We start from the raw sequence: 72,089 nt of genomic DNA, 5'->3' as shown, positions 1-72,089 counted from the left end.
TACGCATAGAAGGAACATACTTTAACGTAATAAAGGCCATATATAACAAGCCTTCAGCTGACATCATGCTGAATGGGGAAATGCTGAAAACCTTTCCTCTAATAACTGAAACAAGACAAGGATGCTCACTTTCACCACTCTGATTCGACATATTACTGGAAGTCCTTGCCAGAGCAATCAGCAAGAGAAAGGAATAAAAGGCATCCAAATTGAAAAAGAGGAAGTGAAATGGTCCCTCTTTGCAGATAACATAATTGTACATAGAGAAAATCTAAAGACCTTCACCAAAAAACTGTTAGAACTGATAAGTGAATTAAGTAAAGTTGCAGTATATAAAACCAACACACAAGAAGCAGTGGTGTTCCCATACACCAATAATGAACTGAGAAAGAAATCAAGAAATAAATTCCATTTACAAGGGCTATAAAATAAATAAAAAACCTAGGAATTAATTTAACCAATGATGTAAAATACCTCTACAAGGAAAACTACAAAACACTGATGAAAGAAATTAAAGAGGACACAAAGAAACTGAAAGATGTCTCATGTTCATGGATCAGAAGAATTAATATTGTTAAAACGACCATACTCCCCAAAGCAATCGACACATTCAGTGCAATCCCTATCAAAATACAATGACATTCTTCACAGAAATAGAAAAAACAGCCCTAAAATTCGTATGGGACCACAAAGACCCTGAATAGCCAAAGCAATGCTGAGCAAAAAGAACAAAGTTAAAGGCATCATATTACCTGACTTCAAAATGTCCTATAAAGTTAGTAACCAAAATAGCATGGTATTGGTATAAAAATAGGCACATAGACCAATGGAAAAGCACAGAAAACCCAGAAATAAATCCATATATTCACAGCAAATGGATTTTCAACAAAAGCACCAAGAACATACATTGGGTAGAAGACATCCTCTTCAATAAATGGTGGCCAAGTGTGGTAGCATATGTGTGTAACCCCAATACTTTGGGAGGCCAAGGTGGGAGGATTGCTTGGGCCCTGGAGATCAAGACCAGCCTGGGCAACAAAGGGAGATCCCCATCTCTATAAAAACTTTAAAAATTAGCCGAGTGTAGTGGATAGTGCCCATAGTTCCAGCTACTTGGGAGGCTCTGGTGGAAGTACTGCTTGAGCCCAGGAAGTCAAGCTACAGTGAACTATGATAGTGCCGCTGCACTCCAGCCTGGGCAACAGAGTGAGTTCCTGACTCTGAATAAATAAATAAATAAATAAATAAATAAATAAATAAATAGTGCTGGAGAAACTGAGTATCTATATGCAGAATAATTAAACTACATGCCTATCTCTCCCCCATATACAAAAATCAACTCAAAATGGATTAAAGACTTAAATGTTAAGACCTTAGAAGAAAACATAGGGGAAATGCTTCAGGACATCAGTCTTGGCAGATTTTACGGCTAAGACCTCAAAAGCATAGGCAACAAAAACAAAAACAAACAAATGGCACTATATTAAACTAAAACTCTGCTGCACAGCAAAGAAAACAATCAACAGCGTGAAGAGACACCCTATGGAATGGGAGAAAACATTTGCAAGCTATTCATCCAGCAAAGGACTAATATCCAGACTATACATGGAAATCAAACAACTCAACAGAAAACAACAACAAATCATTCGATTAAACAGTGGGCAAGTGATTTGAATAGACCTTTCTCAAAAGAAGACATACAAATGGCCAACAGATATATGAAAACATGTTCAACATTGCTAATCATCAGGGAAATGAAAATCAAAATCAGCCGGGCGTGGTGGCTCAGGCCTGTAATCCCAGCACTTTGGGAGGCCGAGACAGGTGGATCACGAGGTCAGGAGATGGAGACCATCCTGGCTAATATGGTGAAATCCCGTCTCTACTAAAAATACAAAAAAAATTAGCTGGGCGTGGTAGCGGGTGCCTGTAGTCTCAGCTACTCAGGAGACTGAGGCAGGAGAATGGCATGAACCTGGAAGGCGGAGCTTGCAGTGAGCCGAGATCCGGCCACTGCACTCCAGCCTGGGTGACAGAGCAAGACTCTGTCTCAAAAAAAAGAAAAAAAAAAGAAAAAGAAAAAGAAAATCAAAGTCACCATGAGATACATATCCCAATTCGAATGACTATTATCAAAAAGACAAAAAAAAAAAAAAAAAAATGCAGGCGAGAATGTGGAGAAAAGATAATTCTTATACACTGTTGGTGGGAATGTAAATTAGTGCAGCCATTATGGAAAACAGTGTGGAGGTTTCCCAAAAAAAACGAAAAAACTGGATATTTATCCAAAGGGAAGAAGATCAGTACATCAAAGGTATATCTGCACTCTCATGTTTATTGCAGCACTACTCACAATAACCAAAATGTAGAATCAACCTGTGTCCATCAAGGGATGAACGGATAAAGAAAACGTGGTACTATACACAATAGAATACTATTCAGCCATTAAAAAGAATAAAATCCTGTCATTTGCAGCAACATAGATTGAACTTGAATTCATTATGTTAGAAGAAACAAGCCAGGCGCAGAATGACAAATACTACATGTTCTCACTCATATGTGAGAGCTAAAAATGTTTATCTCATGGATGTAGAGAGTAGAATGATAGTTACCAGAGTCTGGGAAGGATGGGGAGGGGTTGAAGAGAGGCTGGTTAATGGAATAAGTTCCAGTGTTTGACAGCACAGTAATGTAACTATGGTTGCATTACATGTTAACAACAATATATTTCATATTTCACAACTAGAAGACTTAAAATGCTCTCAACACAAAGAAATGGTAACTTTTCAAAATGATGGATATCCTAAATGCCTTGGTCATTACATATTATATGCATGTTTCAAAATATCACATGTACTAATAAATATGTTCAATTATCATGTATCAATTTTTAAAAAATTTTTAAGGAATTGCTGCAACTACCCCAAACTTTAGCAACTACCATCCTGATAGTCAGCAGCCATCAACACCAAGGTAAGATCTTCTACCAGGAAAAAGATTATGACTTGTCAAAGGCTTAGATGCTCATTAGCCTTTTTTAGCAATAAAATATTCTTTTTTTTTTTAGATGGAGTTTTGCTCTTGTTGCTCAGGCTGGAGTGTCTCAGCTCACTGCAACCTCCGCCTCCCAGGTTCAAGCGATTCTCCTGCCTCAGCCTCCTGAGTAGCTGGGATTACAGGCATGTGCCACCACGCCTGGCTAATTTTGTATTTTTAGTAGAGACGGGGTTTCTCCATGTTGGTCAAGCTGGTCTCGAACTCCCGGCCTCAGGTGATCTACCTGCCTCGGCCTCCCAAAGGGAAATCGAACAATTTGTGTGACTCACTTTATTGCAATATTCACTTATTGCAGTGGTCTGAAACTGAATCTGTAATGTTTCTGTAGTATGCCTGTATTTTTTCAGTGGTGTATCCTTATCACCTGGAACACAGTGTGTGCTCAATAAATATTTGCTGGCAATGCTGAGCATTAATTAAAGAACATGTTATCTGTGTGATACATATGTACCTGGCCAAATAACATCTGATTTTTTTTGTTTTGTTTTTTTGAGACAAAGTCTCACTCTGTTGCCTAGGCTGGAGTGCAGTAGTGTGATCATGACTCACTGCTGCCTTGACCTTCCAGACTCAAATAATCCTCCTGCCTCAGCCTCCTGAGTAGCTGGGACCACAGGTGCACCACCACACCCAGCTAATTTTTGTATTTTTTTTTACTGCAGGTCTCACTATGTTGCCCAGGCTGGTCTCAAATTCCTGGGCTCAAGCGATCCTCCCATCTTGGTCTCCAAAAGTGCCGGGATTACAGGCATGAGCCATCGCACCCAGCCAACCTGTGATCTTTTCTAGTAGAATATTTCAATGTCTTGATTCTCAGGACCACTTTTCCAAAAGATAATTAAGTGTATGTAGCTTCATCCATCCAACCACACACTCACTCATTATCTACAACCCATCCATCCATTTATCCAGTCGATCTTTCGCCATCCATCCACCCATTTTATCCACCATTCATCCACCTACTCACCCAGCCAGCCAGCCAGCCACCCACCCATCCATCATCCATGCATCCATTCATCCATCTACTCATCGAACATTCATCCATCCATCCATCCACCCACTGATCCATCCACTCACCCACCCATCCATCCGCCCACCCATTCAGCCACTCATTCATCCATCCGCCCATCATCCATGCATCCATTCTTCCATCCACCCACCTATCATCTATCCATCCATCCATCTCTCCACAACTTTTATAGTATTGTATATAATTCTCATTTGGAAAGGGAACATCTTTGGAAAGTTTTCCAAAGGTGAATTTTCCTTTCTTGTTTCTTCCTTGTCCATATGTCTGCGTCCTTGGTAGTCAACATGTAACCACAGGGCAGCCTTTGTAGGTGCTTTGCTAACCAACATCTGGGTCGAGTCCATTGGTCTGGGAGGTGGACAATGGCGGCCCAAACGCGGGTTTCGTGCCAGCCTCAGGGAGTATGGGATACTTCCTCCCAGGAAGGACAGGAGATGGCCTCGGTGTAGGCTGGCCTTAAGGACAGGACAGGGCAGGGAACGGCGACTAGGGATCCTTACAGTTGCCTCCAGCACAACCCACCCAGCCTCCACTCCTCCTGCCTAGAATTCTACTGAGCCTGGATAGAGGCGGGGCCGGGGAGGGGAGCGAGGTGAGGACAGGCTACGGTTGGGCGGGGTTTGGCAAGGTGAGGCGGGTGAAGCGGGGCGTGACTTGAGAGGGCGTGGCATGGGCCAGAGGGGCGGGGCCAATGGGGTGGGCGTGGCAAGGGAAGAATGGGCGTGGCCTGGAGTGGTAAGCAGAGCTAGATGGCGTGGTCAAGGCTGGGCGGGGCTAGGACAATGTGGGGCAGAGCCAGGAAAGGTGAGGTGGGGAAATCAGGAAAGGCGAGGCCAGGAGAGGCAAGGAGGGGCTTATCGGGCCGGAGGCCCAGGTGGTGGTGAGGGGATGGGGGAGGTGGGGGTCGGAACCCTGGGCCGGTGTGGCCCTTGTGGGGCCCCAGTTTCTTGCTCCATCCCCGGAATCAAAGGATCTTGTCTCTCGGACCCATCGGAAGTCAGCCGCACCGCACCTGTTCCAAGGTGTAAGGTATCCCAGGTACCCAGGAGTAAACCTCTATGTGGATCTGTGCCCTACCCGGTAGTAGGACTTTGACGTCGGGAAGGTCTGACGCAAAGAGGTCCCTGCCCACTCCGAGTCTCCCCGGGAGGGGCCTCAAAACCCCTGGCTCTCTCCTGCTATCAGAACTGCTGGCTCCAAACCCATCTCGGCCCAGGCTGAGAGAACAGATGATAGCTTTATTCCAAGTGATATAAATTATTAATATTTATCAAATTGGAACAGAGAAAAATATTTGTCATTTCTAAATAGCTTTATCCATCTCAGACAGGAATGCTTAATATAATTGTTCAAGCTAGTGTTTTTAACCCTCATCTGTAACTATAACACATTATTTTGAATGAGTAGTACTTGCTTTCTGAACGATGTAGAGCAATCAGTCTCCATGCTAGAGTACATTTTTCATTAAAAGGCAGCTCACAGATGAGCTTACGGGAGCGGGTTCTGCCAGGTGGAAGTGAAACTGAAGGCTCACAAAGGAGCTATTAGCAGTTGCCAAAGAATGAATTAAGTTGTCAAAACCTTGGCATTACCCCAGAGCATAATTTTCCTTGCCTTTCAATCTTGCTCTCACTTTCTGCTTCAGTTTTCTAATTGGCACCGCCATTATATTACACAACTACTCTCCTACTGCTTGTTTTTGATTGGAAGACAATCAGAGGGGAAAAAAGCTCAGCCAGGCATGGTGGCTCACGCCTGTAATCCCAGCACTTTGGGAGGCCGAGGCAGGAGTATCAGGAGGTCAGGAGTTCGAGACCAGCATGTTCTGGTTCTGACCAACATGGTGAAACCTGTCTCTAATAAAAATACAAAAATTAGCTGGGCATGGTGGCGGGCACTTGTAATCCCAGCTACTTGGAAGGCTGAGGCAGGAGAATCGCTTGAACCTGAGAGGCGGAGCTTGCAGGGAGCTGAGATTGCGCCATTGCACTACAGCCTGGGCAACAGGGCAAGACTCCGTCTCAAAAAAAAAAAAAAAAAAAAAAAAAAGAAAAAGAAAGAAAGAAAAGAAAAGCGCAATCTGGCCATTCTTGTGGCCAGGCTGTTTTTTCTTTCTCTCTGCATGTGGAGGACTTGGACCATGACAGTATCATGAAAACTGCCAGGCTGTTTGCACTGTTACTCGAGAGGTTCCATTATGGCATTAGGTTGCTGGAGCAGCCTTTTCCATTGTGGGAGCCCTGCAAGTGGCCCTCCTTGCAGGCAACACCCTGCAGTGTGTCTCCCTCCACAGCAAGGTGTGAGCAGCCAGAGGAGCTTCTCCATTGCCACTGGACTTGGGCACATGTTTGCCATCTGGAGGGCAAAGCAGAGACTAAAAGTAGGAAAGTAGGAAGCAAAAGGATGAAATTATTCTTCCCAATAATGAATGTAATCACACATAACACCGAGATTAAATCTTTGTGGCTCATGCCTATAATCCCAGCCTTTCAGAGGCTGAGGCAGGTGATTTACTTGAGCCCAGGAGTTTGAGACCAGCCTGGACAACATAGTGATACCCTGTCTCTACAAAAAAAAGAAAAAATGAGCTGGACATGGTAGTGCATGACTATAGTCCCAGCTACTCGGGAGGCTGAAGTGGGAGGACTGCTTGAGTCCAAGAGGAGGCAGAGGTTGCGGTGACCCTACGTCGTGCCACTGCACTGCAGCCTGGGCAACAGAGCGAGACCCTGTCTCCAGAAGGAAAAAAAAAGATTAAATCTTTATCTGCAGCAATAAATGTATCTGGAATTTAAAGCAGATGATAAGTGAACTTGCGATATTCGTCAGTGAACAGTTTTTAAAACGAAGCCACATAGACTGGTGTTTAATAGGATTGAATTTCAGTGGGGCTCAAAGGCAAACGTGATCCCCTGCAGCAGCACAAGGGGCTCTTTCCAAAGACTAAAGGGCAGCTGTGAAAGATGCTACCAGTCTTGGCCTGGCCGTTGCCTAAGTGGTCTAAGATTTTAGAGGACCAGACTAGGAACTGAGCACATTAAACAGCTTCGCGTGTTAAACACTTGCTTCTCTCCATCAAGTGAACCAAAACCACCCAAATCCCCAATTGATTCACTTCGTGGTTGGGCCACACTTAAAGTTTATCTCTAACTTTTACTTCTCGGTTTATGATTTACACATCTCTCTCTCTAATCCCCTTTTCCACCTAGGCTGTGGTTCCAGCCACACATTCATTTTCACATAAATGACACTTTCTCCTGAAATGTAACAATTCCGAAAGAGCACTAAGCATTTTCTTCCTTCCTCCTCCCCATCCCTCAGACTGGCTCTGCCTGCATGTCCCCACTCCCACCCCAACCCAGCAGGACCTCTGTTCTCCCAGAGGCCAGGCTCAACCTCTGATGCGTCATCTGTGAGTCACTGCCAGCGCTCATTCACTAATAAGGTCAGTAGTATAGCTTTTTCCGGAAAACGTCTGTACCTTTCTTTTTCATTCCTTTTCCTTTTCAGTGCTGTCTCTACTCCAAGGTGTCCGTTGTCTGCTGGAGCCAACTTGAAGCCCTGGCTGCTGAAAATCCTCTGGCCATCTCCTCAAAGACACGATGTCTAAGACAAAGGAGGTTAAAAGTCTGTGCTCCTGCTTCATCAGACCACATGACAAGTGTGAGATTTCACCAGAACTTTTGACAAACCCAACTGTGTCCAGATGATGTTCTGGAAACCGTCACTTAGATTAAGAAATACTTAAGTCAACCAAGAACAATTAGCTGTAGGATGGTCGGAGGAACACGGGGGCTGACTGTGAACATTTTGAGAGTTGTCCTGTGGACATGAGTAGATCCATGGGGCTCTGGACAGACTTTCTGGGTGAGAATCCTGCCCTGCCTCCGACCAACTATGGGACCTTGGCCAAGTTACTTCCTTCTGCTTCTTGATTTCTTCACCAGCAGATTGTGGACAATAAGAGTATGCTCATAACTCCTCGAGGGCTGGTGCGGGGTTAGGGTGCTCATAAAGGGAAACGCTCAACACATATTAGCTGTGATAATAATGGTGGTGAACTTTTTGATGAAAAAAAAAAAAAAGCCCCAGAGAGGACAAATGAGAAAGTGTAACAAAGTAGAATGTGGCCAGGTGTGGTGGCTCATGCCTGCAATCCCAGCACTTTGGGAGGCTGAGGTGGACAAATGACTTGAGCCCAGGAGTTCAAAACCAGCCTGGGCAACATAGGAAGACCTCATTTCTATAAAAAAAAAAAAAAAAAAAAAAAAAATTACAAAACCTAGCCAGGCGTGGTGGTGTGAGCCAGTGGTTCCCGCTAAGCAGGAAGCTGAAGTGAAAGGATTGCCTGAGCCTGGAAGGTTGAGGCTGCAGTGAGCCGAGGTTGCGCCACTGAACTCTAGCGTGAGCAACAGGGCAAGATCTTGTTTCGAAAAAGTGAGAAAGAAAGAAAGAAAAGAAAGAAAGAAAGAAAGAAAGAAGGAAAGAAGGAAAGAAGGAAAGAAGGAAAGAAGGAAAGAAAGAAGGAAAGAAGGAAGGAAAGAAGGAAGGAAAGAAGGAAGGAAAATAAAGAACTCAATATAAGAAAGATCCGGCTAGGTGCAGTGGCTCATGCCTGTAATCCCAGCACTTTGGGAGGCCAAGGCAGGTGGATCACTTGAGGTCAGGAGTTTGAGACCAGCTTGGTCAACATGGCAAAACTAAACAGTCTCTACTAACTAACAGTCTCTACTAAAGATACAAAAATTAGCTAAAAATACAAAATTTAGCCAGGAGTGGTGGGTGCCTGTAGTCTAAGCTACTCAGGAGGCTGAGACAGGAGAATCGCTTGAACCTGGGAGGTGGAGGTTGCAGTAAGCCAAGATTGTACCATTGCACTCCAGCCTGGGCAACAGAGTGAGCCTCCATCTCAAAAACAAAAAAAAATCCTCCTTTAAGCTCTCTTTAAAAATAGAGCCCCTCGCCCCTCCATTAAGAGTGGAATTAAAATAATAAAAACAAAATCAACCACAAGGATTACTTTCTTAAGTGCCCTAAAAAGTCTCCTCAACTTCTTCACATTCTAAGCCTTTCTCTTGACTTAACTGCCATGGGCGAAGAGTCAGGTTTTCCCCTGCCCTTGCAAGTGACCTGAGAAGTACTTACCCTCTCCCTAAGGGCCATGGACAGAGAGAAGCAAATACCAGCCCAGGTGGCTCTTCTGTCTTCATGGTGAAAATTTAGGAAGCCCTAAAATAGGAAATGTGAGTCAAAAATCTTTAAATGTAGATCATCTTTGATCTGGCAATTCCAGTTCAAGGAACACATCCTAGGGAGATAACCAGAAGGTTTACAGATGCATTTACAAAGACGTTAATAGCAGCATTAAAATGATGAGGTAAATTAGACATTGACATAGAAAGATGCTCACAACCTATTAAGAGTAAAGGATATTGGGTGGCCAAGGCAGGAGGATCCCTTGAGCTCAGGAGTTCAAGACCAGCCTGAACAACAGAGTGAGACCCCATCTCTACAAAAAAAAAAGAACCAAGCATGGTGGCGTGCACCTGTGGTCCCAGCTACTTGAGAGGCTGAGGTGGGAGGATCACAGCACCGCAATCTGAGTGACTGAGACCATCTGAAAAAGAAAAAGACCTAACCACTCTGTTCCTGGGTATTTACCTGAGAGAAAAGAAAACACTTCCCCACAAAGACTCACGTACACGTGTTCTTTCAAGCTTTATTTGTAACACCCCCCAAAACTGGAAACAACCCAAATGCCTGCTAACAAGTGAATGGGCAAACAAATGGTCTTATAGCCATGCAGTGGAATATTATTCAGCCCTGAAAAGGAATGAGCTATCAATACATGCATGGATGAATCTCCAGATCATTTTGATGAGTGAAAGAAACCAGAAAAAGAACTCATAGAAGTAGAGAGTAGAATGGTGGTTAATAGGTGATGCAGAGCAAAGGATACAAAGTGTAGGTGAGAGAGGAGGAACAAGTTAAAGTCTGTTTTGCAACATGGTGATTATCATTAACAATGCATTATACACTTGAAAATTGCTGAGAGGGCCAGATCACCTGAGGTCAGGAGTTCGAGACCAGCCTGGCCAACATGGTGAAACCTCGTCTCTACTAAAAATACAAAAAGTAGTCGGGCGTGGTAGTGGGTGCCTGTAATCCCAGCTACTTGGGAGGCTGAGGCAGGAGAATCACTTGATCCGGGGAGGCTGAGGCTACAGAGAGCTGAGATCACACCTCTGAACTTCAGCCTGGGTGACAAAGCCAGACTCCATCTAAGAAAGAAAGAAAGAAAGAAAGAGAGAGAGAGAGAGAGAGAGAGAGAGAGAGAGAGAGAGAAGAAAGAAAGAAAGAAAGAAAGAAAGAAAGAAAGAAAGAAAGAAAGAAAGAAAGAAAGAAAGAAAGGAAGGAAGGAAGAAAGAAGAAAAGAAGAAAGAAAGAAGGAAAGAAAGAAAGAGAGAAAGAAGGAAAGAAAGAAAGAGAGAAAGAAGGAAAGAAAGAAGAGAGGGAGGGAGGGAGGGAGGAAGGAAATTGTGAGAGTAGATTTTGAGAATCCTTATCGCAAAAAAAAATTGGTAAGTATATGAGGCAATACGTATGTTCATTAGCTTGATTCAGCCATTCCGCAATGTATAGATATCCTAAAGCACCATGCTGTGTACCACAAATATGTACAATTTTTATTTGTCAATTAAAAAATAATTATTAAAATGTTATAAAGAAAGAAACCAGATCAAAAAAGGAGAAAATATGCTATTGTTTCATTTATGTAAACTCTAGAACATTCAAGCTCATCTATAGTGACAGCAGACAGGTGAGTGGTTGCTTGGTGATGGGGGATTCAAGGAGATAAAGGGTCATGAGGCTTTGGGGGATGGCTCTGCCTGTGGTCTTGACGGTGGTGACAGTTTAACACATGTATACACACGTGCCGGCTCTCTGTCTGGTGAAGTTCCACCCATCCCTCAAGATGCAGGGCTGGGAGAACCAGCCAGTGGCCTCCCTGGGCCCCCACCTTGCCCTCCAGTAGCTGTAGCTCCATCGTGCCTGAGAGCAGCACTGCAGGACGCTTGTCACTGCATGGTCAGGGTCGCTGCACGAGTTTCCTGTTGCTGCTGTCATAAGTTACTGTACTACAGACCTGGTGGCTTCAAACAACACAATCTTATTCTCTTACCATCCTGGAGATCAGGAGTCTGAATGGGCCTCACTGAGCTAAGATCAAGCTGGTCACCTGGGCTTCCTTCCCTTTGGAGGCTCCAGGGGAGCATCCGTGTTCTTGCCTTTTCCAGTTCCTAGGGGCTGCCTGCATTCGTGGGCTCCTGGCCTTGCCTCCATCCGCAAAGCTCGCGATACAGCATCTTCAAGTCTTTCTCTGACTCTGACACTGGTTCTCCCTCATGCATCTTGCTTTTGTTTTTGCTTTTTGAGACGGAGTCTCACTCTGTCATCCAGGCTGGAGTGCAGTGGCTCAATCTCGGCTCACTGGAACCTCCACCTCCAAGGTTCAAGTGATTCTCCTGCCTCAGCCTCCTGAGTTGCTGGGATTTTCAGTAGAGGCAGGGAGGCGGGGTATTGCCATGTTGCCCAGACTGGTCTCAAACTCCTGAACTCAAGCAATTCACCTGCCTCGGTCTCCCAAAGTGCTGGGATTACAGGCGTGAGCCACCTCACCCAGCCCGACATTTGTCTTTCACCTAAAGGCACCCTTGTGATTACACTGGGCCCACCCAGATAATCCAGGGAACTCTCCCACCTCAAGATCCTTAATCACATCTGAAAAGTCCTTTTTGCCATGTAAGGTAAAACATTCATAAGTTTTGGGGCATAGGACGCAGATATCTTTAGAGGTTGTTATTCTGCCTGCGTTGTTTGGTTTAGTATTAATACTTGTCTTGTGAAATCTCAGAGCAGAGGCTATGCTTTCCTTACCTTCATGCTCCTAGCTCCTAGCAAAAGGAGCTTGGTAAGTGTTTGTTGACTGAATAAAGTGATAATGAGTGTTATTAAATGTCTATACTATGCTTATTTACTTTCTCTTTTTTGGACAGTTTGTCAAGATTTTACAATCCTTGAACACAGAGCACTGGCTCATAGTAGGAACAAAATATTAAGGGGATTTAGGCCGGACACAATGGCTCATGCCTGTAATCCCAGCACTTTGGGAGGCCAAAGCAGGCAGATCACTTGAGCCAGAAGTTTGAGATCAGGCTGGACAATGGGGTGAAACCCCATCTCTGCTAAAAACACAAAAATTAGCTGGTGTGCTGGCACCTGCTTGGAGCACCAGCTCCTCAGGAGGCTGAGGTGGGAGGATGACTTGATCCCACGTTGCGGTGAACTGAGATTGTGCTATTGCACTGCAGCCTGGACGACAGAGCCAGACCCTGTCTCAAAAAAATAAATAAGTAAAACAAACCAAACCTAGGGATTTAAATGCTTCCAGAAATACCAATTTTGCAAAAATAGGTGGTGACACATCACAGACCCCCAACAGTGCTGCCATGTGAAAGACAAACATCTTGTGAGGACTCTAAGATCATGAGCTGAGTATTTACTGGCCTGGTCACCTCTGTGCCTGGTTTGATGCTGCTCCTGGAGGGCACAGGCGCAGGGCTGGGAGCAGGTGCACCTAATGCTGTATTGCCCTCAAGGCTCCCTCCATACACTCATCTGTATATTTTGTTGCACTTTTTAATATTAACTTACAATGCACTAAAATATGACCGTCCTTCTCTCCCTCACCTTGAACAGAAGGAAAAAACCTACGCCATCATTCACTTTTATGCCACAGTTGGGAAATGATAGATTCTTCTTTGTCTAAAAACTGTAGAGTGAGTCAGAGGCATAGCTAGAGAGAGAATTTGGGTCTGGCTGCCATGCCAAGCTCTCTCTGCCCAATGATGGGGGTGCTTGGCCCCCTTAACTGTTGCTTAGTCACTCTGTGTCTCGCCAAAGTAAATGGAGATGTTTGATGGAGATGTTTGAACTCTACCCCATCCACTGTTCTCTCTGGGTTTGCACCACTTCTCTGATTTCTTTCCTTTTTTTTTTCTTTTTCTTTCTTTATCTCTCTCTCTCTCTCTCTCTCTCTCTCTCTTTTTTAAGATGGGGTCTTGCTCTGTCTCCCAGGCGGGAGTGCAGTGGCATGATCATAGCTCACTGCAGCCTCAACCTCCCAGGCTCAAGCAATCCTCCTACCTCATCCTCCCAAGTAGCAGGCCCACACCACCCCATCCAGCTAGTTTTTGTATTTTCTGTAGAGACGGGGTCGCACCGTGTTGCCCAGGCTGGTCTCAAACTCCTGGGCTCAAGTGATCCACCCTCCTCGGCCTCCCAAAGTGCTGGAATTACAAGCATGAGCCATCGTGCCCAACCTCTTTGATTTCTTAGCACAAGGGCTGTGGTGAATAAAACAGAACCATGCCTGCCGACCCCTGGCCAGTGCACTAAGGTCAAATCACGTATCACATGTGAGCCACTGCTCACCCCATCCCCGGCCCCGCCTTGAGACTCTGCATTGCTAATGAATTCCCGTGTGATTCTAGGGCTAGAGACCCATGGACTCTACCTTGAATAAACAGAATAACATTTTTGCAATAAAAAATATGACCGGGCACAATGGCTCATGCCTGTAATCCCAGCACTTTGGGAGGCTGAGGTGGGCAGATCACGAGGTCAGGAGATCGAAACCAGCCTGGCAACATGGTGAAACCCCATCTCTACCAAAAATACAAAAATTAGCCAGGTGCAGTGGAACAAGCCCAGGAGTTCAAGTCTGCAATGAGCTCTGATCACACCACTGCATTCCAACCTGGGCAACAGAGCAAGACCCTGGCTCAAACAAAACCAAACCTGGAAATTGTTTATAATCTTTTATTTATTTTTTTGCCTCTATTATTTTTTATATCATTTTAACTGTCCAGATGTTTAACTTGTATCTTCTTCATCGGCTTTGTGCATAAGGAGAGCACACCACTCAGTTTATCGGTTAAAATTAAGCCTAGGCCTGGCACAGTGGCTCACATCTGCAATCCCAGCACTTTGGAAGGCTGAAGTGGGTGGATCACTTGAGACCAGGAGTTTGAGACTAGCTTGGCCAACATGGGGAAACCCTTTCTCTACTAAAAATACAAAAATTAGCTGGGCATGGTGGTGGGCGTCTGTAATTCCAGCTACTTGGGAGGCTGAGGCAGGCGAATCCCTTGAACCCGGGAGGCAGAAGTTGCAGTGAGCTGAGATCGAACCACTTCACTCCAGCATGGGTGATAAGAGCAAGACTCCATCTCAAAAAAAAAAAAAAAAAAAAAAAAAAATTAGGCCTAAACTGAAAATGTCTGCAGTGATCTTTTTTTTCCCCCTCTTAATCCTATTCCCTTTAGCTCTTAGGGAACAGAGTGATTCAAAGCTGGTGTGCTCAGTGCAGGAGAAAATCTTCAGGACTGAGAATCTCAGTAAAAGGAAGATGAGGAGTGCAGACTTGTTTTAAAATCAGTAAATTGTCAATTATTAATTGACAGATAACTACCATCTGATGTGATGGAAACTGAAAAATCCTCCTTCATAATAAAAGCTAAACAAGAGCTTGAATTGCCCAATCTCAATTTCTTACTCAAAAATTGCCAAGTTTCATTCAGGAATTTCATTTTGTAACTGAAATAAAGAGTTGGATATGCTTCACGGGATCTGTGTATATTGAAAAAGCAGCTTTATGAATTATTTATAAAATTCTATTTGAGTGATTTTCACTTCCAAATTACATGAGGTTTCTGTTTCTACATTTTCTTAGTCCTGGCATATTTGAGGATATGCATCAAGTCATTATGGTACAAAGGATGTGTTCTCTCCATTTTCCAAGCCAGTGCTGGATATGTTAACCCCTAGATGCAACATGCATTTTTGTATCAGTACTTGAGATAAATGACTGTCTGTATTTATGTCATCAGACAAGATAACAGAAGTGGAGGGAGCAAATGTCATGTTTTCCTTTCGAATGAAAATGCTCCTGAAAATGCTTCCCAAGGAAAATATTATCAGTGTAGAGTAGAATTGTTTTCTAGGTGTTATTTGAACTTTAATGTCTTAGTTAAGCTCAAAAACTGTGTTTTCTTTTTTTCTGTAATTAGATACTTGAGTTCTCAAAAGTGGTATTGCAGATAAGTGGGGAAGGGATGTTTATCCATGTAAAAAAAAGAAAGAAAGAAAGAGTGTCCCTACCTCACACCAAACATAAAAATCAGTTCTAGATGGATTAATTAAGACACAGGTTAAAACTTCATCAAATTAAACCTAATCCCAGATGGCTTTACAGATGATTTCTACCAAACGTTCATGGAACTGAATATTAATCTTATAATATTATAGTATAAATTATAGCCTTTGAATACAATTTTAATATGTGTGTGTGTATGTATGTGTTGTTCTTAGTGGAAAATGTTCCTGAGGAAGCCTTTAAGAAGTTTTAAAATGTTATCCCATATTGGTTTAGAAAAATAAATTATTGGCCGGGCGCGGTGGCTCAAGCCTGTAATCCCAGCACTTTGGGAGGCCGAGACGGGCAGATCACGAGGTCAGGAGATCGAGACCATCCTGGCTAACACGGTGAAACCCCGTCTCTACTAAAAAAAAATACAAAAAACTAGCCGGGCGAGGTGGCGGGTGCCTGTAGTCCCAGCTACTCAGGAGGCTGAGGCGGGAGAATGGCGTAAACCCGGGAGGCGGAGCTTGCAGTGAGCTGAGATCCGGCCACTGCACTCCAGCCTGGGTGACAGAGCGAGACTCCGTCTCAAAAAAAAAAAAAAAAAAAGAAAAGAAAAATAAATTATTCTATTACATAAAAATTTTTATGATATAGTCACTGAAATATCTGATAAGATTTTCTGTGCCAGATGCTAGACTTTTTTCTAATTTTTCTTAGAGAATTAGGTTAATCAGAACCTGTATATTGAAAAAGAAGGTTTTTTTTTTTTTTTTTTTAAGACAGAGTCTTGCTCTGTCACCCAGGCTGGAGTGTAGTGGTATGATTTCAGCTTCCTGCAAACTGCACCTCCCAGGTTCAAGTGATTCTCCTTCCTCAGCCTCCCAGGTAGCTGGAACTACAGATGAGTGGCTAATTTTTGTATTCTTTTAGTAGAGATGGGGTTTCACCATGTTGCCCAGGCTGGTCCTGAACTTCTGACCTCAGGGGATCCACCCATCTTGGCCTCCTAAAGTGCTGGGATTACAGGCATGAGCCACTGTACCTGATCAAAAAAAAAAAAAAAAAAAAAAAAAAACTTTATAAATTATGTATAAAATTATATTTGAGTAATTTTCACTTCCAAATTACATCAGATTTCTGTTTCTACATTGTCTTGGCATATTTGATGATGTGCATTAAGTCATTATATAGCTTCTAAGAATCTGTTTACTTTTTACTACGTAAATAATGAGTTCTTGGGGATATTCCTGTTTGAAAATCATTGTACATGTAGTAAATCTGTTTCTGGGATCTCCATTCCCATTCCATTGGTCACCTTCTTTTTCCTTCTGCCGATACCATGCTTTGTAAATTACTACATCTTTTAATGCTTGTTTATCTGGTAGGGAAAGTCCCTCTATCCTATTCTTGTTTAGGAATGACTTCACTATTCTTCACCCTTTGCTTGTTTATATAAATTTTAAAGATTTTAGAGTCACATTGTCAAGTTCCTTGGAAATCCCTGAGACATTTATTGAAACTGTACTGACTCTATACATCAATTTGGAGAGAAAGATATCTTTACAATATGGAGACTTTCTATCCATGAACATATTATGTCTCTCCATTATTTAGGTCTTCTTTAATGTCTTTCATTAATGTTTCATAATATTTTTTGAGACAGAGTTTCCCTCAGTCTGTTGCCCAGGCTGGAGTGCAATGGCGCGATCTTGGCTCACTACAACCTCCACCTCCCAGGTTCAAGTAATTCTCCTGCTTCAATCTCCCGAGTAGCTGGGATTACAGGCACCTGCCACCACACCCGGCTAATTGTATTTTTAGTAGAGACGGGGTTTCACCATGTTTGGCCAGGCTGGTCTCAAACTCCTGACCTCAAGTGATGCTCCCGCCTCAGGTCTCCCAAAGTGCTGGGATTACAGGCATGAACCACCATGCCTGATCATGTTTCATAATCTGTATATATGTCATATCCTTCTTTTGGTAAAGCATTCCTAGGAACCTTCTGGTTTTGTTGTTACTATGCATTGTTGCTGATAGGTTACAAGTCAACTGATTTATGTACATGAATATTATGGCCAATCGTCTTGATGAACTTCTCTTGTTATTTCTAGTATTCTATGGATTGGGGTTGTCCATGTACACAACCGTGCCATCTGCAAATAAGAATGGTTGTGTTTCTTCCTTTGGGATCTTCAAACTTTAAATTTCTTTTTTCTTGTCCTAAGTTACTGTCTAGAACCCCCGATACATGTAAAATATAAGTGGCAATTGTTTTGTCCCATCAAACCTGTGGCTGGAGTTACCCCCAAAAGTGGAGGCAGGGGAATTTCCAAAAAGGAGTACCCCAAAGTGTCCTGAGATCAGGCCAGTTAAATTTACAAAGAAAATAAGCACTAAACGCCAGTCTGGAAAAAAGCGTGTATCAGGGGAACTTACATACCAAGAACTGCAGAGTACCCTCAAGATGAACAGAGAGAGAAGGGGTGCTCTGACTAGGCATCTCACAGCAAGGGGGCTCAGAATATAGCGTTATATGAAGGTTTGGTCCAGAGCTAGAGACAGTTTTTTTCTAGTAAACCTAGGTACTTTCATCAGTGCCTGGGAATGTTCAAGGCCCTGATTTGGGTTCAACTGGACAAAACCTATACAGTTGACTGGGTTACTGTATTAGTCCATTCTCACACTGCTATAAAGAAATGCCTGAGACTGGGTAATTTATAAAGAAAAGACGTTGAATTGGCTCGAGGTTCCACAGGCTGTACAGGAAACATGACTGGGGAGGCCTCAGGAAACTTACAATCATGGCAGAAGGTGACAGGGAAACAGGCACATCTTATGTGGCCACAACAGGAGGAAGTGAGAGAGGAGGGAGGTGCCACACACTTTTCAACAACCAGATCTCAGATCTCGTGAGACCTCATTCATTATCATAAGAACAGCATCGCCCTATGACCAATCACCTCCCACCAGGCCTCACCTCCAACATTGGGGATTACAATTAGACATGAGATTTGCTGACGACACAAATACGGTCTGATTCAAACCGTACCAGAGAGCAGTCAAGACAATCTGATTTTCAGAAAGGACATAGAAAGAAAACAGAGAGGCCTGAGGGATCCCATGTGATTGTGACCATCTTTATCCTGTTTCAGCTCATAAGTAAGTAAAACACTTTCAACATTTTCTCATTAAGAGTAATGTTTACTTTGAGTCGATGTAGTTAGGTATTTTTAAAAAAATAAAATAATAATGTTTACTAATTTTTTTCTTTAGATATCCTTTATCAGTTTGTAGCAGGACGAGCCGCAGGCAAAACCCCTGACACCAAGTTGTAGAAGAAAGGGCTTTATTCAGCTGGGAGCATCGGCAAGCTACCGTCTTAAAATCTGAGCTCCCCGAGTGCACAATTTCTGTCCCTTTCAAGGGCTCACAACGCTAAAGATTTCACATAAAAGGGTCACGATTCATTGAGCAATCTAAGGGATACGTGACAGGGGCTTCATGCACTGGTAGTCAGAGTGAAACAGAGCAGAGCAGGGAGTTTCACAGTGTTTTTCCATACAATGTCTGGAATCTATGGATAACATCGGTTGCTAAGTCATGGTTGATTTTTAACTACTAGGTTCAGGCCAGGCAGGCCCAGGCCTGGTTTTGGGTCTGGTTTTGGGTCTGGTGCCTGGCACTGGGCTGCCTGCCTTTGGTTTTACTTCCTTGTTTCTTCTTAAAACAGGTACTGAGTATAAAACAATATAAAACAATATGAGAGAGTGTCTCTCTTCCCTCAAGTTAAGGAATTTCCTGTCTAGTCCTTTTTATTTTTTGAGACAAGGTCTCACTCTGTTGCCCAGGCTGGAGTGCAGTGGCATGATCATGACTCACTGCAGCCTCGACCTTCCCAGGCTCAGGTGATCCTCACACCTCAGCCTCCTGAGTAGCTGGGACTACAGGCATGAACCACTGCACCTGTCCTTATGATGTTTTTTAAACGTTAGATTTTGTTTGTGAACTATATTAACGTAAGAAGTTATCCCACAATTTAGTGGCTTGAAACAGCAAGCATTTGTTATATCATGTTTTCTCAGGAGTCCAGGAGGGGCTGAGCTATGGAGTTCTGGCTCAGGGTCACTTATGAAGCTGCAGTCAATGTGTTGGTCAGAGCTGAAGTCATCTGGAGGCTCCACCAGGGAAAGATCTGCTTCCAGGTTTACTGTGTGACTGTCAACATGTAGGCTCTCAGATATAGCAGCTGGCTTCCTCCAGCGCCAGCAATCGCAGAGAGAGCGAGAGTGTACCCAGCAGGGAAGCCACAGACTTTTTATAACCTGGAATCATCAGATGAGTCACTCCATGCTCAAGTGGAGGAAAGCTTAGCTCTACCACCTGAATGTAGAAATAGCAAATAAATAGTCAGGCACAGTGGCTCACGCCTGTAATTCCAGCACTTTGGGAGGCCAAGGCAGGAGGATCACTTGAGCTCAGGAGTTCAAGACCAGCCTGGGCAACATAGCGAAACCTCTTCTCTACAAATAATTTAAAAATTAGCCAGGCATAGTGGTGCATGCCTGTAGCCCCAGCTACTCAGGAGATTGAGGTGGGAGGATCACCTGGGCCTGGGAGGTCAAAGCTGCAGTGAGCCAAGATTGTACTACCACACTCAGCCTGGAGACAGAGCCAGACCCTGTCTCCAAAAAAAGAAAGAAGGAAAGAAGGAAAGAAGGAGGGAAGGAAGGAAGGAAAAAAGGAAGGAAGGAAGGAAGGAAGGAAGGAAGGAAGGAAGGAAGGAAGGAAGGAAGGAAGGAAGGAAGGAAGGAAAGGAGAGAGGGAGGGAGGGAGGTGTCAGGCCTCTGAGCCCAAGCCAAGCCATCATATGCCCATGACCGGCACGTATACATCCAAATGGCCTGAAGCAGGTGAAGCATCACAAAAAAAGTGAAAATGGCTGGTTCCTGCCTTAACTGGTGACATTCCAGCATTGTGATTTGTTCCTGCCCCACCATAACTGAGCGATTAATCTTGTGAAATTCCTTCTCCTGGCTCAGAAGCTCCCCCACTGAGCACCTTGTGAACCCTGCCCCGTCTGTAAGAGAAAAACCCCCTTTGACTGTAATTTTCCACTACCCACCCAAACCCTATAAAACGGCCCCACCCCATCTCCCTTCGCTGACTCTTATCGGACTCAGCCGCCCGCATCCAGGTGAAATGAACAGCCTTGTTGCTCATACAAAGCCTGTTTGGTAAGGTCTCTTCCCACTGCTGAGTGTGACAGGAGGGAGCAAGGTAGGTTAAATAACTGTGTGGGCATGAAACACCACACTAATATTTTGTTTGGCCAGGTGCGGTGGCTCACGCCTGTAATCTCAACACTTTGGGAGGCCCAGCCAGGCAGATTACGCGAGGTCAGGAGTTCAAGACTGGCCTGGCCAACATGGCAAAAACCCCATCTGTACTAAAAATACAAAAATTAGCCAGGCACAGTGGTTGCCGGCGCCTGTATTCCCAGCTACTCGGGAGGCTGAAGCAGGAGAACTGCTTGAACCCAGGAGGAGGTTGCAGTGAGCTCAGATCATGCCACTGCACTCCAGCCTGGGCAACACAGCGAGACTCCATCTCCAAAAAAAAAAAAAAAAATTGTTTCATATTTTTGCCTCTATGTCCCTGATTGAGATTGGCCTTTTATTTCTCTTTCTTTTCCTGTCCTTGCCTGGTTTTGGTTTCAAGGTTACACTGGCCTCATAGAATACCTAGGAGAAGATAACCACTCTTCTATTCTCTGGAAGAGTTTTTATAAGTTAGGAATGATCCACTCCATGAAAGTTTAGGAGAACTTACCTGGAAAGTCATCCAGGTCTAAGTTTAATTTGACAAAGGTTTTCACTCCTGTTTCAATTTCCCTAATCATTTTATGACTATCCATACATTTTCTTTCTTCTTAAGTCAGTTTTGGTAAGTTATGTTTTTTCTAGGGAATTGGTCATTTTGTCTGAGTTTCCAAATGTACTGGCAAAAAGCTGTTCATAGTAGTCTGTCATCGCATGGTAAGCTTTCATCCTACATAGATTAAATAATGGAGCTTGGATTTGAAGCAGGCTATTGGAAGGCTACTGCAATAATCCAGGCCAGAAATAACGCAGGCATGAATTAGGACAGTGGGAGTAGGATGTGAAGAATGCATTGGATTCTAGAAATACACACTGGGATTTGTTGTTTTGTTAAAGGTGGGTGGTGAAAGAGAGGAAAAAGTCAAAAGGTGCTAATCTGATCTCTCCCTTGGAGAGGAGGTGGAAGGGGCTGCTTTATGGAGGAAAATGTTAGCATTTACTGTAAAGGTTATCATTCATTGAGGAGTTCTATGGATTAGGCACTGTGCTACATGCTTTATATGTATATTTGTATATGCTCTATACATATGTATATATACACAAATATACATACAGCTGCTATATACTTGTGTGTATATGTATTCATCTGTGTGTGTGTGTGTGTGTGTTCTTATTTAATCCTCACAAAAAGCCTGTAAGGTAGGTGTGTATATATATTCATCTGTGTGTGTGTGTGTGTGTGTGTGTGTGTATTCTCATTTAATCCTCACAAAAAGCCTGTAAGGTAGGTGCTATTGTCTTCATTTTACAAATGAGGAAATGGACTTCGTGGAGGAGCTGGTTCAATTCATTGCCACCAAAACAAAACCCCTTGGTCAGTTTGGAACACCCTGGCTTTGAGATGCCTATGAGGATCCATGCAGACTGGCCCAGCAGATCACTGAATGTGTGAGGTCTGTGGGGAAAAGCATTTTAGAAAGAAGGGACAGCAAACTCCAATGTCCTAAGTCAGAGAAAAGTTTAGTGGATTCAAGGAGCAGAAGGAAATCCAGTGACCCTAGAGGGAGTGGGTGCAAGGGAGAGCGTGATGGATGAGGTGGGAGAGAATGGCCAGGGGTGACTGAGAGCAGGGCTGGACTCAGCGCTGGTAACACCAGGCTGGGAGGGAAGCTTGGGGGCTCTGTGACTCTGGGTAGGGAGGACTGCGGAGGGCGGCAATTCCCCACCAGCTCCTGCAACAGGGTCTGGGATCAGACACAGCCTTTAGGCTCCAGGCTGTCTCTGCTCCCTCCAGGTGAGGGTTATACAGGCCTGACTCCTTCAGGGAGAGTTTTGTCCTGATTAGTACCACCCCGCTTTTTTGTATGGAAGTTAGAAATTATCTCTGGTCTCTCTGGGCTCTGGGCAGAGTGCCTGTCTCTTCAACAGGGACGGGTGATTCTCTGGGGGAAAACAGGAAGTCGTGGAAGTTCTGACAATGTAGTCATTTTGGTAAAGACTCTGAAAAATCATTCCCATTCACATCGTAGGGGCCTAAAGACGGCCTGGGTCGTCAGTGTGGCTTTTTCCATACTTTCACTCCCCATACATTTTCTTTCTTTAGGTGACTTGCACATCATTGTTGGACTATTAAGTTATGGGGGAAGGGCGTCCCTACTAAGGAGCCTCCCATTTCTTTTCGTTGTTGTTGTTAATCTAATTTTTTATAGAGACAGGGGTCTCGCTATGTTGGCCAGGCTGGTCTTGAACTTCTGACCTCACGTGATGGTACTACCTCGGACTCCCAAAGTGCTGAAGAAGTGAGCCAGGGTCCCCGGCCAGCGCCTCCTATTTCCTTCCCTTTAATTAGGTGACACGTTAGCCTTTAAGGATAATACACGCGGGCCAATGGCGGCGTGGTTTCAGATAAGTCGCTGACCCTCTTAGCCATCTCCTTCCTATCCCTGAAGAACGGGCCTAAGTTAGAGAATCCCAGGGTTCCTTCAGCATCCAGAGCCTTCCCTTTGATCTCAAAGGGGGCCTGCGCGCTGGTGGTATCTACTGCCCTCTCGTGGTAGAGCATTTTTTGTTCTCCAGTTTACTGTATGACTTTTCTCCCTCCCTCCCTCCCTCCCTCCCTCCCTCCCTCCTCCCCCCTCCCCTCCCTCCCTCCCTCCCTCCTCCCCTCCCTCCCCTCTTTCCTTTTATTCTTTTTTCTTTCTCTCTCTTTTTTTTTTTTTTGAGACAGTCTCACTCTTTTGCCCAGGCTGGAGTACAATGGCGCAATCTCAGCTCACTGCAACCTCCCCTTCCCGTGTTCAAGCCATTTTCCTGTCCCAACTTCCAGAGTAGTAGCTGGGATTACAAGTTCCCGCTAACACCCCTGGCAAATTTTTGTATTTTTGGTAGAAACGGGGTTTCACCATGTTGGCCAGGCTGGTCTCGAACTCCTGGACTCAAGCAATCCTCCCACATCGGTCTCCCAAAGTGCTGGGATTACAGGCATGAGCCACCACGTCCGGCCTATTGTCTGATTTTTAAATACCAAGGAAATCCAAAAGATTGGGGGTTGCAGGAGTAGTCACTTGCACAGGAGTGTCACATAACTACATTTAAGTGTCAGGCTTAGCAATAGCAAGAGAAGGGAGGGAGGGAAGAAATGAAGAGCCACAACCCCTTTAGAACCTGGGAGCTTTCATCTTTCCCATGAAAATAAACTGAGACTTTGTTTTTACTTAACCAGTACTTCAAATTTTGATTTCAAAAACGAACTTCCTGTGTTTTATTACTCATCTGATGTACCTTTCACACAAGGGTTAGGTGAAAGAGGTTTGTTGCTCATAACAGCTAAAGTTAGAATTTTAGGGTTTTGTGATTTTAGAAATTTAGATCTTAGAATACATTTTAAAAATAAATTTATATTACAATCTTTTTTTCATTGATTTAATTATAACCTAATTTTTGGGGAGTTCTAATATCAATTTTTATCTTATACCTGGCTTTTAAGGAATGTATCTAATGAAAAGCAAAGATGGCCGGGCACATTAGCACTTTGGGAGGCCAAGGCGGAAGGATGACTTGAGCCCGGGAGTTTGAGACCAGCCTGGGTAACACAATGGGACCATGTCTCTACAAAAAAGAAAAAAGAAAATTAGCCGGGCCTGTTGGCGCATGTCTGTAGTCTCAGCTATTTGAGAGGCTGAGGTGGGAGAATTTCTTGAGCCTGGGAGGTTGAGGCTGCAATAAGCTATCATTGTGCCACTGCACTCCAACCTGGATGACAAAGCAAGACTCTATCTCCTAAAAAACAAAAGAAAGTAGACATGTGTAGTCAATTTGTTTTTACTTTTATTTCAGAATATATTCTGATTGTTGCTGTTTATTAAATATTTACATGTTATGCAGTATTTATGTGTTATTAAGACATGGAAAAGGGGCTGGGCATGGTGGCTCATGCCTGTAATCCCAGCACTTTGGGAGGCTGAGGCGGGCAGATCACCTGAGGTCATGAGTTCGAGACCAGCCTGGCCAACATGCTGAAACCCTGTCTCTACTAAAAATATAAAAATTAGCTGGGTGTGGTGGCGGGCACCTGTAAACCCAGCTACTTGGGAGGTTGAGGTAGGAGAATCGCTTGAACCCAGGAGGCAGAGGTTACAGTGAGCCAAGATCGTGCCGCTGCACTCCAGCCTGGGTGATAGAGTGAGACTCTGTCTCAAAAACAAAAATAAAACAAAAACAAACAAACAAAAAACACATAGAAAGGGGACTTAAAGGATAATTTAATGAATACATGCATCTCCACCGCCCAGCTTAGAAAATAAACATTGCCAACACAGCTAACTACCTCTATGATGGTTAATTTCATGTGTCACCTTGGCTAGGTTACAGTAAACAGTTTTTGGTCAAACATCAATCTAGACGTTGCTGTGAGAGTATCTTTTTTTATATGTGATTAACATTTTTTTTTTTTTTTTGAGACAGAATTTCGCTCTTGTTGCCCAGGCTAGAGTACAATGGCGCAATCTCAACTCACCACAACCTCCGCCTCCCAGGTTCAAGCAATTCTCCTGCCTCAGCCTCCCACGAGTAGCTGGGATTACAGGCATAGGCCGTCACGCCCGGCTAATTTGTATTTTTAGTAGAGATGGGGTTTCTCCATGTTGGTATGACTGGTCTCGAACTCCTGACCTCAGGTGATGCACCCGCCTTGGCCACCCGTGGTGCTGGGATTATAGGTGTGAGCCACTGTGCCAGGCCGTAATGAACTAAGTCATTCCAAAAGTAATTGTGGTTTTTGCCATTAAAACTGTGGCAAAAACTGCAATTACTTTTGCACCGACCTAATAAATCAGTAAACTTGGAATAAAGCAGATGGTCCTCCACAATGTGGATGGGCCTCTTCCAACATGTTGAAGGCCTCAAGAGAAAAAGACTGCAGTGTTCCAAGGAAGAAGGGAATTCTGCTTCTAGATGGCCTCCAGGCTCAAGACTGCAACATCAGCTCTTCCCTGGATGAAGTGAACATCTTTCTTCAGTATTTAAGGACAAGTTGTATTTCTTCCTTGGTGAATTGTTTCTTATTTTCTGGTGGTTCCAAGGTCAGCAGGGATGTAGGGCTTGTTGAGGTTGGGCTGACAGTTTCCTAGGGGTAGGTGGGTGATTGGTTTTACATTTAGCTCTCTTCTTGGACATTTCATAGTGATGAGGTGGGGCAGTGTCTTGTTGGAGTGAGGTATGTCTGGGGAGTTTGTCTTGCTGGGCACAGAGCGGGGCCTGTAGGGCTCCTTCACAGCCAGTGGGTGGGGGTGGGGGTCAGGGACACACGGAGTTCTTTCCAGGTGAGCATCTTGTTTTGAGTAACCAGCTGCTGCTATAATAGAATGTTGCCTTTCAGTCTTGAGGCTTTCACTTAGCCAGCAAGTACTTCTTTCAACACCCATAGAATTGCATGAGGTGCATGGAGTTCCTATCCAGTAGGGGCAGTTCCTGCTTTCATAAAATTTGTGAAGAAGCATTTCATGATAAGTGGAGTAAATTATACTAAATATTGAAATGGGAATCAATTTTTCTAAACATTCTTTTCCATGTTCCTGCAAAGATGCTGGTTTCACTTGCATTAGAATTGAGGCACACACCTTTCCTTCATCCATACAGCCAGAGGTCTCTGCAACAGGAACTGGTGAATGTCTTAATTGTTTATCTCTCTTTATGATACAGCTGAAAAAAAAAAAAAAAAGAAAGATAGAAAAGAAACTTCTAAGATCATTCCAGAATTTTTTTCTTGACTTTCCTTCCTACTGCCCCCTTGAAGTTCATACTTGCACACAGAAACTCTTCGAACTTCCTGTCTTGAGTACAGGCTGGACAGAAAACTGTAGAGAGACATCAGCACCATGAATACCAATATCAACACTAATGCTAACCCAACACCAGGAGTGAGAACACCAATATGGACGCCAGTCACCCATACCAAACCAACATCAATCCCACAAACACGGTCAGCAGGAGGAAGGTCCAGGGTGAGAATTCAAACTGTTGAACACCAGTTGACTTAGAGAGCCAAAGAGTCTCTAGTGAAGCCCTGATCAAGGAGAGTATGTGCCTAATATCTATAAACTTCCCATAATTACAATCAGAAAGACACATACGATCATTATCAGCCTTTGCCAATGAAGCTAAAATAATTATTGAAAGAGTATGGACTGCACGCAGTGGCTCACACCTGTAACCCAGCACTTTGGGAGACCGAGGTGGGAGCATCACCTGAGGTTGGGATTTTGAGGTTGGGAGCCTGGGCAACACAGCAAGACCACAACTCTGCTAGAAATACAAAAAAATTAGCTGGGTGTGGTGGCACCCGCTTGTAATCCCCGCTACTTCAGAGGTTGAGGCAAGAGAATTGCTTGAACCTGGGAGGTAGAGGCTACAATGAGCTGAGATCGTGCCACTGCACTCCAGCCTCGGTGACAGAGAGACTCTGTCTCAAAACAAAAACAAAAAAGTGTGAGTGGCTGATCTTATGAACTAGTAGATTAAAAAAGTGAAAGAGTGCAAATGGAAGCAAAGTTCTGACTGGCCTTGGGTGTCAAGAAATCAGGTTATGCCAGGTACAGTGGCTTGTGCCTGCAATCCCAGCGCTCTGGGAGGCTGAGGCAGAGGATTTCTGAAGACAAGGAGTTTGAGATCAGCCTGACCAACACGGTGAAACCCTGTCTCTACTAAAAATACAAAAATTACGCCAGGCGTGGTGGCTCATGCCTGTAATCCCAGCACTTTGGGAGGCCAAGGCAGTGGATCATCTGAGGTCAGGAGTTTGAGACCAGCCTGACCAACCTGACAAAACCCCTTCTCTACTAAAAATACAAAAATTAGTTGGACATGGTGGTGGGCGCCTGTAATCCCAGCTACTCCAGAGCCTGGGGCAGTAGAATCGCTTGAACCCAGAGGCAGAGTTTGCAGTGAGCCACGATTGCACCACTGCACTTCAGCCTGGGTGACACAGTGAGACTTCATCTCAAAAAATAAAAAAATTAGCCAGGTATGGTGGCTTACACCTGTAATCCCAGCTACTTGGGAAGCTGAGGCAGGAGAATTGCCTGAACCTGGGAGTGGGAGGTTGCAGTGAGCTGAGATTGCACTGCTCTGATTGCTCTGACCTGGGCAACAGAGTGAGACTCTGTCTCAAAAAAAAAAAGGGGGGGATCATGACTAGTAAACTAAGACCACCCCTAGAAGCCAGCAGAACCTGGTACTGGTCAGATCAGACACCAGCTACACAAGCTTGAGAGGCCACTTCTCTCCCTGGGTCTTCTATTCCTCTCTGATTTAGAAATTCTGTGGCTCTGTGTCGTTGATTGGTATGTAAATTGGCATATATATTACTCTGTTCTCATGCTGCTACTAAAGACATAACTGAGACTGTGTAATTTATAAGGGAAAAAGAGGTTTAATGGACTCACAGTTCCACATGACTGGGGAGGCCTCACAATCATGGTGGAAGGTGAAAGAGGAGCAAAGGCACATCTTTTTTTTTTTTTTTTTTTTGAGATGGAGTCTTGCTCTGTTGCCCAGGCTGGAGTGCAGTGGCACGATCTCAGCTCATTGCAACCTCTGCCTCCCGGGTTCAAACAATTCTTCTGCCTCAGGCTCCCTAGTAGCTGGGACTACAGGTGTGTGCCACCATGCCTGGCTAATTTTTGTATTTTTAGTAGAGACTGGGTTTTACCATATTGGCTGGGCTGGTCTTGAACTCCTGACCTTGTGATCCACCCATCTCGGCCTCCCAAAGTGCTGGGATTGCAGGCATGAGCCACCACAGCCAGCCTTAAAGGCACATCTTACAGGGCGGCAGGGGAATTGCCCTTTACAAAACCATCATATCGTATGAGACGTATTCCCTATTACAAGAACAGCACAGGAAAGACCTTCCTCCATGATTCAGTTACCTCCCACCAGGTCTCTCCCAGGAGACGGGGGGATTAGGGCAGTTACAATTCAAGATGAGATTTGGGTGGGGACACAGCCAAAGCGTATCCGTGTACCTTTTTGAAAGGCAATTAAAAAATAATTTTTAGGACTGGGCTTACGCCTCCCAAATAGCTGGGACTACAGCGCCTGCCACCACGCCGAACTAATTTTTGTATTTTTTGGTAGAGACGGGGTTTCAACATGTTGACCAGGCTGGTCTCAAACTCCTGACCTCAAGTGATCTGCCCGCCTTGGCCTCCCACAATGCTGGGATTACAGGCGTGAGCCACTACGCCAAGCTAGTTTTTAAAAATTATATTCTGTGGCCGGGCGCGGTGGCTCACGCCTGTAATCCCAGCACTTTGGGAGGCCGAGGCGGGTGGATCACGAGGTCAGGAGATCAAGACCATCCTGACTAACACGGTGAAACCCCGTCTCTACTAAAAATACAAAAAATTAGCCGGGCATGGTAGTGCGTGCCTGTAGTCCCAGCTACTCGGAGGCTGAGGCAGGAGAATGGCGTGAACCCGGGAGGCAGAGCTTGCAGTGAGCCGAGATGGTGCCACTGCACTTCAGCCTGGGTGACAGAGTGTGACTCCGTCTCAAAAAAAAAAAAAATTATATTCTGTGGAGACATAGGTCTCATTAACTCTCATTAACTTGCCCAGGCTGGTCGTGAACTCCTGGGCTCAAGCGATCCACCCACTTCCCAAAGTGCTGAGGTTACAGGTGTGAGCCACCATGCCTGACTCTACAGAATGTTTTACATCAAAGGGAAGCTCAGGCTAATTTCAACTTCCCAGTGCTTTTGTAGTGAATGAGGAGGAATTGGGGCCTAACGACCGACCGCTATCAGACTGCAAAGGTGCACAGCAGGTGTCCCCCACATTAGACAGTTTGCTTGGATTGCCTTCTTGGGGCCTCTTAGAACCAGGGTCTATATTTGGAAACAGCACAATTGCAGGATGTGCGATCATAATTGCACTGAATTATAAGCATTTCTTGCATCAGAAATTTTAAATTAGTTAGTAGAAGTGAGTGCTATTGTACCGAGCATGGCTAAATACATTACTCATGTTTATTAAATGAGAATCCAAGAAGAGCATTTATTGGGTACTTGATTTGAACGAGGCACTGGACTAAATACCTTATTCATTTATTCTTTGAAACAGCCCCATGTAATTTTACAGACGAAGAAACCAGGGTTTACAGGATTATGTAAACTGCCTAAGGACCCTCTGCTACAAAAAGGTGGGGGCTGCAATCCAACCTCAATCTGACTGGGTCCAAAGCCCGTGAAGTTAACCCTGACACTATATGGCCTCAAAATTGTTTAAGTATATCAGGCCAGGCACGGTGGCTCACCCCTGTAATCCCAGCACTTTGGGAGGCTGAGATGGGTAGATGACCTGAGGTCAAGAGTTCGAGACCAGCCTGGCCAAAATGGCGAAACCCTGTCTCTATTAAAAATACAAAAATTAGCTGGGAGTGGTGGTGGGTGCCTGTAGGCCCAGCTACTTGGGAGGCTGCAGCAGGAGAACTGCTTGAACCAGGAAGGCAGAGCTTGCAGTGAGCTGAGATCGCGCCACTGCACTCTAGCCTGGGCAACAGAGCAAGACTCTGTCTCAAAAAAAAAAAAAAAAAAAAAAATCAGATGAAGGAGTTTTCTGTGGATTCTGGCTTGTTGTATACCTTAAATAAACAACAGTAGTGAAAAGAAATCTCTAAGAACTATTATCCAGGGATTTCTTTGGTATGCCAGCATGTGCTGGTCAAATGCCATCTTAACTCACTGATCGGGGTTTGACAGGCTCATCTCTTTCTCACTGTGGTCACACTGTTTCATTTCTGTGAAGAAAGATAACCTGAAAGAGGCAACTCTTCAACATAGATCCCTAGTGGCGAACTGAGCCTAAATTTAACATAGAGCCAAGTGGCCATTTGCTAACTAGAAGTCACACAGGTACTCGGAGATTCCTGAAAACCAGCACCTTCTTAATGTTGGGACTTTCGGAGCTCACCTGCCTCCACCAACCAGAGCTCAGCTGTATCAACCAATGAGGACGCAGCTGCATAAACCAATCAAAACTAAGCAAGTTTCAGTCTTTTATTTGCATAAACAGACCTGATTGGGAACCTGGGCAGGAACTTTATAACACCCAAATCCCCCTTTTTTTGTTGTTGTTTTTTTTTGAGATGAAATCTCACTCTGTTGCCCAGGCTGGAGTGCAGTGTCATGATCTCAGCTCACTGCAACCTCCACCTCCTAGGTTCAAGTGATTCTTTTGCCTCAACCTCCTGAGTAGCAGGGACTACAGGTGTGTGTCACCATGCCTGGCTAATTTTTTTATATTTTTAGCACAGACGGTGTTTCACCATGTTGGTCAAGCTAGTCTCGAACTCCCAACCTCCGGTGATCCCTCTGGCTCCACCTGTGACCTCATGTGCCCTCCACTGGGGCCCCCACAGAGTCCAGAGCTGTCCCTGACAGCTCTCCTCCCTCCCCGAGCTCCATCCCAGGGCTTCTCACTGCCCTGCCAGCAGCCCTGCCTGGAGCCAGCAGTCCCCTCTGCAGCATTCCTGTCTCTATTCTCTTGTAACCACGTACCCCTATTTTTCTAAGAAATAGTTTATTTTCTCTCTCTCTCTCCTTTTCTCATTCCTCTGGTTCCCCACTTCCTACTTAGCCCTTTAAAATGCAAGTATAGCTTTTTTTTGTGTTTTTTTTTTTTTTTTTTTTTTTTAATAGAGGGCAAGTTCCTCTACCTCTGTGCTCCAAGACTCCTCAAGAGTTAATAGTCGGTTTACAAACCAAAGCATGCCTGCTACGAACTCTCACCATCTAGGAGGTTGCCTCGGAACTCCCTCCCACTAAGAGATGTGAGAGATATGGGACTCTCTCCTACCTGGGAAGTTTTTTGACCTAGTCCTGCCCATGAAGGCACCGGCAGTCACTAGCTCAACCGCCTAGTAGATAAAGCACTAGATCTAGCCCGTGGACCACGCCCCGCCCTGCTCACTTCCTCCCTTGCCTTTTAAAAGTGCCGTCTTTCTGCTCCAAAAGTGAAGCGGGACACTTAAGGCAGGACACCTGTATTTCTTCCCCTAAGCTGGCTTTGGGATAAATCACTCTCTTTATACCAGACCTCGCTCTTGTTCACTGGAGTCTGCAAGTGAGTAACTAACCCGCGTTTCAGCTGCACCCTCCCTGCAGTCAGGGAGCACTTTCTAAAAGGCAAACCCAATCACACCTCTTCACTCGCTTCCCAGGGACCACACGTTAAGATCGAAGCTGCTACTGCTGCTTCCTTTTTTTTTTTTTTTTTTTTTTTTTTTTTTTTTTTTTTTTTTTTTTTTTAAGAGACAGAATCTCACTATGTTGCCCAGGCTGGTTTTGAACTCCAGGCCTCAAGGGATCCTGCTACTTTGGCCTTCCAAAATGCTGGGATTACAGGTGTGAGCTACTGCTTCTGACTAAAATCCGAGTTTCTTAATATAACTTATAAAATCTGGCTCCTCTCTGGTCCGTGCTCACTCTGTGGCTTCCTTCCCCTCTTCTCAATCCCAGCCCCAACCCTCCCTCCCATGTGCCCCGGCCCGTGGTTCCTTCTGAGAAGCACACTGCCTGGACAGGCATTGCCTCCTCTGCATCCCGCCCTCCCTCCCTCCCAACCCTCCCAGGGGAGCTCCCTGGTGTACAGCTGCCCCTTCCCCTGCTTCGCCCCACCTCCCGCCCCCGTGAGCTCCAGGAGGGCAGCTGCTCTCATTCCCCTTTTACAGTCCATCCACGGTGCTTGGTGCCTGGTGGCATTGTGTTGAATGAAGAGTCCTCTTAGATAAAGCATCTTGGACCCTAATATGGATCTTATCAGGTTGGACATGCCATTCCCCTCGAATGCAAGTTCCCAGCTGGGAAGTGAGTTTTACCTTATCATGTGGACGTGTGGATCTTATCAGGTTGGACGTGCCATTCCCCTTGAATGAAAGTTTCCAGCTGGGAAGTGTGTTTTATCCTTGTGCTTGTGTCCTGATGTGGTTCCTGGTGCAGACTAGACACCTGGGTGGCTGCTAGTTCAGTGAAGGAGTCATTTGGATCCCATAGTCAGCGTCTTCAATGAATGTCTCAGAATCTGCCTCTTCAATGAATTTAGAAAAGGTGTTTGAAAGGCTTCAACGGCTTAGTGAATTTTAAATACAGCTATCTGAATCAATATTGATGTAAAAACAGGGTTTTTTTGTTTTTTTGGTTTTTTTTGAAACAAGGTCTCACGTTGTCATCCAGGCTGGAGGGCAGTGGTACATTCATGGCTTACTGCAGCCTCAACCTCCTGTGCTCAAGTGATCCTCCCACCTCAGCCTCCCAAGTAGCTGGAACTACAGGCATGGGCCATCATGCCTAGTTAATTTTTTGTATTTTTGGTAGAGATGGGGTTTCACCATGTTGCCCAAGCCGGGAAAACAGCATTCTTTTTTTTTTCTTTCTTGAGACAGAGTCTCACTCTGTCTCTCAGGCTGAAGTGCAGTGGCATGATCTTGGCTCACTGCCACCTCCACCTCCTAGACTCAAGTGATTCTCGTGCTTCAGTCTCCCGAGTAGCTGGTATTACCGGTGTGTGCCACCATGCCTGGCTAATTTTTGTATTTTTAGTAGAGATGAGGTTTCACCATGTTTGGCAGGCTGGTCTCGAGCTCTTGGTCTCACGTGATCCACCTGCCTCAGCCTCCCAAAGTGCTGGGATTACAGATGTGAGCCACTGCAACCGGCCAAAAACAGCATTCTTTTTTTTTTTTTGAGACAGAGTCTCGCTCTGTCACACTGGAGTACAGTGGTGCGATCTCGGCTTACTGCAACCTCCGCCTCCCAAGTTCAAGCGATTTTCCTGCCTCAGCCTCCCAAGTAGCTGGGATTACAGGTGCGTGCCACCACACCTGGCTAATTTTTGTATTGTTTAGTACAGACAGGGTTTCACCATATTGGTCAGGCTGGTCTTGAACTCCTGACCTCTGGTGATCCATCCCCCTTGGCCTCCCAAAGTGCTGGGATTACAGGTGTGAGCCACCACACCCGATCAACAGCACTCATTTTTACATGACTAATAAGTCAATTATTGGAAGGAAAAGGAATCTCATGCTGGAAATCTTTAGCATTCTTCGGCACTAAAGCCTAAGATTCCATCGTTTACAAAGCATGGCACCTTATTTCATGATTAGCCTTTATGATTTGATGTTGCAATAGTTATACAAAGCTTTTTAAAATAAAGTATTTTGGCTGGACGCAGTGGCTCAAGCCTGTAATCCCAGCACTTTGTGAGGCCGAGACGGGCGGATCACAAGGTCAGGAGATAGAGACCATCCTGGCTAACACGGTGAAACCCCATCTCTACTAAAAAATACAAAAAAAAAAAAAAAACTAGCCGGGTGAGGTGGCGGGCGCCTGTAGTCCCGGCTACTCGGGAGGCTGAGGCAGGAGAATGGCATAAACCCGGGAGACGGAGCTTGCAGTGAGCTAAGATCCGGCCACTGCACTCCAGCCTGGGCGACAGAGCGAGACTCTGTCTCAAAAAATAAATAAATAAATAAATAATAAAGTCTTTTTTTCTTATTCTTTTTTTTTTTCTGTGAACATCATAGATTCGTGTCTTATTAGAGAGTCCTTTAAATAAAAACGCTGATAAAGATCACTCTCCAAGTCCTACCACACACAGGGCATACGTAACCTGCCCTAGCTGCAGTGGGCACCTCTCACCCACAGATGGAAACATCTTCCTGTGGGGGAAGACACCCACTTTAGTAGTCATCCGCCCCTCGCATCAAAACTTTCCATCAGAGTGATATCTTCCACTCAAGAAAAAAATCAAAACTTTCTTCTGAAAAAAACCTGAGCTTGTTCTTAGCATTTAGAAAATGATTTATAATTTGTATATCCCTAAATATGCTAATTTATTTTTAATCATAGAAATTTACATTTATTTCTATGAAACCTAACTATGGAACTTCCTAAATTAAACCCAGAAGGGGATCATTTTATTCCGTTTCAATGTTCCTTCCTTATTTATTATCATTTCGGGGGAGCAGTGGCTCACATGCCAAGTTCCTGTGTTTTTCATTTATAGCTTTTGCACATGATACCAGAATAGGCTATGATAAAAATATCGCAGTCTGTATCATAAACACAGCCTCCTTTATCCACAGAATAAACTGTGGATTTTTGGTTTGTAATCTAGGACACATGAGAGGCTCGCTCAGTTATCTTGGATGCCCTAATTCTGTGGGGGCATGACCAGTCTCTTTCTGTTTGAGGATCGTGAACAGCAGGTAATTAAACACCATGTGTCCAGAGCCAAGAGGAGAAAGCACTTTAGAACTTATAGCATCATGATTTGGAAAGACAAAAAAATTCACACCTAGCTTTGTTCCTGAAATGGCGCCAGTATACTTCCTAAGCTTTGCTTTGCCTACTATTTGGAAATAATTGTACGGCCAGTAATTGTTCTCTTATTCTTATTGGAACACCAGATGACTTAATTCTGTGAAACTGTCAATTCTCCCTAAATTGACCTGTAGATTTAATGAAATTCCAATCCAAATCTTTTCAAATTCAGCTTCTAAAATTCATATTGAAGAACAAAGAATCAAGAATAACCAAGACATTTCTTTTTTTTTTTTTTTTCTGAGACAGAGTCTCACTCTGTCACCCAGGCTGAAGTGCAGTGGCACAATCTCAGCTCACTGAACCTCCATCCCCCGGGTTCAAGCAATTGTCCTGCCTCAGCCTCCCAAATAGCTGGGATTACAGGTACGTGCCACCACACTTGGCTAATTTTTGTATTTTTTAGTAGAGACGGGATTTCACCATGTTGGCCAGATTGGTCGCAAGCTCCTGACCTCAGGTGATCCACCCACATCGGCCTCCCAAAGTGCTGGGATTACAGGCGTGAGCTATCATGCCTGGCCTAGCTAAGACATTTCTGAAGTAGAAAAAAAAGGTGGAGGGAGATGTCCTACCAGATATCAAGAGCTGTTACAAAGTTATTGTAATAAACACAGTGTGATATTGGCACAGGATAGACAAATTGACAATGGAACAGAACGGGGAGCCCAGAAGCAGACCTGTGGCCATATGGAAACTTGATGGATGGTAGATGAGATTGCAGACCCGTAGGAAAAGGATGAAGCATTGAACATATGGCGCAGGGACTAGTGGTTACCTATATGCAAGACACGGAATCAGATCACTACCTCCCAACAGGCACAAAAGCCAATTCCTGATATGTTAGATTTAAAGATGAAAGACAAAACTCAAAACTTTTGGAATAAAATGTGAGCAAACATCTTTATAGTATTGGGGCAGAAAAGGATTTCTTTAGCCAGGCCGGAAAAATTATTAACCTTATGAGAAAACAGTTATAAATTTAACCATATCAAATGAAGAACTTTTTGCTTATTACCAGAAAGACAAAGAAAGACACCATTAATTAGAGAAAAACAGGAGGGGTGTGGTGGCTCATGTCTGCAATTCCAGCACTTTGGAAGGCTGAGCGGGGAGGATCACTTGAGCTCAGGAGTTCAAGACCAGCCTGGGCAACATAGTGAAACCTCACCTCTACTAAAAATAAAAATAAAAAAGAATTTTATAAAAATTTTTAAAAAGGGAAAAATAAATTACAAAGGATATATATATATATATATATATATATATATATATATATATATTTTTTTTTTTTTTTTTTTTTTTTTTTTTTTGAGACAGAATTTCACTCTTGTCACCCAGGCTGGAGTGCAATGGCACAATCTTGGCTCGCTGCAACCTCTGCCTCCTGGATTCAAGCGATTCTCCTGCCTCAGCCTCCGGAGCAGGTGGGGTTACAGCCGCCTGCCACCATATCCAGCTAATTTTTGTATTTGTTTAGTAGAGACAGGGTTTCACCGTGTTGGCCAGGCTGGTTTTGAACTCCTGACCTAGATGATCCACTCACCTCGGCCCACCAAAGTGCTGGGATTACAGGCGTGAGCCATCATGCCCAGCCACAAAAGAGATATTTTTTAACACATATAACTGACCAAAGATTATTATCTAGAATACAAAAAGACCTTTTAGGAATCAGGACAAACAACCACGTTTGGGTTTGTTTGTTTGTTTGTTTTCTGAGAAAAGGTCTTTCTCTGTTGCCTAGGCTGAAGTGTAGTGATGCAGCCCCGGCTCACTGCAACCTCTGCCTCCCAGACTCAAGCAAGCCTCCTGAATAGCTGGGACTACAGGTTCACACCACTGCACCCGGCTAATTTTTGTATTTTTTGTAGAGACAGGGTTTCATTCAAACATGAGGTTTCACCATGTTTGCCAGGCTGGTCTCGAACTCTTGGCCTCATGTGATCCACCCGCCAAGGCTGGTCTCGAACTCCTGGGCTCAAGCGGTCTGCCTACCTCGGCCTTCCAAATAGCTGGGACTACAGGCATGAGCCACTGCACCCGGCCCCAAGTTTTTTTTTTCAAATGGGCAAAAAAGCATGAGCAAGCATTTTATTTAAAAAATAAACACAAATGGTATATAAATATGTGACAAGGTACTCATCAGTAACCAAGCAAATGCAAACTAAGACCACAGTGAGATCTCATTTTGTACCCACTGGCTTGGCAAAATTAAGGGCACCTGATAGTACCAGAGGGTGGCAAGGATGTGGATCGATGGGATACTTACATGACACTTATATGACTGACGGGGGTACATTAGGACAGCCACTTGGAAAAGCAATTTGTTACTGCAGTAGACTATTGTTCAGAAATATTTTCTCCTCCCCCCTATTTAAAGATTATACTTTTCTGCCCTATTGATGCCTGGCTAGGCTGCGTGATTTGCTCTAAAGGTTGCAGTAGCCGGGCGCGGTGGCTCAAGCCTGTAATCCCAGCACTTTGGGAGGCCGAGACGGGTGGATCATGAGGTCAGGAGATCGAGACCATCCTGGCCTACACGGTGAAACCCCGTCTCTACTAAAAAATACAAAAAACTAGCTGAGCGAGATGGCGGGCGCCTGTAGTCCCAGCTACTCGGGAGGCTGAGGCAGGAGAATGGCGTAAACCCGGGAGGCGGAGCTTGCAGTGAGCTAAGATCGCGCCACTGCACTCCAGCCTGGGCGACAGAGCGAGACTCCGTCTCAAAAAAAAAAAAAGAGGTTACAGTAGAACCAACTAAATAGGAGCAGAAGTGACAGATATCCATTTGCCATATGATGGCCAATGTTCCAAATAGAAGCTGCTCCCTCCACCTAAATCCCAGAGTGAAATAACATGGGACAGAGGCATGGCAAGCTTGCAATAGGCATGTCATACAAAAGTGTAAGAAATGGCCGGGCATGGTGGCTCACGCCTGTAATCCAGCACTTTGGGAGGCCAAGGTGGGCAGATCACCTAAGGTCAGGAGTTTGAGACCAGCCTGGCCAACATGGTGAAACCCCGTCTCTACTAAAAATACAAAAATTAGCCAGGTACAGTGGCGTGGGCCTGTAGTCCCAGCTACTCAGGAAGCTGAGGCAGGGAGATCACTTGAACCCGGGAGGCAGAGGTTGCAGTGAGCCAAGATCGCACCACTGCACTCCAGCCTGGGAGACAGAGTGAGACACTGTCTCAAAAAAAAAAAAAAAAAAGAAAGAAAGAAAAAGAAATGCACCTTTGTTGTTTTGTTGTAATCTATTAAGAATTGGGGAATTATTTGTTATTTCTGCATAACTTAGCATGTCCTAACTGATATAGGCACTAGCTTGTAAAGTTGGGCATCACATGCCCTAAGACCCAGCCTTCCATTTTTAGAAACTTTCCCTGGAGACACTTCTGCAGAGGAGATGCGTAAAATAACATCCATGACAACATTGGCCATGATTTCGAAACACCTGGCAAAAACCCAGCATCTCTTGGTAGAGGATGGATCTATAAATAATGGCATATTTCCAGCAGAGTCAAGACGAATGCACTAAAGCTACACATGACAACACAGTGAGTCTTTTTTTTTTTTTTTTTTAAGACAGAGTCTTGCTCTTGTCGCCCAGGCTGGAGTGCAGTGGTGCAATCTCGGCTCACTGCAACCTTCGCCTCCCTGGTTCAAGCGATTCTCCTGCCTCAACCTCCTGAGTAGCTGGTATTACAGGCACCCACCACAATGCCTGGCTAACTTTTGTATTTTTTGTAGAGACGGGGTTTCACCATGTTGGCCAGTCTTGTCTCGAACTCCCGACCTCAGGTGATCCACCCGGCTCGGCCTCCCAAAGTGCTGGGATTACAGGCGTGAACCACCATGCCTTGCCACAATGAGTCTTATAAATATAATTTTGAGCGATTCAGGCAAGTCACAGAAGTCTCCATATAGCCCAATACAATTTTCATAAAGCTCAAAAACAAACCAAACTAAATAACATAGTTTTAGGATACATAATTACATGAGAAATGATTTTTTTAAGCAAGGGAAAGATAGACTCAAAATTCCTAAGAGAGGCTGCCTGGGGATGGGCAGAAGGTGAGGGGAGAAAGCAGCACATGGATGGCGGCTCTGACCTTGACTTTGACCCTGTAAGTGTTGAGATATTAAACATTCTAGGATTTGTGGTGTATGGAGTCTCTGTCACACCTATTCAACACTGCTCTCGTAGTGCAAAGCCAGTCTTAGTATATAAATAAATGTGTGTGGCTGTGTTCCAGTAGAACTTTACCTATTGACTCTGAAATTTCAGTTTTATATAATTTTATGTGCCATAAGCTATTATTCTTCCTTGGATTACTTTTAAACCATTTAAAAATGAAAAAGCTGGCTGGGCCCAGTGGGTCATGCCTGTAAACCCAGCACTGTGGGAGGCCGAGGCGGGTGGATCACTTGAGACCAGGAGATCAAGATCAGCCTGGCCAACATGGTAAAACCCCATCTCTACTAAAAATATAAAAATTAGCCAGGTGCAGTGGTGCGCACCTGTAATCCCAGCTACTCTGGAAGCTGAGGCATGAGAATTGCTTGAACCAGGTGGCAGAGGTTGCAATGAGCCAAGATCGCACCACTGCACTCCAGCCTGGGCGACAGAGCGAGACCCTGTCTCAAAAAAAAAAAAATAAAATAAATAAAATTTAAAAAGCTATCCTTAGATCATAAGCCAAACAATGGCAGCCATGCCAGGTTTGCACATGTAATCCCAGTTACTTGGGAGACTGAGGCGGGTGGATCATGTGAGCCCAGGAGTTTAAGGCTAAAGTGTGCTATGATTGTGCCTGTGAGTAGCCACTCCATTCCAGCCTGGGCAACATAGCAAGACTCTGTCTCAAGCAAGCAAACAAACAAAGGCAAATGGTGCACCAGGTTTGGCCATGGGAGTTTGGCGGCCCCCACTCTAGTGCTGTGGTAGGACGATGAGTCCACAGGTGCTCATTTTCTCACTGTACTTCACACCTATTGTATGTGGTTCATTTATTTGCTTTTATATAAAATATTTTGTTAAAAGTTAAGAATTTTTAGAATATAACCTGGCTTAAAAGGGAGCAGGACAAAGGCAAAAGGTGTACAGGATATGCAGACCCTTGAACTCTTTCCAAAACTTCCTCCAGGCCTGAGGTTTTTTGCCCTTGACCCCAAATTCAGGCAGTCTCCTCAAACTCCCCTGACAGTGAAGCATGTCATGTTACATGACAGAACCAATGGAAAGTTTCGCTGGGGTACTTACTGCACCTTGTGGCTTACTGTCGTATGTCATATTAGCACCAAAACACAGACCTGCACTGATTTTGATTATCATTGTAGTTGGACCACTGGCCTACATAATTGAATTTAAACTATAATTTTCTTTGGATTTCAAAAAAACTAGCTCAAGCCTGTTAAGTGGTATCTAGAAAATGCTTTTTTATCACCAGCTCTGGCCCCATCTGTCTGTTCTGTTAAAAGTGGTGCATTAGGCCGGGCGCGGTGGCTCAAGCCTGTAATCCCAGCACTTTGGGAGGCCGAGACGGGTGGATCATGAGGTCAGGAGATCGAGACCATCCTGGCTAACATGGTGAAACCCCATCTCTACTAAAAAATACAAAAAACTAGCTGGGCGAGGTGGCGGGCGCCTGTAGTCCCAGCTACTCGGGAGGCTGAGGCAGGAGAATGGCGTGAACCCGGAAGGCGGAGCTTGCAGTGAGCTGAGATCCGGCCACTGCACTCCAGCCTGGGCGACAGAGTGAGACTCCGTCTCAAAAAAAAAAAAAAAAAAAAAAAAAGTGGTGCATTATTTTGCCCAGGCATGGCGGCTCATGTCCGTAATCCCAGCACTTTGGGAGGCCAAAGTGAGCCTAGGAGTATCAGACTAGCCTGGACAACATGATGAAATGCCATCTCTACCAAAATGAAAAACAGAAGTTAGTCAGGTGTGGTGGTTCTTCCTTATAGTTCCAGCTACTCAGGAGACTGAGGCAGGAGGATCATGTGAGCTCCCGGAGGTCAAGGCTGCAGAGAGCTATGATGGTGCCACTGCACTCCAGCCTGGGTGACAGAGTGAGACCCTGTCCAAAAAAAAAGAGAAGTGGTGTGTTTTTAAAGGACGACTTATTGGCATTGAGGAAAGAACATGTGTTGGGGGAATCCTGGGTATTTGTAGGATGGTGTTCTTGATTTTGAAAGCTGTGATAGCGGGATGACTCGTATCTCCTCGCTTCTTTTCAAGGAAGTCCCAACAGCCCTATCCACTTCCATTTCACAGTTCACATCCTCCTTCTTCTTCTTCTGGAAATCGGCAGCTGCATCCATCTTCCTCTTGAGTGGTTTGTACTGGTCTCATAAATGCTAAAAAAAAATTTTAAAGATACATATATTTTGTTGTCTATTCGAATCATTTAACACTTATTTTCCATAAATTACAGCTGCAGAACATCTCTAAGCAGCAAACATTCTCACCTTTAATTTTAACAAACTCAGCCAGGCGCGGTGGCTGACGCCTGTAATCCTAGCACTTTGGAAGACGGAGGCGGGCAGATCACTTGAGGTCAGGAGTTCGAGACCAGCCTGGCCAACATAGCAAAACCCCATCTCCACTAAAAATACAAAAATTAGCCGGGCGTGGTAGCGGGTGCCTGTAATCCCAGCTACTGGGGAGGCTGAGGCAGGAGAATCGCTTGACCCCGGGAGACGGAGGTTGCAGTGAGCCGAGATCGCGCCACTGCACTCCAGCCTGGGCGACAACAGCAAAACTCTGTCTCAAAAATAATAATAATAATAATAATAATACTTTTAACAAACTCATCCACAAGAGAGGTAACAGCAAGGATGAACTTCCTCTAGAGATTATTTGACATTTGTTTCCGTTTACCAAATATTTTTACTGGTCTTTAAGAACTATTTTATTTATTTTCTACATTAGCTAAAAAGAAGTCATAAGCATGAATCACTAAAGCATAAAATATTAGCCATATCCCAATCATAGCTCTAGTTTCAATTCAGCAGCACATATTTTCGTCTTGAGGGTTACATAGATTCGAGATCCGATGGTTTCTTTGGAACACAATGCTATGACTGCAAGAGTGTGGAGGTATCCCCACGACTTCCATTGTTAGGAACCAAGAACTGATCTGCGCATGAGTTGCCAGGCTTTCTTTTACATGTTAGTGAAGTATTTATGTTACTGCTCAGCAGTTTTTCAATCCTAAGCAGATATTTATTTACAGACAAGCAAGTCAAAAAGTCCTACCCGAAGTTCATATGCTTGTTGCTATAAAAAAAAAAAAAACCCAACCCAAATAACCACACCATCTCCTAGAACTTATGAAAAACTGTCAAGATGTTCAGAAATACCAACGGGATGTCTTTTGAAATTGATTCAAAGATGAATTTCAAAATGGAGATCTCTTCTGGAAAGATTGAGATGTCTGGCCGGGCGCGGTGGCTCAAGCCTGTAATCCCAGCACTTTGGGAGGCCGAGACGGGCGGATCACGAGGTCAGGAGATCGAGACCATCCCGGCTAACACGGTGAAACCCCGTCTCTACTAAAAAATACAAAAACTAGCCGGGTGAGGTGGCGGGCGCCTGTAGTCCCAGCTACTTGGGAGGCTGAGGCAGGAGAATGGCGTGAACCCGGGAGGTGGAGCTTGCAGTGAGCCGAGATCCGGCCACTGCACTCCAGCCCGGGCGACAGAGCAAGACTCCATCTCAAAAAAAAAAAAAAAGATTGAGATGTCATGCTTTCCGTATTTTCCTGCTGAGTACTGCTGAAAACCTCTCCAAAAGGCAGAGAGAGGAAGGCCAATTGGGTCATGATCTCCGGATCCGAGAAACAACAAGGTAATGGGTTTCTTTCTGCCTCATTTCCCTCTGACTGGGAACTAGAGAAGCAGCAACCTAAAAATGCCAATAGTATGGACAAAGCAAAACAAAAACCAAGAATAGGCCAGGTGTGGTGCCTCACATCTGTAATCCAAGCATTTTGGGAAGCCAAAGCAGGCAGAACATCTGAGGTCAGAAGTTCAAGACCAGCCTGGCCAACATGGCGAAACCCTGTCTCTACTAAAAACACAAAAATTAGCTGGGCATAGTGGCGCACACCTGTAACCTTAGCTACTCAAGAGGCTGAGGCAGGAGAATTGCTTGAACCTGGGAGGCGAAGGTTGCAGTGAGCTGAGATTGCACCACTGCACTCCAGCCTGAGTAACAGAGCAAGACTCCATCTCAAAAAACACACACAAAAAACTAAGAAGAGTTTGTACTCCCTAGTTGTGAGACTAGGAAAGGGGCAGCATAGCAAGACTAAAAGCTTCTTTTTTTTTTCTTTTTTCTTTTTTTTGAGACGGAGTCTCTCTCTGTTGCCCAGACTGGAGTGCAGTGGTGCGATCTTGGCTCACTGCAACCTCCGCCTCTCGGGTTCAAGTGATTCTCTTGCCTCAGTTTCCCGAGTAGCTAGGACTACAGGCACCCACCACCACGCCCGGCTAATTTTTGTATTTTTAGTAGAGACAGGGTTTCACCATATTGGCCAGGCTGGTCTCGAACTCCTGACCTTATGATCCGCCCGCCTCGGCCTCCCAAAGTGCTGAGATTACAGGTATGAGCCACTGCGCCTGGCCCAAAAACTTCTAGACAATAACCACTCAATTCTAACAAAACACCACAAAAAACACAGTGGCTCCACCTGCGAACCCACCAGGAAAGACTGCGTAGAGAACCTGAACTTCCTCCCTCACCATGGATTAAGGCTCATCTCCCCCTCCTTCCTGGGGTGGTGTCAGAGGAGGCCTAGTGGGAGCCGGAACTCCCACATGTCTAGTAATAAAAAGGAGACGCTCACCCTCCAGGAGGCATAGTGCAGAACCCAAACTTCCTCCACCCCTGCCTGGCTGTAACAAGCTGCCCATCCTCCTTCCTTCCCTAGAGTGATGTCAGAGGAACCCTGAGAAAATACATGATCTAAATTAGATCCAGAAACTTGGTGTGGGGGCTCACGCCTGTAATCCCAGTATTATGGGGGCCAAAGCAGGAGGACTGCTTGAGTCCAGGAGTTCTAGACCATCTTTGGTAACACAGCAAGGCCCTGTCTCTACAAAACATTTAAAAATTAGCCAGGGGTGGTGGTACATGCCAGTGGTCTCAGCTACTCTGGAGGCTGAGGTGGGAGGATCACTTGAGCCCAGGAGGTTGAGGCTGCAGTGAGCCGTGATCATGCCACTGCACTCCAACCTGGGTAATACAGCAAGCAAGACCCTGTCTTCAAAAAAATTTTTTTTCCTTAGGCCTAAATCTAACAAAACACATACAGAACTTGTATAGTGAAAACTGCAAAATGCTGTGAAAGAAATTTTAAAATATATAAATAAATGGAGAGACATACCATGTTTGTGCATTGGAATACAGTCATACTGCATAAAACGATGTTTTGGTCAAAAACAGACCGCATATATGATCGTGGTCCCATAAGATTATAGTGGAGCTGAAAAGTTCCTGTTGCCTTGTGATATCCAACCATCATAACACTGCAGCACTGCTCATTGCTCACGTTTGTGGTGATACTGATGTGAAAAACCTACTGAGCTGCCAGTTGTGTAAAGTGTAGCATATGCAATTATGTATGGCACATAATACTTGATAATAACAATAAATGAGTATGTTAGTAGTTTATGGACTTACTATGCCATACTTTTTATAGTTAGAGTATATTCCATATATATATATATATATATTATATATTATATATACACCCACCCACACACACACAACCAGTTAAGGCCAGGCGTGGTGGCTCATACCTGTAATCCCAGCACTTTAGGAGGCCGAGGCGGTGGATTGACTGAGCTCAGGAGTTCGAGATTAGCCTGGGCAACACAGTGAAACCCCGTCTCTACTAAAGTACATTAGCCGGGCATAGCACCATGCACCTGTAATCCCAGCTACTTAGGAGGCTGAGACAGGAGAATCCCTTGAACTCGGGAGGCAGAGGTTGTAGTGAGCCGAGACCACCCCATTGCACTCCAGCCTGGGCAACAGAGCAAGACTCTGTCTCAAAAAAAAACAAACAAACAATCAAAAAAAACCAGTTAATTGTAAAACAGCCTCAGGCAGGTCCTTTGGGAGGTATTCCAGATATTCCAGAAGAAGACATTGTTCTCATAGGAGATGACAGCTACATGCATGTTTTTGCCCCGAAGATCTTCCAGTGGGACAAGATGTGGAGGTGGCAGACACCAACTCTGTGTGGGTCTAGGTTAATATGTGTGTTTGTGTCTTAGTTTTTCACAAAAAAGTTTAAAAAGTAAAAAACAATTTAAAAACTTTTAAATAGATAAGTTTATAGAATAAGGAAATAAAGAGAAAATATTTTTGTATAGCTGTACAATGTGCTTGTGTTTTAAGCTAAGAGTTATTACAAAAGAGTCAAAAAGTTTAAAAAATTGTTTTTAAGTTTATAGGCTGGGTGTGATGGCTCATGCCTGTAATCTCAGCACTTTGGGAGGCCAAGGTGGGCAGATTACTGGAGCTCAGGAGTTCGAGACCAGCCTGGCCAACATGGTGAAACCCCATCTCTAATACAAAAATTAGCCAGGCGTGGTGGCAGCTGCCTGTAGTCCCAGCTACTTGGGGGGCTGAGGCAGGAGAATCACTTGAACCTGGGAGGTGGAGGCTGCAGTGAGCCAAGATCTTGCCACTGCATTCCAGCCTGGGCAGCAGACTGTGCCTCAAAAAATAAATAAATAAATAAATAAATTAAAGTTTATGAAGCAAAAAGTTACAGTAAGCTCAGGTTAATTTATTATTGAAGAAAGAAAACATTTTAAATAAATTTAGTTTAGCTTCAGTGTACAGTGTTTATAAGACTACAGTCATATACAGCAGAGGTCCTCAACCTTTTTGGCAAGAGGGATCAGTTTTGTGGAAGACAGTTTTTCCATGGACTGGGTGGGGGGATGGTTTCGGGATGATTCAAGCGCATTACATTTATTGTGCACTTTATTTCTATTATTATTACATTGTAATATATAAAGAAGTAATTATACAACTCCCCGTAATGTAGAATCAGTGGGAGCCTGAGTTTGTTTTCCTGCAACTAGACAGTCCCATCTAAGGGTGACGGGAGACAGTGACAGATCATCAGACATTAGATTCTCATAAGGAGCCGCAACCCAGATCCCTCACGTGCGCAGTTCACAATAGGATTCGTGCTCCTATGAGACTCTAATGCTGCTGCTGACGTGACGGGAGGTGGAGATCAGGTGGTAATGCAAGTGATGGGGAGCGGCTATAAATACAGAGGAAGCTTCATGCTTTCGCCCACCACTCTCCTCCTGCTGTGTGGCCCCGTTCCTAATGGAGTCTCACTTTGTTGCCCAGCCTGGAGTGCAGTGGTGTGATCACAGCTCACTGCAACCTCTGCCTCCCAGGTTCAAGGGGTTCTCCCACCTCAGCCTCCTGAGTAGCTGGAATTACAGGCGCATGCCACCACACCCAGCTAATTTTTGTATTTATAGTAGAAACGGGGTTTCACCATGTTGGCCAGGCTGGTCTCGAACTCCTGACCGCAGGTGATCAGCCCACCTTGGTCTCCCAAAGTGTTGGGATTACAGACGTGAGCCACCATGCCTGGCAAAAATCATATTATTTTCATGGTACCTCTTCTGTGTTTAGGTATGTTTAGCCACACAAATACCATTATGTTACAGTTGCCTATGGTATTCGGTACAGTCACACGCCCTACAGATTTGTAACATAGGAGCGACAGGCTATACCATCCAGCCTAGGTGTATGGTAGGCTGTACCGTCTAGGTTTGCCTAAGTGCCCTCTATGATGTTCACATAACAACGAAATCACCTAACAACACATTTCTCAGAACGTACCCCTGTCGTTAAGTGATACGTGACTGTACTTCACATAGTAAAGATGTCAATTCGCCCCAAACTGATATGCAGATTTAACACAATTGTTATCAGAATCCCGACCGGCTTTTTGTAGCTATAGATATTATCCTAAAATGTATGTGGAAATGCAAAGGAACTAGAATACACAAAACAATTTTGAAATGAAATAAAAAAGCAGGAGAGACTACCACCCTCTACCCAATGTCAGTGTTTATGTATAACCACAGTGATCAAGGCTGTGTGGTATCGGCAGAAGAAGAAACACATGGATCAGTAGAACAGAAGAGGGAAACCAGACAGCCCCACGTAATTGCGGCCACCTTACTTCTGACAACGGTACAATGAAAGAAGACTAATGTTTTCCACTAGTGATGCTAGAGCAATTGGACATCCCTAGGCCAAAAACAACAACAACAACAAAAGACTTGGCTAAAACCTCTCACACCTTATACGAAAAATTTAAAATGAATCAAGGCTTGGCACAGTGGCTCACACCTGTAATCCCAGCACTTTGGGAGGTCAAGGCAGGAGGATTGTTTGAGACCAGGAGTTCAAGACCAGCCTGGGCAACATAGTGAGACTCTGTCTCAAAATAAATAAATAAATAAAAAATGACCCAGGCATGCAGGGAGCCGAAGCCGTGAGACATCACCGACTCAACATTCCGCTGGAGGCTATATGATCAAACAGTAAAGTGTTTAAATGCAAGATGTGAGCAAACTCACACTGCTCTGCCACCAAAAGGTTTGCTGAGGGACATCACTCCCTGGCTCCTTGAAGTTATCTATTGAGAAATCTAGCACCTATTGTTCAAAGGATGCAGTCTCCCAAGTCTGCTGTGAACCAAACACCAAATGGCCAACTGACAATTACCGACAGGACAATCACCCCTGCTTTCTCACCATCTCTTTTGCCTAATAAAGTTCAGGGCCTTTGTCCACTAGAGGCAAGGTTACCCCTGACTCCTTCTTCCAAATATATTCTTTTATCTCCTGTCTTTTATTCCTGCGTTCTCCCCACTTTGTTCAGTCCAATAGGTCTGTGGCAAGTGGTGGCACACTCCTGTAGTCCCAGCTACTTGGGAGGCCAAGGAGGGAGGATCACTTGAGCCCAGGAGGTGGAGGCTGCAGTAACCCATGATCACACCAGTGCACTCCAGCCTGGGTGACAAACCAGAGACCCTGTCTCAGGAAAAAAAAAAAAAAAAAAAAAATCAAGATATAAATACGAAATAAAAAAATTGTAAAAGTTATAGGAGACAGAGGGGAAAAATATCTAAATCTTTGAGACTCAGGACTCAGTGAAGAATTCTTAGACATGACTCCATCAATGAAAAAATCCATAAATTGGGCCGGGCGCGGTGGCTCAAGCCTGTAATCCCAGCACTTTGGGAGGCCGAGACGGGCGGATCACAAGGTCAGGAGATCGAGACCATCCTAGCTAATACGGTGAAACCCCGTCTCTACTAAAGAATACAAAAAACTAGCCGGGCGACGAGGCGGGCGCCTGTAGTCCCAGCTACTTGGGAGGCGGAGGCAGGAGAATGGCGTGAACCTGGGAGGCGGAGCTTGCAGTGAGCTGAGATCCGGCCACCGCACTCCAGCCTGGGCGACAGAGCCAGACTCCGTCTCAAAAAAAAAAAAAAAAAAAAAAAAAAAAAAAAAAAAAAAAAAAATCCATAAATTGGACTTCATCAAAATTAAATAGCTTTTCTCTGTGGAAGAGCCCCGTGAAGAGGATGAAAAGGCAAGCTACTGACTGGGAGAAAATATTTATAAATCATATATATGCCAAAGGACTCCTATCTGGGAAATATGAAGAACTCTTGGATCTCAACAGTAAAACAAATAATCTAACTAGAAAATAGGCGAAAGACCTGAACAACACTTCACTGAAGAAGACGTAAAAATGGAAAATAAGCGTATGAAAAGATGTCCACCCATAAGGGAAATGCAAATTAAAGCCCCAATGAGATGTCACTACACACCTATTAGAACAGCTGAGATAAAAATTAAGGCAATGCAAAATGCAAGCAAGGATGCAGAGAAACTCCGATGAGAATGTGAAATGATACACTTCCTCTGGAAAATAGTTTGGCAACTTCTTAAAAACTAAACAAGCACCAAACATATAGCCCAGGAATTGCACTCCTGAGCATTTCTCATAGAGATACAAAAATACATGCCCACACAAAAACTGTACATGATTATTCCTCGCAGCTTTATATGTAATAGTCAAAACAGAAAGCAAACAAAATATCTTTTAATGGGTGCATGGTAAAACAAACTGTGGCACAAGCGTATCATGGAATACTATTCAGCAAGGAAAAAGAATGAATCATTGAAACACACAGCAACTTGGATGAATATCAAGGGCATTCTGCTGAGTGAAAAAGCAAAATCTTAAAAAAGTTCATGTTTGTGAAAGTTGTCAGAATCAAAATGGAGTAACTTGTGTCAAAACCCCGACAAATGGGCCGGGCGCGGTGGCTCATGCCTGTAATCCCAGCACTTTGGGAGGCCGAGGCAGGCAGATCACGTGAGGCCAGGAGTTCAAGACCAGCCTGGCTAACATGGCAAAACCTCGTCTCTACTATAGCTGGGCATGGTGGCAGCTGCCTGTGATCCCAGCTACTCAGGAGGCTGAGGCACGAAAATCGCTTGAACCCAGGAGGCGGAGTTTGCAGCGAGCGGAGATCATGCCACTGCACTCCAGCCTGAATGACACACGGAGATTCCGTCTCAAAATTTATTTTAAAAACCCTGACAAATGGAGCCAGGGAAGGCCATGAAGAGAGTTTCTTATGCATGCATGCCTAATAAAAACAACTATCACAAGACTGCAGAAACCACAACCTTGCACAGAGGCTACCGTGTCTTACACAAAAAAATACTTCTGCGGGTATTGATCTTCGTAGCAAAGGATCATTGTTTCAAAATAACTTACATAATCCTCCTCAGTTTTTCCTTTTTCTTTTTTTGAGACAGAGTCTTGCTCTGTCACCCAGGCTGGGTACAGGACGTGATATCGGCTCACTAAAACCTCTGCCTCCCAGGTTCAAGCAATTCTCGTGCCTCAGCCTCTCGAGTACCTGGGATTACAGGCATGTGTCACCACACTGGGCTAACTTTTTGTATTTTTAGTAGAGATGGGGTATCACCATGTTGGCCAGGCTGGTCTCGAACTCCTGACCTCAGGTGATCCACCCACCTCGGCTTCCCAAAGTGCTGGGATTACAGGCATGAGCCACTGCGCCCAGCCCCTCATTTTTTCTTTTAAAAACTCTTGTCACCTTTACCTCCCTGAATAAACCCATCATATTCCCACTGCAATGCCACTCCTGGAAAAAATACCATAATCTTTTAGAGAGCCTCTTTCTCTGTCTGTGATTTAGCTTGACACACGCTGTATGATTCTATTTATACAATATTTCTTAAATAGCAAAAGTATAGAGATGGAAGACAGATAAGTGGTTGCCAGGGGATGGTGGGGAGAGGGAGAGCACCTGACTAGAAAGGAGTAGTGGGAGAAGATCTCAGCGGTGATGGAAAGTTCTGATTTTATTGTGCTGGTTGTTATACGACTTCACATGTGTGACAAAGAGACAAAGTACACACACACACACCATGCCAATGTCAATTTCCTGCTTTGCCATTGCACTGGAGGATGGAACCCAGAAATGGCATGAGAGATGTACCTGTCTTGACAAATTCCTGTGAATCTATAATTATGTCAAAATCAAAATTTCTTTTAAATGACCTAAAAAAAATTTTTTTTTGAGACAGAGTTTCACTCTTGTTGCCCAGGCTGGAGTGCAATGGCGTGATCTCCATTCACTGCAACCTCCGCCTCCCAGGTTCAAGCGATTCTCCTGCCTCAGCCTCCTGAGTAGCTGGGATTACAGGCGCCCGCCACCACGCCTGGCTAATTTTTTGTATTTTTAGTAGAGACGGGGTATCACCATGGCCAGGCTGGTATTGAACTCCTGACCTCAGGTGATCCGCCTGCCTTGGCCCCCCAGAGTGCTGGGATTACAGGTGTGAGCCACAGCACCCAGCCAGAAGGAAGACTTCCCTGACCAGGAATCGAACCCAGATTGCGACGGTGAACGCCGAATCCTAACCACTAGACCACCAGGGAGTGTCCTAAAAACTTTTAAAAAATGAATTATGGTTCCACTGAAACTCACTAATTACTCATAAATACGTTTGAAAAGCATTTTCGAAAGAACTTTGTTGCAGTCTGGGGTGTGGATGGAACTTTGTTGCAGAGGTAGTCCTTTAAATCAGGATTAAGTCCAGCACTTTGGGAAACCGAGGTGGTAGGACCACTTGAGCCCAGGAGTTTAAGACTGGCCTGGACAACATAGTGAGACCCCATCTCCACAAAAAAATTAAAAATCAATTAAAAATTAGCTCTGTGTGGTAGTATGCACCTATAGTCCCAGCTATTTAATAGGCCGAGGCAGGAGATTGCCTGAGCTCTGGAGTTCAAGGCTGCAGTGAGCTGTGATCGCACCACTGCACTTCAGCCTGGGTGACACAGTAGACCCTGTCTCAAAAAAACAAAAGACAAAACCGAAATCAGGCTTAAGTGAGAGCGTAGAGGTTTAAATTGGAGGTGTAGACCTCAAAAAGAGAATGAAAGAGCAAACCACAGAATAGGAAAAGATATTTGCAGCTCATGAACAGCAGACTAAAAACTTCCTATACGTAAGAAGAGGACAGACAATCCTATGAGAAAATACTCAAAAGACTTGATCAGGCCCTTCACTAAAGAGGAAATAGCCAAAATAACATGAAAAGGCATCTAACCTCACTAGCAAAGAGGAAGTGTAAGTTAAAACCACAATGAGATACGACTATCCGCCCACCATATTGATAAAAATAGTCCGACGCTGCCAAGAGTTATCAGGGGATGTGGAGTAGAAAGAACATCATTGCCACCAGGGGAGTGTAAATGGGGTCCAATCATTCTGGAAAACAGTTTGGCATATTCAAGACCAAGATACATGTTCCTTGTAGCTCAGCAATGTTATTCCTAGGTTTAAAAACACAACCAAACCAGAAACACGTGTTTACGTGTGCTGAGATACACGGACAAAAATATTCAAATGTCATTACGTGTAATAACCCCAAGCTGGAAGTGATCCCAGTGTCCATCAATATTAGAATAGGTAAACAACAATGTCATCATTCAGTAAAAGAGTGCGCAACAATGGAAATCAACTAAAGATGAACTCAACGTGGATGAATCTTCATGACACAACGTTGAAAGAAGGACCAAGGCCGGACGCAGTGGCTCACGCCTGTAATCCCAGCACTTTGAGAGGCCGAGACGGGAGGATCACGAGGTCAGGAGATCGAGACCATCCTGGCTAACACGGTGAAACCCCGTCTCTACTAAAAATACAAAAAATTAGCCGGGTGCAGTGGCGGGCGCCTGTAGTCCCAGCTACACTGGAGGCTGAGGCAGGAGAACGGCGTGAACCCGGGAGGCGGAGCTTGCAGTGAGCCAATATTGCGCCACTGCACTCCAGCCTGGGCAACAGAGCAAGACTCCGTCTCAAAAAAAAAAAAAAAAAGAAAAAGAAAGAAGGAGCAAGATACAGGAAACACAGTGTGATTCTGTTGTATGAAGTTCACAGCAGCCTGATAAAACGGTGTTGTTGGGTAGCAAAACTATAGCAAAAGGAAGTTAATATCATACAAGTCCAGATGTGGTTAGCACTAGTGGGCAAGGAAGGCTGTGATCCAGAAAGGGCAGCCCAGGGCTTCGGGAATAGGTTATGGTCCAGTTCTTGATTCTGGTAGAGTTATTTGGATGTTCGTTTACAACAATTTGTTAAACTTTGCATTTATGCATTTTTTTATATAGGTCACAATGTAAAAAAGTTCTATATCGCTTTAAAAAGAGGTTTTAAATAAATTAGCATAATTTATTAGATAAGACTTTACTGGCCGAGCGCAGTGGCTCTCGCCTGTAATCCCAGCACTTTGGGAGGCCGAGGCAGGCGGATCACCTGAGGTCGGGAGTTCAAGACCAGCCTGACCAACATGGAGAAACTCTGTCTCTACTAAAAATACAAAATTAGCTGGGCATGGTGGTGCATGCCTGTAATCCCAGCTACTAGGGAGGCTGAGGCAGGAGAATTGCTTGAACCCGGGAGGAGGAGGTTGCAGTGAATGGAGGTTGCGGTGAGCCGAGATTGCGCCATTGCACTCCAGCCTGGGCAACAAAGGCGAAACTCCGTCTCCAAAAAAAAAAGAAAAAGAAAAAAAAACTTTACTAATGCGTTCCTGCACATATGTTTTTAACAACCTACAAATAGACACATTCTGGTCTTACATGGTGTTTTGGGTTAAAATTTTGCTCTCAAAAAGCTCCTTCTATTATATCCCTCTTATTAAGTCTTATTAAGCCTGTTCTGTCTCGTTCTGTCCTTCACAAAGACAAAAAACAGGTTGCCTTCCATCTATATACTTTTTCAAATAAATATCAATGGCTTTTGTTTAGTGGGTGCTGACTCTGTGCCAGGCACTTGCTGAGTACCTTATAGAAATAATACCTTGTTGAACAAATGAATGAATGAAATTCATTATTGAAATTTTTCATGTAATCCATACTGGTGCTGTAATAATCCATTTGTTAAACTCCCTTCAAACTCCCTCTTTGTTCTCTCTGCCTTCCTCGAATACAGGTCTAAACTCATTTTAAACCAGTTTATCAACCAGAGGGACATGGGGACATGGGGGGAACATGGTTTTCTGATTCTTATTTGCCAGTGTCCTCTACACGCACATACATACACATACACACACACGCATACACACACACACGCACGCACACAAGGCACGCACACGCACACACATGCACGCACACGCACACACAGGCACACACACATACACACACACGCGCGCACACACACACATACACACACACGCAATAATCCAAGGCTGCAGCATATTTAAATCTGACATTTTTCTAGAACCAAGATGTGCTATTCTATATGCAAGCTTTCTCCATCCTCAGCACTGTTGACATTTGGGGCAGCATCATTCTTTGCTGGGAGGCTGTCCTGTGCATGGTAGGAGTTTAGCAGCATCACTGGTCTCTACTCACTAGATGTCAATCACCACCTAATCACCCAAATCACCACCACCACCGCCACCAAATACTCCCAGGGATGAAATTGCCCCTGCTTGATAACCACTGGGCTATATGAACCTCATTTCTAGAATTTTTAAAAAAATCATCTTTTCCTTTCTATTATAAAAAGCCTTGCCTTGCCAGAGCTCTAATATGATTATGTTAATCTTACGTTGTTTGAATATATACAGGAGTTTCTTTCTGCCCCGTTTAACAACAGAGAAACGGAGCACGAGGAAGAACAGCAGGAAGAGTACTGCAGTCGAAGTCAGCGCAAGAAAGAAGATGATCTGCGGAGAGTGTCCTGCAAAACACAGCAAAAGGAGAAACGCATGCAGAAATGTATTGACACTCATACACACATGTGTATATTTACATTGGTAAACTCCTAAGCATGAGAAGAATCAGAGCCTTGGGCATCTCCAACCTGCTAATGGAGTAAACTTGGAAAACTTTTAAAAAGGCAAGACATGGTGGCTCATGCCTGTAATCCCGATACTTTGGAAGGCCGAGGCAGGAGGATCACTTAGAGTCAGGAGTTCAAGACCAGCCTGAACAACAGAGCTGTGGCGGGCGCCTGTAGTCCCAGCTACTCGGGAGGCGGAGGCAGGAAAACCGCGTGAACCCGGGAGGCGGAGCTTGCGGTGAGCTGAGATGGTTCCACTGCACTCCAACCTGGGCAACAGAGCAAGACTCCATCTCAAAAAAAAAAAAAAAAAAAGAAAAGAAAAGAAAAGAAAAAAAGAAACGTAATGGCTGCGCGGTGGCTCATGCCTGCAATCCCAGCACTTTGGGAAGCCGAGGTGAGCAGATCAACTGAGGTCAAGAGTTTGAAACCAGCCTGGCCAACATGGAGAAACTCCATCTCTACCAAAAATACAAAACTTAGGCGGGCACCATGGTGGGTGAGTGCCTGTAATCCCAGCTACTCAGGAGGCTGAGGCAGAAGAATCGCTTGAACCTGGGAAGCGGAGGTTGTGGTGAGCCAAGATCGTGCCATTGCACTCCAGCCTGGGTGACAGAGACTCTGTCTCAAAAAAAAAAAAAAAAAAGAAAGAAAGAAAGAAACTTAATAGTTTTCCTAGAGGACACACAAATTAAGCAGTTTATCCTTTCTAGCACAGAAAATAGGGGACCCAGGGGCCGGACGCGGCAGCTCACGCCTGTAATCCCAACACTTTTGGAGGCCAAGGCAGGATGATTGCTTGAGCCCAGGAGTTTGAGAGCAGCCTGGGCAACAGAGCAAGACCCCAACTCTACCAAAAAAAAAAAATACAAAAATTAGCCAGGTGTGGTGGTGCGTGCCTACAGTCCCAGCTACTGGGGAGGCTGAGGTGGGAGGATTGGTTGAGCACAGGAGGTGGAGGTTGCAGTGAGCCAAGATCACGCCACGGCACTCCAGCCTGGCACAGAGCAAGGAACGCTCTTAAAAAAAAAAAAAAAAAGAAAAGAAAAGAAAAGAAAAGAAAAGATGGGACCCTATAATCACCTTTCCTTGGCATTGATAAAGATATAGACTCTGTCTGGGTGAAGTGTCCTCCGGCACTGCTTACAAATGTGTATCTCAGACTGAATAACAAATGCCTGGGAAGGAACCTGCTGGGTCCCTGAGGGCAGGATTCAGGAAGGAATGCACGTGGGCAGTGCCTGTTGTAGGTGGAGGTGTGAGACATCATGATATTGAGGAGATTTAGATACCATCTGGAATCACCACAAGATATGCACTTTGATTGAATGGCATAGCCCAGCTACCTGGCTCTCTCGCAGGGGCAGGCGGGGTCGCAGAGGATGCTCCTGGAGAGAGGTCGGCTGGAGATGGTCCGCAGACCACGTCCCTCTCCTTCGTCCCATTCACAAGCACAGACTTTCCATCCAAAGAACAGCTTAGACAGTTCAATGAAAAGAGTTTAAATAATTAACTTAGGTCCAGAGGATTCTGATTTAAAACTTTGTCAGTTTTTATCCAATGAAGTAGCCTAGTGAAAAGGATATATGAGTCTGCGTTTGAAGGCGATGCAAAGATATTTTGAGAAACTTCCACTTGACTGTCTGGCTCCCTGCAGCTTTCCATGGCTTCCTTCTGTTCGGTGACAGCTTAGTTCAGGCTGTTTTGCCTGGTTAGTCTCTCACCCCCAGTTTCTTAATCAGACTTGACCATCTCTGGCACAGATGAAGGCTAGCATAGGGTTAAGAGGTCCAGCACTGGCATCAGGCAAACCGGGGTTTGAGCCCTGGGTCTGCTGCTTCCCAGAATGACCTTGGGCAAGTTAAGAAATCTCTGTAGCCCAGGCACGGTGGCTCACGCCTGCAATCCCAACACTTTGGTAGGCCGAGGCCAGAGGATCACTTGAGACCAGGCGTTGGAGACCAGCCTGAGTCACATAGCAAGACCCCATCTCTACAAAAATTAAAAAACAAACCAAAAAAATTAGCTGGTGGTGCATGCCTATGGTCCCAGCTACTCAGGAGACTGAGGTGGGAGGATCACTTGAACCCAGGAGTTCCAGGCTGATCACTTGAACCCAGGAGTTTGATGCTGTCTCAGAAAGAAAAGAAAAGAAAAATGAAACCTCCCTAAGCCTCAGTTTTCTCATCTGCAAAATTAGGATTGTATGTGCTGCCAGAACTATTTCAAAGAACAAACGAGTGAGAGTCAGTGACACACTCTTGCACGTCTGACACGCTGAGTAAATGGTAGCCATCATCATCATCATCACCATTATCGCTATCATTGTTGCTTTTCTTGTTACGCCTTTCCCTCGTCCCTTTACCTACCCCACATCCACCCATCCTCCAGAGCCAGATTAAACCCACTCTTCCATGCAGACTCACTTAACAACTCTGAAAAATTTGTATTGAAAGACTTTTTTTAAAAAGCCACTTTCCAGTCGGTCACGGTGGCTCATGCCTGGAATCCCAGCACTTTGGGAAGCCAAGGCGGGTGGATCACTTGAGGTCAGGAGTGCGAGACCAGCCTGGCTAACATGGTGAAACCCCATCTCTACTAAAAATGCCAGGCGTGGTGGTGTGCACCTGTAATCCCAGCTACTCAGGAGGCCAAGGCAGGAGAATTGCTTGAACCTGGAAGGTGGAGGTTGCAGTCAGGTGAGACTGCGCCATTGCCCTCCAGCCTGGGCAAGAAGAGTGAAACTCCATCTCAAAACAAACAAACAAGCAAACAAAACAGATCTTTTTTAAAAAGCCACTTTCCAAAGAGAGAATTCAGCTAAGTCCAAGAAAACAGTTAATACTTTTCTTGTGAATCACGATTCCATTTGTCAGCCACTCTGATGCTGATAAATTGTAAATGACAAAAGCAGAGGGATACTATGATTCCTGTTTTAAAACACTTTATTTCTCTCCAAAAGAGTCACTTTCCAGTCTGTTACAGACCAATACACTTTTGAAATACAATAAAAATGTAAAAGTAAAATAATAAAAATGATTTTCTAGTAAGAAAGTCAAATGGAAAAAGAAGCAAATACATATAAAATGCAACGCCCAAATTTTTATTCTTAGTCAACAGACCACATTACTCTGCCAATTTGCCTTAAAAGTTTCTAAATGCTTATTCTCTAACCCTACACCGCTGTTGATGGGGGCACAAGACAAGCCATTTGTGGACCAGCACCTATCCACAGACCACAGTGTGATTTCTGGTTCCACAAAACAACAGTCACATTCTCTCGTATACTACTGGCTTTTTACCACCTGTGATGGCCTTGTGTGCCCAAGTGTGTGCCACATTTTGGAGGGTAACGAGCAATTAGTTACTTCTGTATCATTCTAGGGGCTGGCATTGAGCACATGGAGATGGGCTGATCAACGAGAGAAGATAACAGGCAGCAAAGGAATGAGAAGGAAACAGAGAAGAGGCAGACAGTGGCAAAGTTCCACTGGCAATTCTTTTCCTTTCTTTTGAGACAGGGTCTCTGTTCTGGAGTGCAATGGTGCGATCATACCTCATTGCAGCCGTAACCTCCCAGACTCAGGTGATCCTCCTGCCTCATCAGCCTTCTCTATAGCTGGGAAGGCTATAGACATGTGCCATTATGCCTGGCAAATTTTTTTATTTTTTTTGTAGAGACGGGGTCTCACTCAGGCTGGTTTCGAACTCCTGGGCTCAAGCAGTCCTCCTGCCTCAGCCTCCAAAGTGCTGAGATTACAGGCGTGAGCCACTGCACGTGCCCACCCTCCACTGGCAATTCTGATCTAAATGTTCCAGGCACTGTTTCTGGAGAAGATGCCCACTTTGCCTACTGAGTTGCTACAACCTCACAGTGCTCCCACGCTGCCTCTTAGTATGTTACATTCTGTCTATACTTGATGGGTGCAAAAAAAGCTTCAATGACAGCATTCCTCATCTTCCAAAAACTTTAACCCAGATCCTTTATGCCATAAACTAAAAGAAATGATACCTACTTTGTCCAGGGTCGACAGACGCCACGTTTCTGATCATTAAATGTCCCAAAGCAACAGTCCTTACAACCTTGCGTTAAAAACGAAAGCAATAACAAAAAGGAAGCATTTTCATCATTTGGTAACTTTCCCTGTGATGAACTTAATAAAGTCATTACCGTAATGCAATCTGCACAAATTATTCTATAATTCTTGAAACAACACCCTAAGATGGCTAGTTTTTATTCTAACTGTACATAAAGTATTGTCTATGTCTGAAATGGGTGAAGATGAATGGTTCTGGCAATTAACAAACATTCTGATTTCAAATTATTTCCATTTATGAAGAAATAATGGAAATATTTTATTAATTAAAATATGACATATCATATACTCACTTGTTACTTTAAGGTTCTACAAATCTGTTTATTTTCAAAGGATCAAGACCTAAGCTAAGTTTGTCTACATCACAAAACTACCCTAGATCAAAGAAGCGCAAACGTACCTTTTTTTGTCAATTCTTGACCTTGTTTACAATCCGGTTCACACATGCTGCATTCTGCCCCCAGGCAGTGATATCCTGAAATGCAGTCACACTCTGCATTGCTGGTGGAGGAACACTCCTTCCTGGTCTTGAAAACACCTACAAAGTTCCCCCCAGCCCCTGTTTTATTACACTTGACCTCCAAATCCAGGAAGCGAATTTACACTCTGCAGTAACAATCATGTTCACTCTACTTATAGTGTTCCCAGTGATTTGAAAGTTTACTTTTAAATCTCCATAACGACATTTTTACATTTTGGTAAGTAAAAACTTCTCTCTTGTCAAAAGAATGTTTCCTCTAATATTTAGAAATCTCAATCCACAAATAATTGCTGTCACCCGATATTATTTTACTGGACCTGCTGGTTGTCAGAAGAATCAGAGTCTTTGACACTTGAGATTTTCAAAAGAGAGCAGTTAATAAACAGGAAAGAAAAGCTTATCTTCCCAATTATCTTCTAGAAGAAGAAAATATCTTTGAACTCATACCTTTACACTGCCTGCATATGTCACAGGTCCTTTGTCCACCTGCGCTGGAGAAACTATTTGGAGGACAGGGACTGCAAATCTGATTCCTGTTATTATCACAGAATGTACCTAAGAAAGGCAGACAATAGTGGTACACATTTGACAATGGGCAATCGTCACCCAAGGCATTCTGAAGTTTACAAGAAAACAGGATTATAAAAGAATGATGAAGGCCGGGCGCGGTGGCTCAAGCCTGTAATCCCAGCACTTTGGGAGGCCGAGATGGGCAGATCACGAGGTCAGGAGATCGAGACCATCCTGGCTAACACGGTGAAACCCCGTCTCTACTAAAAAATACAAAAAAAAAAAAAAACTAGCCAGGTGAGGTGGCGGGCGCCTGTAGTCCCGGCTACTCGGGAGGCTGAGGCAGGAGAATGGCATAAACCCGGGAGACGGAGCTTGCAGTGAGCTAAGATCCAGCCACTGCACTCCAGCCTGGGCAACAGAGCGAGACTCTGTCTCAAAAAAAAAAAAAAAAAGAAGGATGAGTTTTCTAGCTGCCACAGTGATAGGCATTAGTTTGATTGACTTCCTAAAAGAACACATTTGCAAGATTATTCTTTGTGTAATCACAGAATTAGAAATAACAAAATACAGGCCAGGTGCAGTGGCTCACACCTGTAATCCCAGTGCTTTGGGAGGCCAAGGCAGGCAGATCACCTGAGGTCAGGAGTTCAAGACCAGCTTGGCCAACATGGTGAAACCCTGTCTCTACTAAAAATACAAAAATTAGCCAGGCGCAGTGGTGCATGTCTGTAATCCCAGCTACTTGGGAGGCTGAGGCAGGAGAATTGCTTGAACCTGGGAGGTCAAGGTTGCAATGAGCTGAGATCATGCCACTGCACTCCAGCCTGGGTGACAGAGTGATACTCTGTCTCAAAAAAACAAAAACAAAAACAAAAACCAAAAACCAGATATTGTAACAAATAAATCAGCAGAAAGAAAATACTTTATCTATTGAATAAAACAAAATTATTATCTTGATTGATCTAGGAGATCAGTATGACTGGATCCAGGAGGACATCAATGTCCTACACTAAAATTTAAATGCCCCTGACTTTCCCCACTCTGTTAAGCCCTTTAACACCCACTTACTCGCTGCTGTGTCCCCAGTCTGAGCACAAAATCCTACACACAAAACTAACATTTATTTACATTTTGGTAAGTAAAACTTCTGTCTTGTCAAATGAATGTTTCCTCTAATATTTAGAAAGCTCAGTCCACAAATAATTGCCACAAATAAATACCAGTCTTGCCATGTGCCATGCACTGTTCTAAGCCCTTCATTTGATCCTCCCAGCCATCCTATAAAACAGGTTCCCTTATTATCCCCAGATGAGAAAGTCAAGGCACAAGAGGTTGAATGACTGCTGTGTTCACACAGCTAGGTTGTAGCATCCAATAAATATTTGTAAATGAATGAATTTTCATTTTCCTTTCCTTAAAAGGGAGCTCATTGGCCCTAACTACTAGACTAACTGAACCATACTTCCAACAGAACAGATCAAATGCACATGATAACTGAGTACTCACCAGCTGGGCAGTTAATACACAGATCCTGCAATGATCTTGTCCTCTCAAAGTTCAGAACCAGCAACAGAGTGGCTACTATGTTGTAATAGCTGTTTCCCATGATGAAATCTGGTACAGGTATAATACTAGCAAAGCTGATTCCAAGAGAATTTCAATCAAATTAGCTGGTCTCACAAATGTCACTCTGCAAAAGGTAAACATTTCCAAGGAAAGGTGGTTTCTCCTTTCAAAATTATCTATTTGTAATCATTACCTATACAATTCTACAAGAGGAAAACTCAGGGCTTTTCAGGAACAATTAATGATGCAATATTATGGAAAAGTAGCAAATTCATAGAAACCACTACAACAAGGCAGGCATGATTAAACACACTGCTTTGTGCAGGTTTGCCAAAGTCTGAGAGTGCGTTTTCCATCATGTTCTGCCGAAATGTGGAAATAACAACAGCCAGAACTTTTGGGGACTTTCATGGGTACTTTGCAGTACCATCCAGCAATAATGCCAATTACTTACTGCCCCTGAAAAAAAACTCCTTACAAACAGAATCTGTCAGGGGCATCAGACAATTCCGTTCAAGAAGAAGCTATCACAAAATCACTCTTCCCCCCTTTAGCTGAACACCTAACTACTAATATGTGGAAAGACCTCCCTGTTCAACTCACTAACACATTTTCTTCAACAGAGACATGTTTTGAGATGTGGTGCTTGTATGGTAACAAAACTCAGGAGTGCAAAACTCTCTTCAGGCCAAGTTATTGATGTTTATTTAATGGGCTATTGAAGAGAAGTTATTATAAATTAGAAGGAGAAAAAGTCTAGAAATGGGCAAAGGGAGCAAAAGTTCTATCCTCACCCCCTCTCAGTGCCCCCACCCACTCCCCCAAATGGACAGACCTTGAGATCTCAGGGCTGCTGGAGAACTTTCCACTCCTTGGTCTTCAGGCTTCTGCAGCTCTGGAGGACTTCAGGTCAAACATAGGAGGAGTGCAGTGACTCAGCCGGGGGCGGGGTCTCTTGGGAAATTCCCATCACAACTCTGTGACAGCTCTGTGAAATTTTTCATTTCATATCTGCTGGCCCCAAAATCCCCTAGAGCCCCTGTGCCTGCCTGATAATGGCACTTTAAATTGCTTCTTGGAAGCAGCTCTCTACTGTCAGGATGTGTCATAGTTGATGTAGGGAAAAGGATTTTGTCCCTTAACATAGCTCTCCAGGACAAACAATTTAGCATGTCCCTAAAATACTGGATTTGGGATTAGAGGGATGAAACCAACTTCAAAATAATGATCAGCATTTTGCCATATGCGGTCCCTTAACTCCACGTCACTGTAAAGCAATAGCTGTCATTGCTTGAGCACAGCCGATGTGCCAGGCGTCAGAGGTGCACTGTGGTGAATACACACTGTCCTCGAAAGAACCCTAGAACTTTGTATGACTGCTGTTGTTACTGGGGGAACACTATGCAAATGAGGAAATTGGGGCCGCAAGTGGAGTCAGAGCGTCAACAGGACAGGGAGCCTGCGGGGTTGGAACCCATGTCTGCCTGGTCCCTTACCGTGCTCCTCGCTGCATGGATGACAGAGGGAGGAAGGAGGGAGAAATGGAGGGAAATGGAAAAAGGGGAAGCACAGCAGTGGCAGGGCAAGTGAATGACCAGGACTTGATTTGGTGAAGCTGAGAGCTAGAAGGGATTTTTAGAAAACCATGATTTCAATTTTTCTTAAAAAATAAATAAATAGGCCGGGCGCGGTGGCTCAAGCCTGTAATCCCAGCACTTTGGGAGGCCGAGACGGGTGGATCACGAGGTCAGGAGATCGAGACCATCCTGGCCAATACGGTGAAACCCCGTCTCTACTAAAAAATACAAAAAACTAGCCGGGCGAGGTGGCGGGCGCCTGTAGTCCCAGCTACTTGGGAGGCTGAGGCAGGAGAATGGCATGAACCCAGGAGGTGGAGCTTGCAGTGAGCTGAGATCTGGCCACTGCACTCCAGCCTGGGCGACAGAGCGAGACTCTGCCTCAAAAAAAAAAAAAAAAATAAATAAATAAATAAATAAATAAATAAATAAATAAAGGCGAAAGAGATCAGGCGTGGTGACTCATGCCTATAATCCCAACACTTGGGAGGCTGAGGTAGGTGGATCACCTGAGGTCAGGAGGTTTAGACCAGCCTGGCCAACATGGCAAAAACCTGTCTCTACTAAAAGTTAGCCCCGGGGGTGGTGGCGGTGGATCCCTGTAATCCCAGCTACTGAGGCTGAGGCAGGAGAATCGCTTGAACCTGGGAAGTAGAGGTTGCAGTGAGCCGAGATCGCGCCACTGCACTCCAGTCTGGGCCACAGATCAAGACTCCACCTCAAAAAAAAAAAAAAAAAAAAAAAAAAAAAAAAAAAAAAAAGAAGAGGAAGCGGAGGGCAGAAGTGCAGAAAACAGAAGGAAAAAAAAGAACAATAAGAGGAGAGGAGGAGGATAAGGAGAAAGAAGAGGGAGAGGAGGAGGAAAATAAAGAGAAAAGGAAGAGAAGGAAGAAGAAAAGAACAAAAAGAGAAGGGGAGGAGAAAGAGGAGGAGGAAGAATGAGAAGGCAGAATGAGAAGGAAAAAGAGGTGGAGGAGGAGGAGGAGGAGGAGGAGGCTCCAGGCTGTGGATGAACCTGCCCATCATTGAGCGCTGGAGAACCTCAGGAACACCAGGGGAACTGTGGCTGGAGCAGGCGTGGGCTGGGGAATGACATCGAGAGTAGTTGGGGCCGTCGCCCTGCCCCGCGGTACCCAGCACCAGCTCTCCGGTCAGAACAGGAAAACGCGGAGCGACTCGGTTCGGGGACAGCGCGGAGATGCGACCTTTGTGCCGCCGCCTGCAGGCAGAGGGACTCGGAGATCAGGCCGCAGAAGCAGAAGGCAGACAGGAAGGAGGAGGAACCCAAGGAGCCTCGTGGCTTCGTGTCCCACCCTCCTGCCCTTGGCCCGCGTGCCTGGAGCCAGCCCCACCGCGCCGGCATTTCCTCCTGCGGGACCCTTGGCCCTGGGTCTGCAGCGGGTCCTGCGGAGCTTCCTCCCCTCAGGCAGCCTGTCTCCCCCTGGCCACTCCCGCGGGTGAGGGGGTTACCTGTTCCCAGTGATTTTTATTCACTTTGCTCTCTCCCGCCTCCTGTTCCCCATTCTCCTGCCTCAGTTGTGTGACCTTGAGCAAATTTCTCAACCTCCCTAACTCCGTTTTTCCAAGTACATCTTATAGGTACAGTAACACCATACGTCTTCCTCGTTGAGTGAGGATTAAATGAGACAATGAGCATGAAGTAGGTAGCTCAATGGCTGGCACATAGTTCTCAAGAAAGTAGGAATTGTTAATGATCAGACTTACTGGTTTGAAATGTTCCTTCCCTACCTCCCACACTGATCATCAGCAGAGCGACCACAGGGCAGGTCATGACAGAAAGGAGAAAAATGCATGAGCTGCCTACCAAATGTGTTCCCAAATACTGACGGTCATCTGAGAGTCATCTTACCTGTGACATCTGTGGGATCCCTCCTTGCCCCACTTTGGCAGAAATTGGCTGAATGTGAGAGTGTCACACCATAAAAATCAGACTGCTGATCCCCTCCTAACACTTTGAAAGTCACCATCAACCAAGTAACCCCCTCCTTTACATGTGGTACTCTGTTTAACATTGCAGTGTGACATTTAACTGGGCCGTATTTCATTTAACTAAATGCCAATCACTAATCTACGTTTTGGACATTCTGTAGGCAGAGACATTACTTCCTCTGAAAATGACATAGTTTCCCAGCACAGTAATTAGCTCACTTTCTCAGGCTTCCATGCCAGTAACATAAGAGTCTTTACTGAGCTAAAAGAGTCTCAACATTAGTTTTGCCAGCCCACAGTTAAACAAAATCAACCACTTCAGAATTATGCTACTGAAGGCTATGCTCAACTTTATTCAGGCGTTTAAAAAATTCATGGCCGGGAACAGTGGCTCACACCTGTAATCTCAGCACTTAGGGAGGCTGAGGTGGGAGGATCGCTTGAGCCCAAGATTTCAAGACCATCTGGGCAAGATGCCCAGCCCCGTCTCTACAAAAAATCCAAGAATCAGCTGGATGTGGTGGCATGCATCTGTGGTTCCAACTACTCGGGAGGCTGGGATGAGAGGATTGCTTGAGCCTGGGAGGTCGAGGCTGCAGTCAGCCATGTTTGCACCCGTGCACTCCAGCCTGGGCAACAAAACTAGACTGTCTCAAAAAAAAAAAAAAAAAAAAAAAGGAAGAAAGAAAGAATTCATCTTACTGCATGCATTTTTGTGTGGTATAAAATCATCATAGTAAGCTAAGGCAAATTATATAGTTAACCAGATATACATATTATCTAAGCTAGCCAAAGGTGTAATACTCTTTTGGTATGATTTTCATTTGCTTTATAATATATATCATATTGCTTTATCCATTGTAGCCCTGTAATCTTTCAAATGCAATGACATTTTTCTATTCCATAAAACCATTTCAAACTAAATCAGAGATGACCCCAACAAGACAGCAACACGTTAGCCGTATTAATAATACATTTCATTACATCCTAAACATCTCATTCTAAACCAAGAAATAGGCCGGGCATGGTGGCTCATGCCTGTAATCCCAGCACTTTGGGAGGCCAAGGCGGATGGATCACAAGGTCAGGAGATAGAGATCACCCTGGCTAACACAGTGAAACCCCGTCTCTACTAAAAATGCAACAAACAAACAAAAAAAACTTTAACTGGGCGCTGTGGCGGGCGCCTGTAGTCCCAGCTACTCGGGAGGCTGAGGCAGGAGAATGGCGTGAACCCAGGAGGCGGAGCTTGCAGTGAGCCGAGATCGTGCCACTGCACTCCAGCCTGGGCTACAGAGTGAGACTCCGTCTCAAAAAAAAATAAAAATAAATAAATAAATAAATAAATAAACCAAGAAATAGATTTTATTTCATTTTGATTGACTATAGGTCTAATCTTGAATATCTCAAGTAGCTAAATACTTTGAGGCTAAATAGCATGAAGACCCAACAATTCTCAACAAGATAAAGAAGACATTTAGAAAGAGAAAGCCCTCAAAATAAGCTTCCTATAAAATATTCTTCCGTCCTTCCAGGGCGCATCTTAGAGCGAATCTCATCTGTGGGATATTCACTATTTACACTTGTTATCTGCCCAAAAGAGCTATTCTTTCAAGATTCAATGTCACCACCCCTAGCCCAAACACCCAAACTAGTAGTCACTATTAAGACATATCTGGTGCTTGTGATGTCAGTAGGTGTTCTGAGGCCTGGGAAGGAGTACATTGTTTTTAAACCTGGAACAAAGAAAATGAGTAGGAAATCAAAGAGGAGGCAGAGTACGGAGAAGGAAGTACGAATCATAAGGAGAGGCAGGTGTCAGCGGTCGTCGACTTTGCTCACCTTTCCTCCTTGTTCTGCCCTTTCTCCAGGTGGCATCCACTCATATAATAAGGCTCATCAACAGTTGTCTCCAACTTCAGACCACCTCCAACACTGTGCAATCCCCAGGACAAGAGTACAAACAGAGGCCTGCTTACCATGTGTCCAAATATTTAGAAATTGTTCATCAATCCAAATACGCTGTTAAGTATGTTCTGTCCAGAGAAGAGACACAAACACACACACAATGAACACAGAGGTGCGTCTGTGACTGGGTGTCTGGTGCGTGGTGCTGGCATAGGGACGCATAACTTGGCTCCATCTGCTCTCTGGACCCACACTGCCAGGCCTGGGTGAAGACTCCCCCACATCACTAGATCCATGTCCTTGAAACTCCACTTGAGGGTGACTCCGTGCTGTGAGGGTTGTGGGCTGTGCTGTTGCCTCCAAGGACGGCAGGGAGTGTGTGAGCCGTAGGAGTACCAGGCAGACAAAAGGCAAGTGCTGTGAGGGTTGTGGGCTGTGCTGTTGCCTGCAAGAACAACAGGAAAGGTGTGAGCCATAGGAGTACCAGGCAGACAAATGGCAAGTGGATTTGTCAAATCCATCTCAGATACTAAGGGTGTAACAGATTCTTGTATAATCTATCATAATGCAAGAATATCACTGTGGTATTTCCCAGCAGTTCCAAGCATCCACCTTTTTTTTTTTTTTTTGAGACAGGTTCTCACTCTGGAGACCTCACCCAGGCTGGAGTGCAGTGGTGCAATCTTGGCTTACTGCAGCTTCCGCCTCCAGGGTTCAAGGGATTCTTCTGCCTCAGCCTCCCGAGTAGCTGGGACTACAGGTGTGCACCAGCTAAGCTTTGTATTTTTTTGTAGCAAGGGGTTTTGCCATGTTGCTCAGGCTGGTTATCCACTTGCTTGATCCTATTTATGGTCCACTTGGCGGTTTTGGAAGTTCTTGTATATTGCCATGGAATTCACAGCAGCTATGCACAAAGTCTGAGGAAGTCTTTGTAATGTTAAACAATTCATATTATTCTTGAATATGCACATATGTAATATGTAGAATAAGAACTGCAGCATTAATTCTTTACTAGAATCACCTAGGACTGAGCCTCGGAATGACGATTTCAATTTTTATAAAAATATTTAAAACAATGTAAATTTCAAAAGGTTAAAAATCTCAGTTCTTTAATAAAAATAAGTTTTAAATACTTGATATTTATCCACTATAATTTGTTTTTAATTCTAATAATTTTGAAACTTTTAGAAAAATGAAAAAACGAACATAAAAACAAATTTAAAATTTTACATACTCAAATTCACATTTTATATTAAATACATACAAATGCTGTATATGTTAAGTATAACTATATTTTATTTCTTAATCCTTTAGGTCATTACTGTCCAAACACAAATTATGCAAAATTATCTATTGTAACAAATGAAAGCAAGAAAAATAAATTTTATGGGTAAAAATACGGTAATTTATGAACTATGTGTGTCTTTTTTTTTTTTTTTTTTTTTTTTTTGCGACAAAGTCTCGCTCTGTCGCCCAGGATGGAGTGCAGTGATGTGATCCTGGCTCACTGCAACCTCTGCCTCCTGGGTTCAAGTGATTCTCCCCACTCAGCCTTCCGAGTAGCTGGGACTACAGGTGTGCGCCACCACACCCGGCTAATTTTTGTATTTTTAGTAGAGACGGGGTTTCACCGCATTTGCCAGGATGGTCTCAAACTCCTGAGCTGAGGTGATCTGCCCGCCTCGGCCTCCCAAAGTGCTGGGATTACAGGCGTGAGTCACCATGCCTGGTCCTGTATGCCTTTATTTACCACTAAGTTAAACATTTTCAGGTCATCAGAAAACATCTATACATCTGTAATATTAAACTTGGTCATCTTTGCCAACTTTGTCACATAAATATAATTGGTTATTTAGTTACTTTGAAGACTTCTCTGTGAAGTAGAATATTCTCCTTGTGTTTGATTTGCCACTATTAAATATTCAGACATGGTGTGTGGGTTCCATTTCTATATTTGCTGCAGGACCCAAAAGTGTTAGAGCCAGTGCTGAGAGACACGCAGTTGGTAGTCAATAAACCTTTATCAAATGAACAAATAAATACACGAATGTGTTCACTCCAGTCCTGCAGTCTGCTTATCTCTTCATGACCTAACATTTCATTTTCACTCTGCAGTCTGCCTATCTCTTCATGACCTAACATTTCATTTTCACTCTCTTCCTGGGGAAGTCATTCTGGCATGCAGACCCCAACCTGAGCTGCCATTGTCCTTTCTCAGGTCTCATGTAAAATGCTTTTCCGATCACGGCTAACACTGGCTGAGGGCTTACTACGTGCACGGCACTGGTCTATGTGTCTACATGAGTTCCCACAATTATACCCTAGGACAGCCTTTGTCCCTATTTCACAGGTGAGGAAACAAGGGCACAGAGAAGCCAGGTGGCCTGCCCGGTGTCACCTGACTGGTAAGGAGATGAGAAAGGGTTAGAAACTTGGCTGTCTGGCTGCAGAACCCATGGTCTTAACCTGCCTGTGCCCAAGGCCCCGTTCACTTGTGGGTCCTATGCTTGTGGAGCCCTCAGAATAGGATTTGTAATTCATAAAAGATACTACAAAAGATTACAAAAGAAACCAACTGAATTGAAATGTACCTGCCAAATATCTTAAAAGCCAATTTGTGATGCGCTAATGTATGGACTTAACATATATCTGGCATAATTTCAACTTAATCATGAGTTGACATGGTATTCTGGGATATCTGCAAGAACTGTAATGTGATATGAATGTGACTTTCAGTACTATTGGTCCCAAGCCATGAGTACTGTTCCTTCAGCTATGCTTTTTGAATTACTATATTCAAAATGGGAGGAAATGTTAGATTTCCATGAGAGGTTAGTGAAAATAAAGATGGAATTTTACACCTAAGTTCACAGACTCCCTGATTTTTATCTGTGCACTCTTGGGTGTCTGTGGACCTTAGGGTCACAACCCCTGCATGAAGTCTCTTTGCTGTCGCTCATGCGCTTAAACAGTTTGAGCTCTGGGAACTTGCTCTTACTCTAAGAGCAAGCTTCACTTTGATTATTTCTCCAGATGCTGTCATTGTATCTTAAGGCAAAAACTCTATGTCATTTCTGTCCCTCGCCATCCTCACCAAGATGGCACGTGTTTATGGTGTATCACTTTCTGTGGTCCATTCCTCTGGTCCTTTCGTCACTGAATGTAAACAGATTGTGACTACTGATAAATAAATGTTTTCTTTTTCTTTTTTTTTTTGAGGCAGAGTCTCACTCTGTCGCCGGGGCTGGAGTGCAGTGGCCGGATCTCAGCTCACTGCAAGCTCCGCCTCCCGGGTTTACGCCATTCTCCTGCCTCAGCCTCCCGAGTAGCTGGGACTACAGGCGCCCGCCACTTCGCCCGGCTAGTTTTTTTGTATTTTTAGTAGAGACGGGGTTTCACCGTGTTAGCCAGGATGGTCTCGATCTCCTGACCTCGTGATCCGCCCGTCTCGGCCTCCCAAAGTGCTGGGATTACAGGCTTGAGCCACCGCGCCCGGCCAATAAATGTTTTCTAATAATGATAGCTGATAATTACGGGTGGCTTCCTGCATTGCAGATGTTATGCGAAACACTTTCAATGTTTTATTTAGCCTCAGAAGACAGATTTTGTTTCCTTCTGAAGAGGCTAAATAAAATATTTGAAGTGTTTAGCATAGGCCGGGTGTGGTGGCTCATCCCTGTAATCCCAGCACTTTAGGAGGCTGAGGTGGGCGGATCACCTGAGGTCAGGAGTTTGAGACCAGCCTGACCAACATGGTGAAATCTCATCTCTACTAAAAATACAAAAATTAGCTGGGCATGGTGGTGGGCGCCTGTAGTCCCAGCTACTTGGGAGGCTGAGGTGGGAGAATCACTTGAACCTGGGAAGCAGAGGTTACAGTGAGCTGAGATCACACCACTGCACTCTAGCCTGGGCAACAGACTGAGACTCCGTCTCACAGATGCACACAAAAAAATGTTGAGCATAACATCTGCAATGCAGGAACTCCATGAGGTAAGAATTATTGTTACTATTCTAATGTGAAGAAACAGAAGCCAAGGGAGTTATATTCCTGAGGTAAGGATTAAGGGCAGCATTTGAGGGTTTACTCCAGGCCAGTGTTCCAGCTTTACCTATATTAATTCATTTAATCCTCATAGTGACCCTGTGAAGTACACAGGCTCTGTGATCCCCGTTTTATAGATGGGGAACCTGAGGCATGAGGGATAACTCATTTGTTCAAGATTACTTAGCTAGCATGGGACAGAGCTGGGCTTAAATCCAGACAGGCTGGACTCAGAGAGCGAGAACAGGCTCTGCCACCACACCATACTGCCACATTTAAGGAATGGAGACAACAGGGATGGAAATGGATGTTGTCTCATTCCAAAGCTACCTTAACATCTGGCCAAGAGGTATGACTAACATAGGAGCTAACTGTAATGGTGCATTCCTGTGAATTAGTAACAAGATTTGTTGACTCAGCAACCAAGGGTAAGACTGTCAATTCAGTGGTTTAAGAGCTGAGTTGGAAACCACATCAGAGCTCATCTACATGAATGACTATCAAGAAACTGACGATCAATTTAAACTTTGAGAAATGTGATGAAGAGCAGAATGGATAGCCTCATAGTAGTCACTTTTTGGAGGAAGTTAGACTCGCTTAAAATAAGAGCACATAATCAAAAACCATTAAGTAAACACGTGCTCTTTATTTTTAAATTCGGATGGAGAGAGAGAGTTGCTACATGCCATTAAGGGGAAAACTATTCTTTGGGGTGCAAGTGACAACTGTGATCAAAGCAGTATCACCCCAAAAGGCAACATTATCCTGAAGTAACATGCCTTTGTACTGAAGGCCAGCTTCTGGCTGTGGGGTACTAGCTCCCCATCCCCAGCACTCACCTTAGCCCTTGGGAAGGAAAGTACTATTAAAATTAAGGAATACACAAATTCATCCCAACTACCGTCAATTAGCATTCAAGTGTTCTTATTCAACAAATCAAAAGCAAGGCAACACCAGGAGATGGATTTTGTTTCCTTCTGAGCTTTTTAATGGTGATCAGCATTTTCTACCAAATAATTCCACGCAAAAGTCGTTCTCCACAAGATCGTCTCCTGTTCTTCTGTGCTTCCACAGGCGGGAGCCACTGCACCTGGCCACTCCATCTTATTTGGGTTTTCTCCTCAGAAAACAGCATTATTTGACCAGTGTCTACACGAGCACCCTCCCCCCATCATTATTCTCCATTTTCTCTCCCTCCTTTGTTTTCCTTCATAGTACATACCACCACCTGGCATGCTATTTATTTGTGCTTTTGTTTATTGCCTGTCTTTCCTCATGGAACATAAACTCCATGAGAGGGGACGCTGTTCACTGCTGCATCCCTGGCACCCAGAGCACTCCTGAGAACACATGACAAGCGCTCCATAAATACTTCTGGAATGAGTTTTACTGTCTTGTGAGGCATATATAGATAAAGTGCCATCCCAACAATCTTCCCAGCCTTGAGTGGAAGGAACTAAGATAAGGCCACACAGCCCTACAGATTCTATAATA

General features: G+C 44.4%; 1 protein-coding gene across 2 annotated transcripts; it reads right to left on the bottom strand.

The window, feature by feature from the left end:
* Window positions 1–40,957: 40,957 nt before the first annotated feature.
* Window positions 40,958–62,103, bottom strand: TNFRSF9 (TNF receptor superfamily member 9). 2 transcript variants are annotated; one of them, XM_010357379.2, is made up of 8 exons: window positions 61,951–62,103; window positions 61,056–61,239; window positions 59,484–59,591; window positions 58,956–59,093; window positions 58,475–58,541; window positions 55,805–55,935; window positions 54,225–54,356; window positions 40,958–41,352 (listed from the first exon to the last, which is right to left on the bottom strand). In XM_010357379.2, the coding sequence occupies exons 2-8, from the start codon at window positions 61,153–61,155 to the stop codon at window positions 41,264–41,266; spliced, it is 765 nt and encodes a 254-aa protein (XP_010355681.1). In that variant the 5' UTR covers window positions 61,156–61,239; window positions 61,951–62,103; the 3' UTR covers window positions 40,958–41,263. The 2 variants fall into 2 exon arrangements, with proteins under 2 accessions (XP_010355681.1, XP_030768849.1); XM_030912989.1 differs by having other exon boundaries at window positions 58,956–59,030; window positions 61,951–62,070.
* Window positions 62,104–72,089: the final 9,986 nt, after the last annotated feature.

Source organism: Rhinopithecus roxellana, chromosome 12 (genome assembly GCF_007565055.1).
Source record: "Rhinopithecus roxellana isolate Shanxi Qingling chromosome 12, ASM756505v1, whole genome shotgun sequence".
Taxonomy (NCBI): domain Eukaryota; kingdom Metazoa; phylum Chordata; class Mammalia; order Primates; family Cercopithecidae; genus Rhinopithecus; species Rhinopithecus roxellana.
The sequence above is the reverse complement of the archived record's forward strand: the minus strand, read 5'-3'. Positions and strand labels throughout refer to the sequence as shown.

Coding starts and splice junctions, on each gene's coding strand:
- TNFRSF9 (XM_010357379.2), bottom strand. CDS start 61,155: ATGGGAAACAGCTATTACAACATAGTAGCCACTCTGTTGCTGGTTCTG. Junction 59,592..61,055: donor GTGTATTAACTGCCCAGCTG/GTGAGTACTCAG, acceptor TGCCTTTCTTAG/GTACATTCTGTGATAATAAC. Junction 55,936..58,474: donor GTCTGTCGACCCTGGACAAA/GTAGGTATCATT, acceptor GAACTGTCTAAG/CTGTTCTTTGGATGGAAAGT.